The sequence below is a fragment of the Somniosus microcephalus genome, chromosome 2 (assembly GCF_052327205.1).
Source record: "Somniosus microcephalus isolate GS21.2 chromosome 2, FLI_Smic_1.0, whole genome shotgun sequence".
NCBI lineage: Eukaryota > Metazoa > Chordata > Chondrichthyes > Squaliformes > Somniosidae > Somniosus > Somniosus microcephalus.
In genome coordinates, this window is record NC_140988.1 from 244,243,420 (window position 1) to 244,315,508 (window position 72,089).

Below are 72,089 nucleotides of genomic sequence, written 5' to 3' on the forward strand. Positions count from 1 at the left end.
TGCAATCTTAAGCAAGTTTGCAGCACTTTCAAGTGCAATGAAAGAAAATTATGAAACCTAAAAAAAAACCTTCCGAATTCCATAACAAATAATAGAACACTAGATTGTGCCCATGTTGATAGCTTATTTGAAATAGATTAGGGAGAACTAGAGGGCACAGATATGAACATAGAACTAGGTTAGATACTAGGAAATGTTTCTTTTTCCAGGGAGTCATGGACCTTTGAAACAAGTTGCCCTCTCACGTAGTAAGTGCGGAGTTGCTGCAGATGTGTCAGGGATGAGGCAGATGGGTCAGGGATGAGGCAGGTGGGTGGAATAGATGAGGTTGGAGATAGTATGTGATAGTCCAAAAGGGGCCAAGGGCAGTTTGGGTGCAATTCTCCTGAGCCTCCTTCCCCTACAAGGCTGAGAGTCTATAGTCCCTTCCAATATTGCCAGATTCTAGCAATTCCACAATACTGCTAGTCTCTGCCCCCAATGCTCCAAAATCCGCTCTCTAATTGCTGAGCCCCCAGACACCCCTCCTCAAACTCTTCCCCACAACTCCCAGAGCTGCCTTTTAATGCTCTGAAATCCCTAGATTTAATTCCTAATGCTCTCTAATCCCAGAGCTACCACAATGCTCTCAGTCTCTGAACCTCCCTCCCTAAGATTCTCCCAGGGACCCCGGATCCCAGGACATCGCCAGTATTCCCGGGCTCCCATATCAGTGTTTGTAGACCCTAGGACCTCCTCAAACTACTGCTAGACTCTCAGATCCCATCCCTGTCCCTGCCAGGCCTGGAGCCCCCTTCCCAGTGCTCCCAGATCCAAGGCTACCCCTTGTGGCGATAAGTCAGAGTGCTTGAAAATAATACTTGTCATAACATTCCCGCTGTTTTAAAACTTTCAACTCATCATGAGAAATATCATAGTAGATCTGCCAATAATAAATAAATTAATTAATTAACTGAGATATTTTGGAACAAAATTGGGAAGTTAGAGAAAACACACAGGAAAAGAACAATTCCTGAAAGTACACATTTAAAAAATATAACTGAGCAAAAAGTTAAAAGTATCTATCTGAAACTCTTAGAAGCTCTGACCCCGAGATGACCTTCCGACCACATATCTGCGCCATCGCTAAGACCGCCTAATTGCACCTCTGTAACATCACCCGACTCTACCCTTGCCACTGCTCATCTGCTGTTGAAACCTTCATCCATGCCTTTGTTTCCTCTAGACTTGACTATTCCAATGCACTTCTGGCTGGTCTTCCATGTTCTACCCTCCATAATCTTGCAGTCATCCAAAACTTGGCTGCCTGTGTCCTAACTTGCACCAACTCCCATTCATCCATCACCCCTGTTCTCGCTGACCTACATTGGCTCCCGGTTAAGCAACACCTCGATTTAAAAATTCTCATCCTTATTTTCAAATCCCTCCATGGCATTGTCCCTCCCTATCTCTGTAACCTCATCCAGCCCCACAACCATCTGAAATCTCTGTGTCCCTCTTATTCTGGCCTCTTGAGCATCTCCAATTTTAATCGCTCCACCATTGATGGCCGTGCCTTCAGCTGCCAAGACCCTAAGCTCTGGAATTCCCTCCCTAAACCTCTCCGCCTCTCTTTCTTCCTTTAAGACGTTTCTTAAAACCTACCTCTTTTACCAAGCTTTTGGTCATCTGCCCTAATATCTCCTTATGTGGCTCGGTGTCAAATTTTGTTTGATAATATTCCTGTGAAGTGCCTTGGGACATTTTACTACGTTAAAAGCGCTATATAAATACGTGCTGTTGTTACATAATATGTGAAACAATAACAGACATTACAAAAAACATAAATCAATTCACTGTTAAATTGAATAGGTTATACAGTACATATAAAGTATGGAAGCTAAATATGTTTTTTGCAAAAATGACACAAATGGGGTTGAGCTGGTCCATGGTGCAGTTCCACCTATGCCGGCAGTAAAGATGGCAAGCCATGCTAACATTTGCAACAGAAGTCCCTCCCCCTAATTTGAATAGGTTACATGCCCAGAGAACTTGATCTGTAAGATATTTGGTTGCCAAAGGCTAAAATCCAGTGAAGCACCAATCCTGAAAGAGATGCAGCTCATCATACGAACATATGAATTAGGAGCAGGAGTAGGCCACTCGGCTCTTCGAGCCTGCTCCGCCATTCAATAAGATCATGGCTGATCCGATTGCTCCACATTCCCGCCTACCCCCGATAATTTTTCACCCGCTTGCTTACCAAGAATCTATCTACCTCTGCCTTAAAAATATTCAAAGATTCTGCTTCCACCGCCCTCTGAGGAAGAGAGTTCCAAAGACTCATGACCCTCTGAGAAAAAATTTCTCCTCATCCCTTATTTTTAAACAATGACCCCTAGTTCTAGATTCTCCCACAAGAGAAAACATCCTCTCCACATCCACCCTGTCCAGATCCCTCAGGATCTTATATGATTCAATCAAGTCACCTCTTAAAATTCCAGCAGATACAAGCCTAGCCTGTCCAACCTTCCCTCATAAGACAACCTGCCCATTCCAGGTATTAGTCTAGTAAACCTTCTCTGAACTGCTTCCAACCCATTTACATCCTTCCTTAAATAAGGAGACCAATACTGTACACAGTATTCCAGATGTGGTCTCACCAATGCCCTGTATAACTGAAGCATAACCTCCCTACTTTTGTATTCAATTCCCCTCACAATAAACAATAACATTCTATTAGCTTTCCTAATTACTTGCTGTACTTGCATAGTAACCTTTTGAGATTCATGCACTAGGACATCCAGATCTCTCTGCATCTCAGAGCTCTGCAATCTCTCACCATTTAGATAATATGCTTCTTTTTTATTCTTCCTGCCAAAATGGACAACTTCACAATTTCCCACATTATACTCCATTTGCCAGATCTTTGCCCATTCACTTAACCTAGCTATATCCTTTTGTAGCCTCCTTATGTCTTCTTCACAATTTACTTTCCTACCTACCTTTGTGTCATCAGCAAATTTAGCAACCATACCTTCGGTCCCTTCATCCAAGTCATTTATATAAATTGTAAAAAGTTGAGGCTCCAGCACTGAACCCTGTGGCACACCATTCGTTACATCTTGCCAATCAGAAAATGACCCATTTATGCCTATTCTCTATTTCCTGTTAGCTAGTCAATCTTCTATCCATGCCAATATGTTACCCCCTATACCAAGAGCTTTTATTTTCCGCAATAACCTTTGATGTGGCACCTTATCAAATGCCTTCTGGAAATCTAAGTACAGTACACCCACCAGTTCCCCTTTATCCACAGCACATGTTACTTCCTCAAAGAACTCCAATAAATTGGTTAAACATGATTTCCCTTTGCACAAAACCATGTTGACTCTGCCTGATTACTTTGAACTTTCCTAACTGCCCTACTATAACGTCTTTAATAATAGCCTCCAACATCTTCCCTATGACAGATGTTAAGCTAACTGGCTTGTAGTTTCCTGCTTTCTGTCTCCCTCCCTTTTTGAATAAAGGAGTTATATTCGCTATTTTCCAATCTAATGGAACCTTCCCCGAATCTAGGGAATTTTTGAAAATTAAAATCAACGCATCAACTATCTCACTAGCCACTTCTTTTAAGACCCTAGGATGAAGTCTATCAGGACCCGAGGACTTGTCAGCCTGCATCTCCAACAATTTGCTCAGTACCACTTCCCTGGTGATTATAATTTTCTTGACTTCCTCCCTCCCTTCCATTTCCTGATTTAAAGCTATTTCTGGGATGTTACTTGTATCCCCTATAGTGAAGACCGATGCAAAATACTTGTTCAATTCAACTGCCATCTCCTTATTTCCCATTATTAATTCTCCAGACTCACTTTTTGTAGGACCAACGCTCACTTTGTTAACTCTTTTCTTTTTTAAATATCTATAGAAACTTTTACTATCTGTTTTTATATTTCTAGCTAGCTTTCTCTCGTATGCTAATTTTTCTCTCCTTATTAATCTTTTCGTCATTCTTTGCTGACCTGCCACCTATCTTTGCGCAATTACAGGAAACTCTCGTTTAAACGGCACCTAAATATCTGGAATTCTCTATTAACCGGCAAAATTCATACTCCAAAAACAACACCTCAATAACCGGAAATGTTGCCGAGTCCGAGCCCGAGTCGCCCGCGGTGGCCGAGTTAGTCAGTGGAGGTAGTTCTCCAAACTGCCACTACTTGGCTTCTTGGCGCTGTCGGGAGTCATTAAAGAGTTATGGATTACCTTCAACTGGCAGTACTGTACTTAATCAAACATCTTCCACCATCCATTTAACACAACATTCTGTAGGTGAGTACCCAATTACTGTATACTGCACATTTCTTGATTTTTTAATTTTTGTTTGTTAACAATAGCCTCGGTAGATAACCCTCTCTGTCATCCGGAATTTTTAATCAACCGGCACCATCCCGGTCCCGTCAGTGCCGGATACCAAAGAGTTTCCTGTATATGCTTTTTCTTTAAGTTTAATACTATCTTTAACTTTTTTAGTTAACCACAGATGGTGGGTCCTCCCCTTGGAATTTTTCTTTCTTGTTGGAATGTATATATTCTGTGTATTTTGAAATATCCCCTTAAATGTCTGCCACTGCAACTCTATTGACCTATCCCTTAACCTAATTTGCCAGTTCACTTTAGCAAGCTCTGCTTTCACGCCCTCATAACTGCCCTTATTTAAGTTTAAAATACTAGTCTTGGACCCACTCTTCTCTCTCTCAAACTGAATATAAAATTCAATCATATTATGATCGCTGCTACCTAGGGGCGCCTTCACTATGAGGTCATTAATTAATCCTATCTCGTTGCACAATACCAGGTCTAGTATAGCCTGCTCTCTGGTTGGCTCCAGAATGTGCTGTTGTAAGAAACTATCCCGAAAACATTCCATGAACTCCTCATCTATGCTACCGTTACCCATCTGATTTTTCCAGTCTATATGCAGATTAAAATCCCCCAAGATTATTGCCATACCCTGCTGACAAGCTCCCATTATTTCTTCCTTTATACTCCATCCTACCATGTGGTTACTGTTAGGGACCGGTACAAGTGACTTCTTGCCTTTATTATTTCTCATTTCTACCCAAACCGCTTCTACATCCTGGTTTCCTGAACTTAGGTCATCCTTCTCTACTGTGCTAATACCATCATTAATTAAGAGAGCCACTCCTCCACCTTTTCCCACCTTCCTGTCCTTCCTAAATGTCATGAACCCTTCAATATTCAGGTCCCAATCTATGTCATCCTGCAGCCATGTTTCTGTAATGGCTATCAGATCATATTTATTTATTTCTATTTGCGTTATCAGTTCATCTGTTTTGTTTCGAATGCTACGTGCATTCAGATGCAGAGCCTTTAGTTTTGTCCTTTTATTATTTTTGTAACCTTATCTGTTGATTTACTCTTAGATTTGTACTCTCTATCCCTTCCTGTCACAGTCTGTTTATTATTTCCCATATTAATAGCTTTCGCTATTGCCTTGTCTCTAATCTTTGAATTACCACATCTTCCCAAATTTGATCCCATGCCCCCAATATTTAGTTTAAAGCCCTCTCTACCACCCTAGTTATATGACTCGCCAGAACATTGCTCCCAGCATGGTTCAGGTGAAGACCATCCCAACGATACAGATCCCACTTTCCCCAGTACTGGTGCCAGTGCCCCAGGAATTGAAACCCATTTCTCCCACACCAGTCTTTGAGCCATGCATTCATCTCTAATTTTATTTACCCTATGCCAATTTGCTCATTGCTCAGGTAATAATGTAGACATTATTACTTTTGAGGTTCTGCTTTTTAATTTAGCCCCTGGCTGCTGATACTCTCTCAGCAGAACCTCTTTCCTAGATCTACCTATGTCATTGGTACCTACATGGACCAGGACCACTGGCTCCTCCCCCTCCCACTGCAAGTTCCTCTCCAGCCCAGAGCAGATCTCCAGAACCCAGGCACCAGGCAGGCAACGCAGCCATCTGGACTCTCGCTCTTGGCCGCAGAGAACTGTATCTATCCCTCTGACTATGCTGTCCCCAATTACCACTACATTCCTATTAACTCCCCCCACTTGAATGGCTTCCTGTACCTCGGTTCCATGGTCAGTTTTCTCATCCACCGCTTTCATCCATACAGGCCGCAAGAACCTCAAACCTGTTGGACAATTGCAAAGGCTGAGGCTCCTCCACCTCCTGGGTCCACATACCTGCCTCACTCGCAGTCACATCTTCCTGTCCCTGACCATTGACCAAATCAGAAGACCCTATCCCAAGGGGTGTGACTACCTCCTGGAATAAAGTGTCCAGGTAAGTGGCAGGCAGTGACTAGTGGTGTACCGCAGGGATCAGTCCTTGGACCCCAGCTATTCACAATATATATTAATGATCTGGACGAGGGAACTAGATGTAACATCTCCAAGTTTGCAGACGACACAAAGCTGGGTGGGCGTGTGTGCTGTGAGGAGGATGCTGAGAAACTCCAGTATGATTTGGACAGGTTGGGTGATTAGGCAGAAGCATGGCAGATGCAATATAACGTGGATAAATGCGAGGTTGTCCACTTTGGTGTCAAAAACAGGAAGGCAGATTATTATCTAAATGGCAATAGATTGGGAGAAGGGGGAAGTGCAACGAGACCTGGGCGTCCTTGTGCACCAGTCGCTGAAAGTAAGCATGCAGGTGCAGCAGGCGGTTAAGAAGGCAAATGGTATGTTGGCCTTCATAGCGAGAGAGTTTGAGTACAGGAACAAGGGTGTCTTGCTGCAGTTGTACAGGGCCTTGGTGAGGCCACATCTTGAGTATTGTTTGCAGTTTTGGTCGCCTTATCTGAGGAAGGATGATCTTGCCATGGAAGGAGTGCAGCGAAGATTCACCAGGCTGATACCTGGGATGGCAGGAATGACGTATGAGGAGAGATTGGGTCGATTGGGCTTGTACTCGCTGGAGTTTAGAAGAATGAGAGGGGATCTCATTGAAACTTATAAACTTCTAACAGGACTGGACAGACTAGATGCTGGAAGGAAGTTCCCGATGGTCGGGGAGTCCAGAACCAGGGGTCACAGTCTAAGGATAAGGGGTAAGCCATTTAGGACAGAGATGAGGAGGAATTTCTTCACCCAGAGAGTGGTGAACCTGTGGAATTCTCTGCCAAAGAAGGCAGTAGAGGCCAATTCATTAAATACATTCAAGAAGGAGTTGGATATATTTCTTAAGGCTAAAGGGATATGGAGAGAAGGCAGGAACAGGGTACTGAATTTGGATGATCAGCCATGATCTCATTGAATGGTGGAGCAGGCTCGAGGGGCGGAATGGCCTACTCCTGCTCCTATCTTCTATGTTTCTATGTAACTTTCCCCCTCCCTGATGCATCGCAGTGTCAGCAGCTCGGCCTCCAGCTCATTAGCTCGGAGCCGAAGCTCCTCAAGCCGCAGACACTTACCGCAGACGTGTTTGTCCTGGATCACACTGGCATCCAGGAGCTCTCACATACTGCAGTCGCAACACATCACCTGCCCTGCCATCTTTATTGAGTCTTAATTTATTTATTTTTATTATCCTACTACACCTAATAAGATTTATTACTGCTAGTAAACTAGTACTAATGAAACCTTACAATTACGAATAAATTTCCTGGGCTTTAAAAGATAAGGAAAGTGAGCAAAATACTCACCAACCAATCACTTACCCTTTTCCCTGTGATGTCACCTTTTATTTTCTCCAAATGCAGTTGGGGGTGTCACAGAGCCAAACTCCCGTCGGTTCTCTGTCCCTTCTTGTGCAGCTTTTTAAGTCCTGCTCTCCTGGAAGCTGACAAAGATAGAAAAAGAATGAAACACCTCCCTCCCCAAACTCCCTCACTCACAAAATTCGCAGCTTTACACTCTGTTCCAACCTGCACTCCATGCCAAACAGCACTCTAGCCTCCCTTATTTAGACTGTTGAGATTTAAATAAGTGAGCTCTTTGGCAGTTACAGAACCAGATTAGACCAGTTAATTAATTAATTACTCTCACCTGCTCGCCAGCACAGAGCTTGCTTAGCCCTGCCCAAGCCTGGAAGAAACTTAAAACTTGAAACAGTAAATTTAAATTAAAGTTAAAAGTTGATTGCAAGCACACAAGACTCGTTTTTATAAAAAAGCGATTAATCTTTAAGATTCACTCCCTCACTTGCAAAACTCTCAGCTTTACACTCTGTTCCGAGCTGCACTCATTAAAAACAAATTGTGATGGCAGAAAAATTGACTAGTTTTTCACAATGGCACAGTAGACATATGTGGGTCCACTTTGCTACTGAAGAATTAGAGGTCCTGCCGCATGCCAAGCATCAAAGGAGGATGGCCTTAGTTAGGTCTGAAGGTTAGCTGCATGGGGGAAGGTCATTGAGTGAGTCAATGCAATCACACCGGTCCCTTTATAAGGAATCAGACTCTTAATCAGACTGGCAGCAGATGGTTTGCAAACTGACTTAAAATGAACTGATGAAGAGGGTAATTTTGATTTTGGGTGATATTGTAAAATGGCCGATATCGATACAGCTACATCTCTTCCAATTTTCATTTCTATTGAATAATAGATGCATAACGGGCGGCTGAATCGATATTGCCCATTTTACACTATCATCTGAAGTCAAAATTACCCCCAATGTGTACTATTGATTCGCCGTTATATTGTCAGAATGTTAGCTTTTATCCTTTGTTTGTTATGTACGGAAATATGATTCTTAAATTGCAATGGCCCATATTTTCTGATCGCAGGCCTCCTGCCTGCGATCTGGAAAAATTGACGCCCTTACCTGAGGGCTCCCGAGACGCACACGCTTCCGCTCCTGGGCCTCTGCAAACTGCAAGTGTGCAGGGCCCACGTATCCCAGGGGCGCATGTAGTTCGCAGCATCCCTGGGATCACGTGGGCCATGGGGAGCCAATCACAGAAGGGAATCTCCCTTCATACATTTGACAGGGAGACCTGTCAAATATATGAATGGAGATCACCCCAAAAACATAGTAAAACTTTAAATACATTTTTTTAAATCACATTTTTAAATGACTTGAAATGACAATAAATTATTAGTATTTTAAACAAAAAATAATTTAAGTTTTTTACAGGACTAAAAATAAACTTACCTTTTTTTAAAGTATTTTTAAATGATAAATCAGTGAAATTTTTTTTAAAAACTTTTTTCAACTCTTATCCTGGTAAAAGCAGGCCTTACGCCTGCTATTACCAGGCGTAAGATTTGTAAGGGTTTTCTGCGGGCGGATGGTTTCCAAAAAGCGGAACTATCCACCTGCAGAGGCCCTTCTCCAGGGCAGCCGGAGGATCCAATGTCCGTACGGGTGAGTACACAGTGCATGCCCACCCATAGGGATCGGAATATCTGGCCAATATCTTTAAATAGTTGCAACTGTACTAAGATAGTGACCACTGAACTTATGAACTGATACTGACCCTTACAGCGCCGGCTGATTTTAATATGAAGTAACCAATTGCTTTATGGAATAAGTTAATTGGAGATATACCATTACATACTGGTTCCCAAGTTTCTGGGAGTTGTAATCACTGATATGGGTGCAAGTATGACAGTTACTCCTGTAAAAAGGAAACACCTGGGTTAAACATTATTTTTTGATTAGAGTTTAGAATCAGACCATGCTGAATGATACTGAATCATAGGCAGTCTTCTAATTAGTAGTTTCACTAGAAGCAGGCAGGAGCCTCATTAGCTCATGCCGATTGAACATAAGAACATAAGAAGTAGGAGCAGGAGTAGGCCAAATAGCCCTTTGAGCCAGCTCCGCCATTCACAAAGATCATGGCTGATCATCGACCTCAACTCCACTTTCCCACCTGATCCCCATATCCCTTGATTCCCCTAGAGTCAAAAAATCTATCTCAACCTTAATTACACTCAATGACTCAGCATTCACAGCCCTTTGGGGGAGAGAATTCCAAAGGTTCACAACCCTCTGAGTGAAGAAATTCCTCCTCATCTCAGTCTTAATGGCCTACCCTTTATGCTGAGACTGTACCCACTAATTCTAGACTCTCCAGCCAGGGGAAACAACCTCTCAGCATCTACCCTGTCAATCCCCCTCAGAACCTTATATGTTTCAATGAGATAAGAACATAAGAAGTAGGAGCAGGAGTAGGCCATACGGCCCCTCGGGCCTGCTCCGCCATTCAATAGGATCATAGCTGATCCGAAGCTAGACTCACGTCCACTTCCCTGACTGCTCCCCATAAACCTTAATTCCCTTATCAGCGAGGAAACTGTCTATCTCCGTTTTAAATTTATTTAATGTCGCAGCTTCCACAGCTCTCTGAGGTAGCAAATTCCATAGATTTACTACCCTCTAAGTGAAGAAGTTTCTCTTCATCTCAGTTTTGAAAGGGCAGCCCCTTATTCTAAGATTATGCCCCCTAGTTCTAGTCTCACCCATCAGTGGAAACATCCTCCCCGCATCCACCCGATCAAGCCCCCGCACAATCTTACATGTTTTACATAAGAACATAAGAACATAAGAAGTAGGAGCAGGAGTAGGCCATACGGCCCCTCGGGCCTGCTCCGCCATTCAATAGGACCATGGCTGATCCGAATCTAGACTCACGTCCACTTCCCTGCCCTCTCCCCATAACCCCTAATTCCCTTATCTGCTTGGAAACTGTCTATCTCCATTTAAAATTTATTTAATGTTGCAGCTTCCACAGCTCTCTGGGGTAGCAAATTCCATAGATTTACTACCCTCTGAGTGAAGAAGTTTCTCCTTATCTCAGTTTTGAAAGCACAGCCCCTTATTCTTAGATTATGCCCTCTAGTTCTAGTCTCACCCATCAGTGGAAACATCCTCCCCGCATCCACCCGATCAAGCCCCCTCACAATCTTATATGTTTCGATAAGATCGCCTCTCATTCTTCTGAACTCCAATGAGTAGAGTCCCAACCTACTCAACCTTTCTTCATACGTCAACCCCCTCATCTCCGGAATCTACTGAGTGAACCTTCTCTGAACCGCCTCGAGAGCAAGTATATCTTTTCTTAAATATGGAAACCAAAACTGCATGCAGTATTCCAGGTGTGGCCACACCAATACCCTGTATAACTGCAGCAAGACTTCCCTGTTTTTATACTCCATCCCCCTTGCAATAAAAGCCAAGATTCCATTGGCCTTCCTGATCACCTGCTGCACCTGCATACTAACTTTTTGTGTTTCATGCACCAGGACCCCCAGATCCCTTTGTACTGTAGCACTTTGCAGTTTCTCTCCATTTAGATAATAACTTGCTCTTTGATTTTTTTCTGCCAAAGTGCACAACCTCACACTTTCCAACATTATATTGCATCTGCCAAATCTCTGCCCACTCACTTAGCCTGTCTATGTCCTTTTGCAGGTTTTTTATGTCCTCCTCACTCATTGCTTTCCCTCCCATCTTTGTATCGTCGGCAAACTTGGATATGTTGCACTCGGTCCCTTCCTCCAAATCGTTAATATAGATTGTAAAGAGTTGGGGTCCCAGCACTGACCCCTGCGGAACACCACTAGTTACTGATTGCCAGCCCGAGAATGAACCATTTATCCCAACTCTTTGTTTTCTGTTAGATAGCCAATCTTCCACCCATGCCAGTATATTACCCCCAATCGCCTCTCATTCTTCTGAATTCCAATGAGTAGAGGCCCAACCTACTCAACCTTTCCTCATAAGTCAACCCCCTCATCTCCGGAATCAACCGACTGAACCTTCTCTGAACTGCCTCGACAGCAAGTATATCTTTTCTTAAATATGGAAACCAAAACTGTACGCAGTATTCCAGGTGTGGCCTCACCAGTACCCTGTATAACTGAAGCAAGACTTCTCTGCTTTTATACTCCATCCCCCTTGCAATAAAAGCCAAGATTCCATTGGCCTTCCTGATCACCTGCTGTACCTGCATACTAACCTTCTGTGTTTCATGCGCCAGGACCCCAAGATCCCTTTGTACTGTAGCACTTTGCAATTTCTTTCCATTTAGATAATAACTTGCTCTTTGATTTTTTTCTGCCAAAGTGCATAACCTCACACTTTCCAACATTATATTCCATCTGCCAAATTTCTGCCCACTTACTTAGCCTGTCTATGTCCCTTTGCAGGTTTTTTATGTCCTCCTCACTCACTGCTTTCCCTCCCATCTTTGTATCGTCGGCAAACTTGGATACGTTGCACTTGGTCCCCTCCTCCAAATCGTTAATATAGATTGTAAAGAGTTGGGGTCCCAGCACTGACCCCTGCGGAACACCACTAGTTACTGATTGCCAACCCGAGAATGAACCATTTATCCCAACTCTCTGTTTTCTGTTAGATAGCCAATCTTCCACCCATGCCAGTATATTACCCCCAATCCCGTGATTTTTTATCTTGTGCAGTAATCTTTTGTGTGGCACCTTGTCAAATGCCTTTTGGAAGTCCAAATACACCACATCCATTGGTTCCCCTTTATCCACCCTGCTTGTTACGTCCTCAAAGAATTCGAGCAAATTTGTCAAGCATGATTTCCCCTTCATAAAACCATGCTGACTCTGTCCGATTAAATTATGCTTATCCAAATGTCCTGTTACTGCTTCCTTAATAATGGACTCCAACATTTTACCAACCACAGATGTTAGGCTAACTGGTCTATAGTTTCCAGCCTTTTGTCTACCTCCCTTTTTAAATAAGGGCGTTACATTAGCAGTTTTCCAATCTGCTGGGACCTTTCCTGAGATCACCTCTCATTCTTCTAAACTGTAGAGAGTATAGGCCCAATCTACTCAATCTCTCCTCATGGGACAACCCTCTCATCCCGGGGTTCAATCTAGTGAACCATTGTTGCGCCGCCTCTAAGGCATGTATGTCCTTTCTCAGATAAGGAGCCCAAATTGTGCACAGTACCTCAGGTGTGATCTCACCAAAGCCCTGTACAATTGTAGTAAGACTTCCTTACTCTTGTACTACAATCCGCTTGCAATAAAGGCTAACATGCCATTTGCTTTCCTAATTGCTTGCTGTACCTCCATGCTAACTCTCTGTGTTCCTGTACGTGGACACCTAAATCTCTCTGACCACCAACATTTAATAGTTCCTCACCATTTAAAAAATATTCCGTTTTTCTATTCTTCCTACCAAAGTGAATAACCTCACATTTCATCACATTATATTCCTTATTGCCCACTCACTTAACCTGTCTATATCCCTTTGCAGGCTCTTTGTGTCCTCCTCACAGCTTACTTTCCCACCTAGCTTAGTATCGTCAGCAAACTTGGATACATTACACTCTGTCCCTTCATCTAAGTCATTAATATAGATTGTAAGTAGCTGGGGCCAAGCACTGATCCTTGCGGCACCCCACTAGTTACAGCCTGCCAACTAGAAAATGACACATTTATCTCTACTCTCTGTTTTCTGTCCGTTAACCAATCCTCTATCCATTCTAATATATCACCCACAACCCCATGAGTCCTTAACTTGCGTAGCAACCTTTTATATGGCACCTTATCGAATGCCTTTCGGAGATCCAAATATACTACTTCCACTGGTTCCCCTTTATCTACCCTGCTAGCTACGTCCTCAAAAAACTCTAATAAATTTGTCAAACACGATTTCCCTTTCATAAAACCATGATGATTTTGCCTATGCTGTCACTACATAGTGGGCCATAAAGGGCAACAAATGGGGCCTTTGGCAGGGGTGCCTGGGCACCAGCCCCAGGTAACTGGTGGGTTGTAGAGTTTTGGCAGCGTGAAGCAGAACGACAGTGATGGGTACAAACTACAGAAATCATGGCTGGTGGATTTTCGGTACCTCTAATTTTTTCAGTCATGTGACTATAGTTTGATATTGATATGGTGAGTTAGCTGGTCATTCAGGGTGGTGCTTTAATTGGCCTCATCATCTCAGGCTAAAGTTCGTGATCCTGATTGCTTTCGTGACCCCTCATGGAAGTATGTGTTATGCAGATGCTGGGAGAGGAAACAATTTGGCACAGCAGCGATGTCTCCATGGTCAAATAGTAGATTAACACCTAGTGTTCTGGCTCATGTATAAATTCATTATTTGGGTTTGGTACTTCAGGATATTCATCACCTGCGGGGCTGTACTGCAGAAACAAATGACTGCATTCACCAGAAAAGGGTAAGGCAAAAAAAGCTGGAGAGAAAAGTTAATTTAGCAAAAAAAAACCTGAGATGGTTATAGATTTCTCCAGATTCTTCAGTGACAATTTTGCATTATCAATAGTTCTGCATAATTCTCTAACTCTCTAATACTATTGCATAACGTACACCAGTAAAATTATCGAGTATTATTTTTCAGATTTTCTATGTTGGAAAACACGGCATATCTTTAACTTGTACTTATTCTGGATTCAAAAGTTCAACTTATATTTCTGCAAGTGGGGGACCATGTAAATTCAAATATGCTATTGCTAATTATCAAGTCCTAATATGATATGGCTGATACAGTTTTTACAATATGTTGTTCTTAATGGGATTTTAGGGGAAATATGCCTGAAGAACAATTGATTACTCTAAGGGGGCTAAATTGGATAAGGCCCGAAAACGGGCGTGGGGATCGCGATCTGCCACGCCAATTGAAAGTAATGCCAGCAGCACCCAGCATTACTGCCTGCTCATTAACATGATTGAAGCGCTGAGCCCAGCATTAAGTGCACTGCTGGTTGGTTCTGCGGGAATAGCAGCGTACTGACTATGTTACTGGACTAGTAATCCAAAGGCCTGGACTAATGATCTGGAGATGTGAGTTCAAATCCCACCATGGCAACTGGGGAATTGAATGTCCTTTAGGGAAGGAAATCTGCCGTCCTTACCTGGCCTGGCCTATATGTGACTCCAGACCCATAGTAATGTGGTCGACTCTTAACTGCCCTCTGAAATGGCCTAGCAAGCCACTCAGTTGTAAAAAGCCGCTATGAAAAACAATTAAGAGTAAAACTGGATGGACCACCCTGTAATGTCCGTGTGTAATTGAGACACGGACTGCAGAAGTTGGTTAAAACAGGTGTTTACTGAAAGGAGACAAAACTGGAACTACTATACAAAGTTACTGCACAGGCTTATATACAGGGGTGGTCACTACTGGTACTGCAGTATACAGGGGCTGCAGAATATAGTTCCTTCTCCAAGGTACATACACTACAATTCCTCCCCTTTTAGCTAAACAGTACATAACATTCGATTAATAATTAAATAACATATTTACAATTACAGTTGCTATATACATTAGCTGAAATTAATCAATTATAAATTCAGTCTTTGAGGAGGCTTCCTGATTCTGTCCGGATAACGCCTCTTTGGGGTATCAGGTTCTTCTGGCAAAGTTGATTCGGGATCAACGTCGTTGTTTGGTTCGTCTGCTTCCAATATCACCGATTCTGAGGTAGATGCAATTGGTACTTCGGTTTCATCACCAGGTGTATAGGATTGTGGTGTAGATTTGACGTTTTCCAGTGACTCTAGAATCTGGTCAGCATGGCATCTTACAATGCTCTCTCCAACATCCACGGTATACATTAGAGGTCCTTGCCATGTGCAGATCGTTCCTGGCTGCCATTTCTCTGTGCGGTAGTCCCGGGCCAAAACTGGTTGACCTATCTTGAAACTCCTGGTTGGCCTTTCATTCATATTCTGAAACTGCCTGTTCTCCACATCTCTTCTGTTGTTTGGCTTAACCAAATCCAAGCGGCATCTTAGTCTTCGATTGAAGAACATCATGGCTGAAGTTTGGTTGGTAACCGCATGTGTCGCATTCCGATAGGCAAACAAGAAGTTATCCACCTTGTGTTGTAGGGGTATGTCTTCATTATACATTGCCTTGATAGCCTTCTTGAATGTTTGAATGAACCTCTCAGCCAATCCATTGGTGGCTGGATGATATGGGGCGGATGTGTAATGCTTAACACCATTGTTCTTTAAGAACCTCCGGAACTCTTCAGACACAAACTGTGGTCCATTGTCAGAGCAAATCTGTTCAGGCAGCCCATTTCTGGCGAATATGGTTCGTAAGACTGTGATAGTTTTTTCTGTGGTGGTTGAGGACATTTTTATTACCACTGGCCACTTTGAATGTGCATCCACCGCAATTAAAAACATTGAGTCCATAAATGGACCAGCAAAATCAATGTGTACCCTTTGCCATGGAGATGAGGGCCACTCCCATGGATGTAGAGGGGCTTGTGGTGGGGCGTTTTGGACCTTCTGGCATTCTGTACAGCTCTTGGTCATCTCTTCGATTTCTCTATCGATTCCCGGCCTCCAAACAAACGCTCTGGCTACGTTCTTCATTTTTACCCCTCCCAGATGACCCTCATGAAGCTCATTGAGCACTCTATCCTTCAATTTGGGTGGAATTACTACTCTGGATCCACACATCAAGGTTCCTCGGCACACTGACAGCTGTTCTCTTCTCGGCGAGAATGCTGGCAACAGTGGTTCGCCATGTGCTGGCCATCCCTTCACCGTTAAATCATAGACCCTGGAAAGTGTCGGGTCATTTCGTGTTTCCTTTTCTATGTTTGCATTCGTCACAGGTAGACATTCGACTATGGTCGAGTGGAATATCTCCACAGGATCCACTGCAGGTGCTTCTTCCACTGTCGGCAACGGTAGGCGCGACAATCCATCAGCATTCCCATGCTGTTTAGTTCCTTTCTACTCGATGTCATATTGGTGTGCCCCTAGGAAAAGGGACCACCTCTGCAGCCGTTGTGCTGTCATTATCGGGACGCCCTTCTTAGGGTTGAAAATGGGGACAAGAGGTTGATGATCAGTTAGTAGAGTAAATTTCTGTCCGTGCAGGTAGTGATTGAACTTCTTTACCCCCCACACCAGGCTTAGGGCCTCTCTGTCAATCTGGGCGTAGTTACGCTCGGCTGCAGTTAACGAGCGTGACGCAAAAGCTATCGGCCTCTCTGAACCATCAAGGGATTTATGTGACAGTACCGCTCCAACGCCGTAGGGAGACGCATCACACGCCAGTCTTATCGGTAGTGATGGGTTGTAGTGAGCCAATACTTCTCTTGAAGTGATCAGGCCTTTACACTTCTAAAAGGCCCGCTTACATTCATCGCTCCATTTCCATGCTACTCCAGTTTGTAGCAGGGCGTTCAGTGGGTGCAGAATTGTGGACAAATTCGGCAAAAACTTATGGTAGTAATTCACCAATCCGAGGAATGACCTCAGTTGCGACACATTTTCAGGCGCTGGAGCCTTAACTACCGCTTCAATTTTGTCAGGGGACTTATGTAACCCCTCTTCATCAATCACGTGGCCACAATACGATATTTGTTTCTTAAAAAACTCGCACTTGGGGCGACTGGCTCGTAGCCCATGTTCTCTTAGTCTAGTGAGCACCTGCTCTAGGTTGGCAAGGTGTTCACTCTCATTTTCACCTGTCACTAGGATGTCGTCCAAGTAACACTGAGTCCCCGAAATCCCTTGCAGGACTTGTTCCATCGCTCTTTGCCATATAGCCGGAGCTGATGCTACTCCGAATACCAGTCGATTATACTGGTAAAGACCTTTGTGAGTGTTTATCGTGAGATATTTCCTAGAGGATTCTTCAACCTCCACCTGCAAATATGCTTGCGCTAGGTCAATTTTTGTAAAACGTTTCCCTCCAGATAGTGAGGCGAAAATATCTTCTATCCTCGGAAGAGGATACTGTACTGTGTGAAGGATTGGGTTCACAGTCAATTTGAAGTCCCCACAGATGCGAACCTTCCTTGGCTCCTCAGACTTATTGTTTAACGTTTTCTTCATGACAGGAACGATGGGTGTCGCCCACTCACTCCAGTCTACCTTAGATAACATGCCTGCATTCTCCAGATTCTCCAGCTCTGCCTCGACGGCTGGGCAAATTGCATACGGTACCGGTCTTGCTTTGAAAAACTTGGGAATTGCATTCTCTTCTATTTTTATCGAGGCGGTTACGCCTTTAAGGGTTCCCAGTCCTTGTTGAAATACCTCTTTAGCGTTAGCTAAGATTTTTGACAATCGTCCAGGTGTGACGTCGTCATCCTTTTTACCAGCCACAGTCAGTGCCTGAATGGAGTGCCAGTCTAAACTTATCTTTCTGATCCATTCACGTCCCAATAATGGTGGTCCACCATCTTGCAGTATGTACAGATACAATTTCTGTATTTCCTTGCCGTTGTATTCGACAGGCACCCTTATTTTCCCTCTGGGGTACACTTTCTGCCCCGTATATGTCTTCAAGACAATGGATGTGTCTTTCAAGGGTATGGTGAGAATAGCCGCTCGTAGTCTCGTCAATTCATGACGGTCAGGGCTGATCCTGTATCCAATTCCATTTTGACTTGGGACCCTGCTATCGTGAGGGTGACCCAAATGGTTCGGTGATCCTCTTTTGCGATTACGTTGTGAAGTTTGAGACAGCTTAGTCTCTTGTTCCCGGATTCACTATCGCTCTTCTGGTCTTCGGAACTACTGTCCGTCATCTTTTGTACTTTCCTGTACTTTTCCTTAGTAGTCTTTTTGTTGTCGTTAGTCTTCTTCCCGGACCTGCAAACTCGTGCAATGTGTCCCATCTTTCCGCATTGCCTGCATGTTTTGTCCTTGAACCAGCAGTCCTTCTGGTCATGGGTTGTTCTGCCGCAGCGATAACATTTTTCAAATCCCCGTGTCATTTCATGGGTGCCGTATTCCTGTGGCTTTTGCTGTATTTCCGCAGCTCCCCTTGCTGCTGCTTCATACGATACTGCCACGCTGAAAGCCTTATCTAGCGTCAGCTCTTTCTCCGAGAATAATCTCTTCTGGGTTCCTTCACTCAGGGGTCCACAGACAAATTTGTCCCATAGGGTATCTGCCAGTCCTGCTCCGAACTGGCAGTGCTTTGATAGCTTGCGTAGTTCCGTAAGGTAATCAACATTGCTCTCATCTTTATGCTGATTTCTCTTGTGGAATTTACATCTTTCTGCTATCAGCAGCGGTGTGGGATTTAGGTGTTCCTGTAGGATATCAACAATTTCGTTAAAACTCTTCCCCATCGGTTTGACTGGAGTGATCAGGTTCCGCAATAGGCCGTACGTTCTTGCGCCCATTAAGTTTAGTAGTACCGATGCCTTTTTCTCATCGGCTACTTCATTTGCCTTGCAATATACTTCGACTCTTTCCACATATGTGGTCCAGTCTTCCATTTCATTATCTAAGGCAGTGATATTGCCAGTCTTCGGCATCTTAGAGATCTAAGATGGCGCCTCCCGCGCTTTGCCTTCTTCCCCGCTGGATTAAGATGGCGCCTCCCGCGCTTTCTGTCTTTTCCGCTGCTGCCAGCGCTGTTGCTGGCGTTTTTATGCCTTGATGGCGACGCCCTATGGTTTCCCGTGCTTCCCCCCGCGCTGCTGCCAACGCCGCTCTCCGCGGTCCCCGTGGCAAACGACAGCTCCTCGCGGCTTTCTGTGCTTCCAACTTCTTTTTCCTTTATTTTAATTACTGTTCCCGTTGTCAGAGCAGACCCTATGGGACACTTTCCTCCCTCTTCTCGGGTCTGTACACTGCCCGGCTTCGTAGCACCGGCCGCGCCCTGTGTGCTCCACCCTCTCTCTCTCTCTCTCTCTCTCCTCTTTCCTGACAACGCTGCTCGGCCCCATTGAAAAGCCACCCGATCGAGCTCTAGCCCGCCGCAGCCCAGGAAGGATCAGTGTACTACCTGCCACCAGCCCGATTAGCTGGAACACCATAGACTGGAGAAACAAGCCCAGCTCTCGACAGCCTCTCCTGCAAATCTTTGAATTCGATGAATCAGAGGGCAGTTGCCCACGGTCGACGCCCATTTCCTCTGTCTGTTTTTTTCCTTTTTCCTTTCTTTTTGGATTTCTTCCTTCTGGCTTCGACCTCCAATAACTTCGCTTCAGGGATGGATCCCCGTGAGGTTGTGCAGAACTGTAGGTAAGTTCGGATCTGTTCGTCGCCAATGTAATGTCCGTGTGTAATTGAGACACGGACTGCAGAAGTTGGTTATAACAGGTGTTTACTGAAAGGAGACAAAACTGGAACTACTATACAAAGTTACTACACAGGCTTACATACAGGGGTGGTCACTACTGGTACTGCAGTATACAGGGGCTGCAGAATATAGTTCCTTCTTCAAGGTACATACACTACACACCCGGCATCGAATTCGGCACTGTTTACAGACACGACAACAGTACACCAACATCTGGGGACTTGTGCCAAAATTGGGAGCGCTGTCACACCGACTAGTCATTGTAAGATTTGCAAAATTTCTGCATCTCCCTGAAGGTTATTTATTAATAAAAGGGACCCTGCATGGACATTTTAAATTGAAAAAGGTACCCAAGATGGCATCCGTGCCTCGTGGCAGAAAGCCTGTGGGATTCCAAAATGGATTCTGCAGCGCAGACAGCTTGGGAGAAATCAAAACTAAGGCTGCAGGTTTACTGTGAAGAGAAACTTTGTGTTTTGGAACGAGACAGGACTCTTAATTATGCATTAGACTGAACTGGAGATGGATCTAATTGCAGTTTAGGCCTACAGTTAAGGCCATCAAACAGTCTGCATACAGATTAACACAGCCATCGAGGTTGGACAAGCCCATCAAGGAACTTTCAGGATAATACAAGTCAATTATCGGGCTGGTAGATGCAATTACCGGCCATCTAAAAACCGTTAGTATGAATTGCTACCATTATTTTAAACAAGCCCGCCAAATTTAAAACAAAGAACTAACCTGATTTGGCACGAAGATAAGGGTTTTTGACGAAGGTATAATTGAAGGCCCCGGGTAGCATTGAGTTAGTTCAGGTTCGTGATGAGTTGGGGCAGCTAGTTCGTTCGTTCAGAGGAGGTCCGTAGAGTTCATTGGTCAGTGTGCTGGTGCTGCTCCTCGGGCCCCTCGCCCTCGTGGCTGCCGCTCTTTCCCCGTCCCGCGCTTACCTCCTGGCCTCTTGCCCGTGCCCTTTTCCCACTCCATCTGGAACTGCCCCGGCACCGGGTTGGGCGGACATGGACAGATTCAGGCCAGGCGAGGCGGGACGCAATGAGGGGAGAAGGGAATACCACCGAGGGGCAGACCGGCTGGAGGAGACCAAACGAGGGGAGGCTTCGAATCATCGGGCCTTCAGCCTCGGCCGACCTTCGAATATCTGCACACTAACTCAAACTGGCAGCTGTCGACGAAGAATCATCCCTGCAAGGTAAAGTACCCAAACAGAGACTTTGACTTTGGGGTACTCGAACCTGGACAATGCCCTTGCAGCACCCGGAGACCACGTGACGACGGCAGGCTCCAGAGAGCACCAAGAGCGAACCCCGAACCCCACTGCTGTTTTGAATTGAGCAAACCCCGTTTTTGATTGGTGAGCATAGATTCTGACCCCTCATAGCTTAATCTAGTTAGGTATAGGGGGTGGGATAAGGATAAGGGGATTGTTAAGATAATTGTTTTCCCTCGGTGTGCCGTGTGTTCCCCATTCCCTGTATAAGTGCATTATCCTGTAATGTTATAGTGGTAACTTCTTTTAAGACTGTATTAATTTTTCCTGTTGAATATAATCTTGGTTTTGCTTACATAAAAACCACCTGTCTACTCGAGTTTTCTGTATCGCTGCCTGTACCTAAGTCTGGTGTCTAGAACCCAGGGGCGTGGGAGCGATTCAAATCACTCACAAACAGTCAGGGGCATAACTGACTGGGCACACGTGCCACACCCGCAACCCCTCCTACAGAAATGGCAACCATGGCAGGACACCAGCATCAGGGTTGTGATATGGTAGACAATGGTTCGGATGAGCGAACCGTTGTGGAGGAAAGGATTTCTGATTATTTGTTTAGCAAGGTGAATATCACTAAGAAGTGGAACACCACTCTGTTAAAGGCTGGGCGTCCGGTAGATGCAGCAGTTAAGTGGACAGAGGGAAAGGAACACAAGAAGTCCTTAGTGAAGGCAGTTTGGCTGATGTGCTTTAAAAAGCAGATCCAGCTGCTGGACGGGCTCGTTGCCGCACAGGCAATCGAGTTAAGGGAGTCAGCCCTGGAGATCCAGGACAAGGCTCTCGCAGGGGAAAAGTTTTTAGTAGCTTTGCAGGCTTTGAACCAAGAAAGAGTGCATCTAGTGAAAGAACACAAGGCCCAGTTGGAATACCTACGGTGCCAAGTCACCGAGGCCAAGGGAAATGAGTCGAGGTTGCGGGAGAAAAACGCCCGCATGGCAAGGCAGGTTAGGGAACAGGAAGAGAAAGTGCAGGAGGTAAAAGCCGCTTACAAGCCAGCGAATTAACAGGGGTTTGAGAAGGCAGACCACGGCCCCTGTAAAGAGAGGATAGCAAATCTGAGTCGGGCTCTCCGGAAGGCAAAAGGCATGGTATGCCTCCTAAGCCTGACTTAGGCAGGTCAGACAGATTTTATGGGGAACGAGGAGAGAACAGTTCCAATGTCACCGGTAGTGCCCAGGGACGACCCGGTTGAGAGAGAGGAGACCTCACGACCACCACCCATAGCGCCAAGTTTCTGCGAGGTTTGGCAGCAAGAGGGGGTGGAACCCAGAGTGGAGCCAGAGGTGGAGGCGGAGGTAGAGCAACCCCCGCCTGAATAGTCGGAACCGGAAACGATGTGCCCAGCACGGCATTGGAGGTTCGGCCCACCCGCCAATGGCGAAGATGAGGGACCCCTCCAAAACCAGTTCGTATTACCCTTTAACACCCAACAGCTTAGGGTTATGGTCAACCATATCACGAAGCTTTCCGCCAAGGGAGACCCCTCGATCCACTTCAGGGAAATAGAGCAGACCGCCAGCGACAAGGCCATGTCCCCCCGCAGGTAGCATATATAGGAGGTGGGACATATTGTGTCACCACCGGCGCGTCCCACTACCAGCACGGGCAGCATAGCTGGTGTCCGGTCAGTGACAGCAGTTTCTGTTTTACACCCAGGGCAGAAGTTCAAGTGGCCCAGGAGCGAATTGTCCCCATTCCCGAACCCTCCACTGTTCACCTCACTGTGCAGGAGAATTTTACGAACTTGCAAAAGTACGTAGCGCACTTTGGCTATGAAATTCCCCCTCTCCCTGAACATTTGACCAAAATTCTAAAACTCATTATAGTTTCACAGAAACATTTTTTACACTCTCGAGCAGAAAACAGTAGAGATAGGGACTAAGATATTGGATATTGTATCTCCACCCTGGTGGAACCTTTTCAATAATATAGAGGTCCCTTCGTGGATCAGACTGGCTTCCCACATTCTTGTGGTTTGCCAGTTAGGGATAGTGCTGTATTTAGTTTGCATTCAGTGTAAGGGAAAAGGTCGGTGGTCAGAATTCCGAAACCAGAGCTTTTGGAAAGAACATTATGTAAAGGTGGAGGAAAATAAGTCTTTTTCCCTGTATTTCGATTAAAGAATTGTTGTTTCTTTGTGTTTGTTTTTTTAATTAAAGGTTTTCTTTTGTTGTCTGTGTTGCGATGCGGTTTTATAAAGATATGTGTACCGAGTAGTGCAGCGCTTTTGGACACCCTCCATGCTTGGATGTGTGTGTAAAGTCTGTAATTTTACTCTCTGTATGCTGATGTACACTACATTTTCGCGGAATGGGAAGTGCATGTGTTGTGGGTATATTAGATAGATAATTACAGGGGAAGGTTGACTACGGAGGGTCAGAAAAATTTTGCTCACTTTTAAAAGTATGATACTTCAAGCAAGTTTTAGTATCACAGGGAGGACTGTAAGATTTGCAAAATTTCTGCATCTCCCCGAAGGTTATTATTAATAAAAGGGACCCTGCATGGACATTTTAAATTGAAAAGGGTACCCAAGATGGCGTCCGTGCCTCGTGGCAGAAAGCCTGTGGGATTCCAAAATGGATTCTGCAGCGCAGACAGCTTGGGAGAAATTGAAACTAAGGCTGCAGGTTTCTGTGAAGGGAAACTTTGTGTTTTGGAATAAGACAGGACTCTGAATTATACATTAGACTGAATTGGAGACGGATCTAATTGCAGTTTAGGCCTATAGTTAAGGCCATCAAACAGTCTACATTATCGGAAACAGATTAACACAGCCATCGAGGTTGGACAAGCCCATCAAGGAACTTTCAGGACAATACAAGTCAATTATCGGGCCGGTAGATGTGATTACCGGCCATCTAAAAACCGTTAGTATGAATTGCTACCATTATTTTAAAATAGCGCGCCAAAATTAAAACAAAGAACTAACCTGATTTGGCGTGAAGATAAGGGTTTTCGACGAAGGTATAATTGAAGGCCCCGGGTAGCATTGAGTTAGTTCAGGTTCGTGATGAGTTGGGGCAGCTAGTTCGTTCGTTCGTTCGGAGGTCCGTAGAGTTCGTTGGTTGGTGTGCTGGTGCTGCTCCTTGGGCCCCTCGCCCTCATGGCTGCTGCTCTTTCCCCATCCCGCGCTTACCTCCTGGCCTCTTGCCCGTGCCCTTTTCCCACTCCATCAGGAACTGCTCCGGCACCGGGTTGGGCGGACACGGACAGATTCAGGCCAGGCGAGGCGGGACGCGATGAGGGGAGAAGGGAAAACCACCGAGGGGCAGACCGGCTGGAGGAGACCAAACGAGGGGAGGCTTCGAATCATCGGGCCTTCAGCCTCGGCCGACCTTCGAATATCTGCACACTAACTCAAACTGGCAGCTGTCGACGAAGAATCATCCCTGCAAGGTAAAGTACCCAAACAGAGACTTTGACTTTGGGGTACTCGAACTTGGACAATGCCCTTGCAGCACCCGGAGACCACGTGACGACGGCAGGCTCCAGAGAGCACCAAGAGCGAACCCCGAACCCCACTGCTGTTTTGAATTGAGCAAACCCCGTTTTTGATTGGTGAGCATAGATTCTGACCCCTCATAGCTTAATCTAATTAGGTATAGAGGGTGGGATAAGGATAAGGGGATTGTTAAGATAGTTGTTTTCCCTCGATGTGCCGTGTGTTCCCCATTCCCTGTAAAAGTGCATTTGCTTGTAATGTTATAGTGGTCATTTCTTTTAAGACTGTATTAATTTTTCCTATTCAATAAAATCTTGGTTTTGCTTACATCCAAACCACCTGTCTACTCGAGTTTTCTGTATCGCTGCCTGTACCTAAGTCCGGTGTCTAGAACCCAGGGGCGTGGGAGTAATTCGAACCGCTCACAAACAGTCAGGGGCATAACTGACTGGGCGCATGCGTCACACCCGTAACCCCCCCTACATCATGCAGCAGCCTAACATAGTCATACTCACAGAATCATACCTTTCAGCCAATGTCCCAAACTCCTCCATCACCATCCCTGGGTATGTCCTGTCCCACCGGCAGGACAGACCCACCAGGGTTGATGGCACAGTGGTATACAGTCACTAAGGAGCAGCCCTGGGAGTCTTTAACATTGACTCTGGATCCCATGAAGTCTCATGGCTTGAGGGCAAGCATGGGCAAGGAAACCTCCTGCTCATTACCACCTACCACCCTCCCTCAGCTGATGAATCAGTACTCCGCCATGTTGAACACCACTTGGAAGAAGCACTGAGAGTAGCAAGGGCACAGCATGTACTCTGGGTGGGGGACTTCAATTGTTCATCACCAAGAGTGGCTCGGTAGCACCACAACTGACCGAGCTGGCTGAATCCTGAAGAACAGAGCTGCCTGCAACAGGTGGTGAGAGAACCAACACAAGGGAAAAACCTACTTGAACTCGTCCTCACCAATCTGCCAGTCGCAAATGCATCTGTTCATGATAGCATTGGTAGCAGTGACCACCACACAGTCATAGTGGAGATGAAGTCCTATCTTCACACTGAGGGCACCCTCCATCATGTTGTGTGGCACTACCACCGTGCTAAATGGGATAGATTCAGAACAGATCTAGCAGCTAAAACTGGGCATCCATGAGGCACTGTGGGCCAGCAGCAGCAGCAGTATTGTATTCCACCTCAACCTGTAACCTCATAGCCCAGCATATCCCTCACTCTACCATTACCATCAAGCCAGGGAACCAATCCTGGTTCAATAAGGAGTGTAGAAAAGCATGCCAGGAGTAGCACCAGGCGTACTTAAAATTGTGGTGCCAAACTGGGGAAGCTGCAACACAGGACTGCATGCATGCTAAAAAGTGGAAGTAGCAAGCTATAGACAGACCTAAGCGATCCCACAATAAACGGATCAGATCAAAGCTCTTCAGTCCTGCCATATCCAGTTGTGAATGGTGGTGGACCATTAAACAACTAACGGTAGGAGGAGGCGCCATGAATATCCCCATCTTCAATAATGGTGGAGCCCAGCATGTGAGTGCAAAAGACAAAGCTGAAGTGTTTCCAACCATCTTCAACCAGAAGTGCCGAGTGGATGATTCTCCTCCTGAGGTCCCCACCATCACATAAGCCAGTCTTCAGCCAATTCGATTCGCTCCATGTGATGTCAAGAAACAGCTGAGTGCATTGGATACAGCAATGTCTGTGGGACTCGAAAACATCCCGGCTGTCGTGCTGAAGACGTGTGCTCCAGAACTAACCGCGCATCTAGCCAAGCTGTTCCAGTACCGCTATAACACTGGCATCTATCCGACAATGTGAAAACCGCCCAGATATGTCCTGTCCACAAAAAAAACAGGACAAATCCAATCTGGCCAAATACCGCCCCATCAGTCTAGTCTCAATCAGCAGCAAAGTGATGGAAGGTGTCATCGACAGTGCTATCAAGCAGCACTTATATACCAATAACCTGCTCACTGATGCCCAGTTTGGGTTCAGCCAAGACCACTCAGCTCCAGACTTCCTTACAGCCTTGGTCCAATCATGGACAAAAGAGCTGAATTCCAGAGGTGGGGTGAGAGTGACAGCCCTTGACATCAAGGCAGCATTTGACCGAGTGTGGCATCAAGGAGCCCTTGTAAAACTGAAGTCAATGGGAATCAGGGGGAAAACTCTCCTCTGGTTGGAGTCATACCTAGCACAAAGGAAGATGGTTGTGGTAGTTGGATAGTTGGAGGTCAACCATCACAGCCCCAGGATATCACTGCAAGAGTTCCTCAGGGCAGTGTCCTCGACCCAACCATCTTCAGTTGCTTCATCAATGGCCTTCCCTCGATCATAAGGTCAGAAGTGGGGATGTTCGCTGATGACTGCACAGCTTTCAGTGCCATTGGCAACTCTTCAGATACTGAAGCAGTCCATGCCCGCTTGCAGCAAGACCTGGACAACATTCAGGCTTGGGCTGATAAGTGGCAAGTAACATTCGTGCCACACAAGTGCCAGGCAATGACTATCTCCAAAAAGCGAGCATCTAACCATCGCCCCTTGACATTCATCGGCATTATCATCGCCGAATCCCCCACCATCAATATCCTGGGGGTCACCATTGACCAGAAACTTAACTGGATCAGCCATATAAATACTGTGGCAACAAGAGCAGGTCAGAGGCTAGGTATTCTGTGGTGACTGTCTCACCAGCTGACTCCCCAAAGCCTTTCCACCAGCTACAAGGCACAAGTAAGGAGTGTGATGGAATGCTCTCCACTTGCTTGGATGAGTGCAGTTCCAACAACACTCAAGAAGCTCGACACCATCCAAGACAAAGCACCCCGCCTGATTGTTACCCCATCCACCACCTTAAACATTCACTCCCTCCACCACCGGTGTACCATGGCTGCAGTGTGTACCATCTACAAGATGCACTGCAGCAGCTCCCAAGGCTTCTTCGGCAGCACCTCCCAAACCCGCGACCTCTTCCACCTAGAAAGACAAGTGTAGCAGGCGCATGGGAACACAAGCACCTCCAAGTTCCCCTCCAAGTCACACACCATCCTGACTTGGAAGTATATCGTCGATCCTTCATTGTCGCTGGGTCAAAATCCTGGAACTCCCTCCTGAACAGCTCTTTGAGAGTACCTTCACCTCATGGACTGCAGCAATTCAAGAAGGTGGCTCACCACCACCTTCTAAAGGGGCAGCTAGGGATGGGCAATAAATACTGGCCTTGCCAGCGATGCCCAGATCCCATGAACTAATAAAAAAAGTCTCGGAGCCCAATATCCTGGGAAGTCTGCTCTGTATTTAAAGGTTGCCTGGAGAATGAAAGGCTGTCTACACTTTTTAAAGGGGAGGTGCTTTGTGAAAGAAGCACCTCATTCTGAGTGGAGCTAAGCAAAGGGGAAATTATCAATGTCACAACAGGGCCGAGAAAGGGGACCTCAGTTCTCGGATGCAGCACTGAGGGCCTTAGTGCAGGAGGTCGATGGGGGGAGACACAGGCCTAGAAATTCAGTTGGCGTCGCGCCAGGGCTTTAGCGCCGGAAAGTTAGCGCCGGCGCTAAGTCCCCCTGCGCGCACCAAAAATTCAGTAGCGCCGCGCCCAAACGGCTGCCGGCGCTACTGAAGGGTGTTTGCGCCTGAAAACTGGCGCCACGCGCCGCATTGCGGCGCTATTCCGGCGCTGCGGCGCCCGATGCGGTGCGGCAGGCTCGGGAAGTGCAGGCCTCCTCCTTCAGTTAAGGAGGAGCTGCCTGCACCCGCCCGCTGGCCGGTAAAATCGCCACAAAAATGAGCCCGGCACCTCGGGGAAATGCCGGGCTCGCAGCCGAGAAGCATCTGTTCCGCGGGGAGGGAGGTGCGGGCAGGCGGCCGGCGGGAAAGCGGCCGGCCGCCGCTCCACCTTTATGCGCCGGCGCAAAGTCGTGTAAGACTCTGTTGCCAGAGTCTTAGTTGCGGCTGCCACGGGCGAGGCGGCCGCAACTGAATTTCGGCGCTGGGGCCCGTCGGCATGGCAACCGGGACGCTGCGCACACCGATGACGTCATCGGTGCCGGCGCAGCGCTACCGGTCTACCGCCGATTCCAGGGCCCCAGGGAATTTTTAAACTGGCCATAACTCCGGCGCTAGGCCCTCCAGCGCCCCAAATGGGGCGCTAGGCCTACTGAATTTCTAGGCCACATTGTTTACCCACAGGGGCCAGGAGGCCTTCCAGACAGACTGCACAAAGATAGTGGGAGGAGATCGCTGAAGCAGTCAGCAATGCTATCCCTAATTTTAAATTTGGGAGTGCAGTCCCTTTAACAGACTGCACAACCCAGTCAAGGTTTTGTGCATGCGGAAAACATCACATTGGAAAAGTTGATCCCGGGCTGCGCGGGACTGGCAGACAGTTGTGTGGCTTCCTGTTGCGCAGCTTAGAGGGAATGTTGGCAGTCAGTGCCACCAGTCTTTTCCCTCGGACCCGGATCCAGTGCCAGAAGAAATTTAGTGACCTCACACGAGTGGTCAATTTGAGTGAATGCATCTTCAAATGCCATATCCCACCAACCACCACTGGCCTCCCACACTGCTCAATGCACCACACCCCCATCACTCACCTACCAACAATCTCTACCAATCACGACTCATACCTCACAATTATAGATTCAGCTCACCCTCACACACTTAACACCGTTGAAAGCTTCACACCCACATCTCACACCTTACACACAATGCCAACTAATCAATCATGACAGGCACATACAAAGAAAGAAGATAGACAGACTTGCATTTTTATAGCGCCTTTCACGACCACCGGTCATCCCAAAGTGCTTTACAGCCAATGAAGTACTTTTTTGAAGTGTAGTCATTGTTATAATGTAGGAAACGTGGCAGCCAAACATATTACACCACACTCACTGACACACTTCCCTTTCTCTTGCAGGCCAAGGTGACGCATTACTGGTGCCATCAGGGGCTAAAAGGCGGCGGGGGTAAGCAGAGCTGCAGAACCTGACCCAATCAGAGGAGACCAGATGTTCTGGATATAATTGGAGTGGCTGTCACTGAGGCCGTGGTGGTCGGCGGGACTGTAAGCATTGATGATGACGGTGTGCTCATACTTCTTCTAACATCCCACTACCCCCTCAACCCACAATCGCTTCTCACTTAGAAGCTGCTGATGGTGTAGCCATGCACATCTTGCTTTTCCCCCCCCTCTTCAACACAACCCTACTCTTGTGTTTTTCTACCCTTATGCAAGAACTGCCACCAGCCCAGCCTCTGCAGAATGAAGTAGAGGAGGAGATTGATAGAGAAGAAGAGACACTGTCACTCAATTTGACACTCCCAGGCACCAGCTCAGAAAATGGCACTGAGTGAACTTTAGAGGGTAGTATAGAGGCGGGGTCTGCATGTGGTGAGTCACTGGGCATGAGTGACCAGCAACCAGAGTAGGGTGAAAGGGTAGTTCAGGTGCCAGCTCCCTGGAGGGTGGGAGCTGCTGCAAAGCACTCAGATGAGGACTTTGATGGGGCAGCCTTCAGATGAAGCATGTTGGCCATGCACACAAAAATGCTTCCTGCAATGGCAGGCCTACTAGAGAGCCTCTTGTCTCTGTCAAGCAGCATGGTGGAGCCCAGCTCCAAACTTGCAAGGGGCTTGGTGCAGAGCTTAGTTTTCAGGATGGAAGTGATGGGCAACTCCATTCGAGCACTTGTAGACCCAACCATGATGCTGGGTGTGATGGGCGATCACACAGCCGCCATTGCAGCAAAAGCGGAAACAACCCAATGTCTGAGTGCTGCAGTGGAAGCTCAGGCTTCTGTCATGCAGGCTCAGCTTGCTGCCACACAAGCTCAGACTGCTGCCATCATGGCTGGGTTTATGAGTGTGGATAGCAGCGTGCAGGGTCTCACAGCAGTCCAGCAATCTGTCCTCCAACAGACGTCTAGGAATGCTGGCAGTGGCTCCGTGGAGCTCAAAGCTACTGTCTTCTCTCAGGATGACAACATTCATACTTCCACCACTGTCACTCCGCCAGTGCCATTGCAGTTTCCTGTCAGCCAGCCCAGGCTGCTGTCACCATGTTGTGGTGGTGCAGTCTACAACCGGCCTTTCTAGGCCCAGAGCTGCTTGAGGTCATAATGCAAGGCCATCATGGGGATTTGCAGGCTGCCTTCTCCCTTCTTCCTCCTCCTCCTTCTCCTGAGGTGGACGTGAAACCTGTGGTGGCAAGGGTAGCGCTCCCATGATGGCCAAGTTGTGGAGGATTCAGCAGAGCACCACGAATTGGGACAGCCATTCACTGCACCATGGGGAAGCTCGATATCCTGGCAAAGCCATGTGCGCAGTCCTCCTGCTTCTCTCTCTTTAGGGAGAAGGCAGCCTGCAAATCCCCATTCCGGGCGGTCTGTCTGTGAGCACATCATCAGACTCCGGTTCTCCTGAATGAAACCCCAGATCCCCATTGCTAAGCACCTTACCATCCCTCTGTCACGGAACATCACAGCATCCTCTTGGCCACAATGCTAAAATGAAAGCCACAACGAAACAGAGCCTCTGTGACCTCCAGATGCAGCAATGGACTGGGAACTGCGAGATGTTTGCTATGTTGCCTGCTGCAGCCTAGAAGGACCCGCTGGCAAAATAAATCACGGCCACAGTCACCTTGAGGGCCACTGGCAGAGCGGTCATCGCCCTACTCTGAGGCTGTAGGTCTGGTTCCAAGAGCCGCCGAACATACTGCTCCTGCCTTAGGTGGAGGTAGGAGAAGTGCTCCCTGAAGACCCCACGTTGGTAAGGCCTCATGCTGAGAGCCCTCCTCACTCTCCTCTGCCCTCTGTGAACAGCTTGTCTTCTTTGCTGCCTCCGCTCCTTCTCCCTGCCATGCTGCAGTGTGAGGGGGTCTGCGAGTAGAGCCCCCATGCCTGGGAGCAAGTGGTGTAGTCAGAGGCCTTCCAGTGGGAAACAACACCCTCCCTTGTCCAGCAGCACTCCCTGCACACTTCAACAACGTTATAAATGTCTTCCAGCAAGCCAGTGTTGATACAAACTTGGCAAGAGCCAGCACAAGAAACATAATCAACTCACCTGCAAATTGGTTGTCTCCCTTTAAATTGCACTGGTTGGGGTTCCCTCGTTCAGCTGTGCATGTTTAGGAGAGGGAGTTGTTTGGAACAGCGACGTCCAAAATCTCTGGTTGTGTGTCAAATCAACGTTACATGCTGACTGACGTCACGATCTGCCTACGCTGCATACTGCCGGCACACGCATGTCCCTCCTGCGCTATCGACTTCACCAAGAAGGCGATCAGCATGAGCCGCGTTAGAAGTGGGCGGAAGCGAAGCGGGCGCTATTTTTTTCTCCAAATCGGCCTTAACTTCCGGCACTAAGGTGCCAAATTTCGCAGCCTAAATCTCTAACATTGTGAATTTTAAGGACATCCTTGCACATGATCAAAACATAGCAGTCATTGGGTTAGTCAGACTTTGCCTCTTTTCAGCTCATGCTAACAAGTCTATGTTGTCTTTATACATAGCAGAAATTCGGGTCCCCACGGGTGAGTACGCGCTGGGTACTCACGTGTAGGGCCAACGAAACTTCCGTTCCCTTGAAGGAAGGGGTTCACAGATCGAATGCGTGCACCGGAGAGGCAGCGCGTACACCTGGAACTTCCGTTTTTTTTACAGGTTTCTCCGGGAGGGTAAGTCTCCAGCAGCTATGCTTTTAAAAAGCAGTCGCAAGGCCTGCTTTTAACAAGGTTAGTGGTGAATTAAGTAAAATTAAAACATTTTTTCCACAGGTTTATTATTTTTAAATACTTTAAAGAAAGGTAAGTTTATTTTTAGCCCTGTTAAAAACTGTAATTAATTTTTTCAAAAATTTAAATTATTGCTTAAAATAGTTATTTTATGTAATTTATAGTTATTTTAAAAATGTGATGTTTTTTAAAAAGTTTATTTGAAGTTTTAGTTAGATTTTGGGGCCAATTTCTATTCATAGATTTGACAGGTCTTCCTGTCAAATCTATGAATAGAGATTCCCTGCTACGATTGGCTCTCCATGGCTCTCCAAGCTTCAAACTAATTGCACCCCTGGGATACGCAAGCACTGCACGCCGGCAGCTAGAGCAGGCCCAGCATCGGAATCCCACGCGGGCCCACAGCACAACGGCCGGCGCGCTAGGTACGTGCAGGTCGGGAGCCTTCGACCCGAATTTCTGGCCCATTATATAGTACGTACAGATGCAGTGCTGAAAGCTTTTCTTGAGCTTTGCAAGTGGGCAGCTGTGCTCTCAGTGATCAATTGTGGAGTTGAGGAAGGCAAAAAGCCCCAGGCCTCCATACTCATCTACCTGGACAGAATGATAACTTCCAAATACAACTCCGGCCACTTTCTTCTGATTGAAAAAGTGGCCAGAACAGTCACTAGAAACTGCACAAGGGTTTAAAAATCTTTTCAAAGCTAAGTCTAAAAGTCGACTGCCACATTACATCAGTGGCAATTAAACTGCCATTCTTGCAAGGTGATAAAGTGAAAGCATAAGGTGTTCCTGCTCCCACTAATAGCAGCCTGCTTTCACAACTTTAATATTGTCTTTCTAGCTCCAGTGCCCTGAAGCTAATACTATAACAATGGGCCAAATTTTTGTGTCAAAATAACGGTAAGGCTAATGGCGCTTGCCATTATTTATGCGTAAATGGTACAGCAACTTCAGACAAGGTGCAGATGTGCGGTTAAATATTAATATCCAAAAGTTGCTGTCTGGGTTGTGCCGTTCTGCCGTTAGCTTCACAAAAGCTGCGTTTCGCTGTCTGCCTCACCATTGACATTCATTGAATGTTGTGAAGTCGCTGTATTTGCACAGTAGATACAAACTAAATCCACTGTAGATATTTAGGGCTAGTAATTACAAGCGTAAGTACCTTTTTAATGACGTGATAAGTTAATGCAAAAGCAAAATATTGCAGATGCTGGAAATCTGAAAGATAAACAGAAAATGCTGGAATTACTCAGTAGGTCAGGCAGCACCTGTGGCGAGAGAAACAGTTAACGTTTCAGACCGTTGACCTGAAGCTAACAAAAGGTCACCGATCTGAAAAGTTGGCCAGAATTTTCCCGCTGCCGTGCATGCGGGATTGGAGATAGGTCGGGAGTAAAATCGGATGTGTTGGGAATCCGCTGTCATCCCACTTCCTCGTGCCTTTAACTCAGGCGCATTTGCCAGCGCGACACGGACCCGAATGGCACAGGTGGGCGACCTAATTTTGATCATTATTACCTTGTTGTCAGACCCTTAACCATGTTTTTAACCAGACCTTTTAAATTTCACTGTATGACCACGGGAATCATGCAGCTTGGGAACCACATCTGTCAACCTGAGGTGGAAGCTCAGTGACCATTGAGCGAGGTCATTACTGCAGAGCATTGAAAGCACAATAAATACTGCCACCTGACAACATCTGGCCATTAACTCTGTTTCTCTCTCCATCGATGCTGCCTATTTTAAGTATTTGATATGTGTTAATGACGGTCAGTCAACCTCTCTGGCACTGAAAATGAACTTTTATAATTGTGAAGTCGCATTCCTTCAAGTTGTGAATTGTTTTAGGTGATTTTAAAGATATCAAATTTAAAATGTTATTTTTTTATGTTTTCTTTCTTTCTATTTATTTTCCCTCTCCCTTACTCTAACCTTATTTGCCTCTCTTTATTTCTCTTTCTGTACCTGATTTGGCATTGAATTTGCCCTCTTTAATTCACCCTCCTTCTCAGTCCTACTGCTGTTTATTCCCCAATCCATAAATCTCATTGGTTAAGGATCTATCCTGTTCACTCAGTTCCCAAATGCCCTGTCGCCAATCTGGCCCAATTTATTCACCTGCCTATGACTTAGCCACAAGAAAGTGCTTGAACTTATACGGGGCTTATTTTCAGCTTCACCACTTGGGCAGTAACCTGGAAGGGCAGATGACTCATCCATTGTAGATCCCACCCGATTGTTGTTCCACTGATTTCAATGGAATGAAAATCGGGTTGGTTTTAAAACGGGTGAGCGATTTGCTCTTCCAGGTTACCACCCAGGCGGTGAAGTTGAAAATGACCCTCTAAATGACTCATTACATTTCTGAAACATCCCATAGTGCTTGACAAAGAATGAATTACATTGTGCCATTAAATGGGAAAATGCAGCTGGGAATCCCCATTCACAACCCCAACCTCCCCCAATATTACAATGGTGGGCTTGTAGGGGCAGGTGCTTTTCCACTATAAATTTGGCTGTGCATTTTTAGCCCCACCATACTTTGGGCTATTAAACCATAAGTAATCAAACAAATATAAGTTCTTTTATTTTAAGCACCAGGCTAGTCACTTGTAGCCAAGTCAAAAGCAGCTCACTACAGAATTGGTGTCAGTACTTTTTTCTAAAACTTTCATGAAACAATGATTTGATAAATGTAGTGATCTTAACTTAGTGACAGCTCACAGTGACTGTAATAACTTGGTGATGGCGATAGTCTATCTGTGCGTGTTTATGGGGACATGAGACTGGCGCGTTATACTCCCCAAATGTAAGACCTAATGTGACCTTCTCTGGATTCCTCATACAATGAATGAAGTGAACAAGCCAAGAGCAGCTCTTTTTATGCATTTTTAAACACCACATACATTCTTGGATACACTGAGAAGATCCCTTGCTTCTCTCTTTCTCTTTATGCAAACCTGTAAAATTTATCCAGATCTGCAGAAAATGACTAGAATAACAAATCAATGTTCTCCTAATGGCTTGATTAGTTTATCCAGTCAGCGGATGAAACATACAGACTAGGAAGGCCCATATTCAATCTCTGTCCTATGCTGACCTATATGACCTATTTGATCTCAGTAGGGGCAATTGTGGAGTTACACCAGTGTCTCTTAGTTGGGTGAAGAAAAACAGCAGGGTTCCTGCTCCTGATTGCTATCCAATAAATCGTGCTTGAGATGTGGATCTCAAGAATTTGGATGAAGCCAGGATCAAGCCTGGCTATATTGCTCCCACAGTAATCTGCTGACACTTAAAGCTAGATTTTCCAAAATGGGCACAGTTTAGACAGAGAAAAGACAGAGGTGGAGGCACTGTAGTTGGGAAGGAGTGGCCCTGGGAGTGCTCAACATTGACTCCGGAGCCCATGAAGTCTCATGGCTTCAGGTCAAGCATGGACAAGGAATCCTCCTGCTGATTACCACCTACTGTCCTCCCTCAGCTGATGAATCAGTACTCCTCCATGTTGAACACCACTTGGAAGAAGCACTGAGAGTAGCAAGGGCATAGAATGTACACTGGGTGGGGGACTTCAATGTCCACCACCAAGAGTGGCTCAGTAGCACCACTACTGACTGAGCTGGCCAAGTTCTAAAGGACATAGCTGCCAGTCTGGGCCTGTGACAGGTGGTGAAAGAACCAAAACGCGGGAAAAACCTACTTGACCTTATTCTCACCAATCTACCTTTCGCAGAGGCATCTGTCCATGACAGTATTGGTAGCAGTGACCACCGCGCAGTCCCATCTTCACACTAAGGACTCCCTACATCAAGACAAGGCAGAAGCATTTGCAACCATCTTCAGCCAGAAGGGCCGAGTGGATGATCCATATCGGCCTCCTCCTGAGGTACCCACTATCACAGAAGCCAGTCTTCAGCCAATTCGATTCCCTCCATGTGATATCAAGAAACAGCTGAGTGCATTGGATACAGCAAAGGCTGTGGGACTCGACAACATCCCAGCTGTCGTGCTGAAGACGTGTGCTCCAGAACTAGCCACACATCTAGCCAAGCTGTTCCAGTAGCACTATAACACTGGCATCTATCCGACAATGTGGAAAACTGCCCAGATATGTCCTGTCCACAAAAAAAACAAGACAAATCCAATCTGGCCAATTACCGTCCCATCAGTCTACACTCAATCATCAGCAAACTGATGGAAGGTGTCATCAACAGTGCTATCAAACGGCACTTACTCAGCAATAACCTGCTCACTGATGCGCAGTTTGGGTTCCGCCAAGACCACTTGGCTCCCGACCTCATTACAGATAAAGGAGCTGAATTCCAGAGGTGAGGTGAGAGTGGCTGCCCTTGACATCAAGGCAGCATTTGACCGAGTGTGGCATCAAGGAGCCCTAGTAAAATGTAGTCAATGGGAATCAGGGGGGAAAACACTCCACTGGCTGGAGTCATGCTTAGCACAAAGGAAGATGGTTGTGGTAGTTGGAGGTCAATCATCACAGCCCCAGGACATCACTGCAGGAGTTCTTCAGGGCAGTGTCCTAGTTCCAACCATCTTCAGCTGCTTCATCAATGACCTTCCCCCAAACATAAGGTCAGAAATGGGGATGTTCCCTGATGACTGCACAGTGTTCAGTGCCGTTTGGAAATTCTCAGATAATGAAGCAGTTCATGCCCGGATGCAGCAAGACCTGGACAACATTCAGGCTTGGCCTGATAAGTGGCAATTAACATTTGCGCCACACAAGTGTGAGCCAATTACTATCCCCCACAAGAGAGAGTCTCACCACCGCCACTTGACATTCAATGGCATTACCATCGCCGAATCCCCCACCGTAAACATCCTGGGGTCACCATTGACCAAAAACCTAACTGGACCTGAACGGATAATTACTAGTCCTAGCCCTTTTCGGGCTATCCCAGATCAGGCGTATTCCCCAGACGTTCACTTTCAACTAAAGTTAGAGATAGCCGAATTCTATAAGACGCTTAATTGGGTCTAAAGGTTCAGACTATCTCTCTCTAAAGGAAAGGAATGATGTAAAGATGTTATCGTCCTCCAGATAGCACTTTAATAAGTTTAACTAGACTGTAACCTTCCGGATGTTATGAGGGTCTGGAAAAGCCCCCCAGAATTCTGCAACTCCTTACAAAAGAGTGTACAGAAATTGAGTTCACGAGTTTGATACAGAAATACTACTTGAGACAATTCTAAAAATATAGAGATTTATTTAAGAGCTGACATACAGTTAACAGCTGTTGAGTCAATCACAACTTTAACAGTTCAAAATACTAATAGCTTACATTTCTTATTCTCAGAGATCCTTATTCTCAAATCTTAACTTCGTACATTTTTACATTTCTATTATTCTTAATCCAGAACATCCACCAAAATCAAATTAAAAGTACCTTTTTGATCCCCAAGACTCAAAGAATTAAAAACTTACAGAGTGTGCCTCTGAAGTTGAGAATCGCTTGCCCTTCCCAGCGACTTCTGACTTTCCATCTGAAAAGCTCTATTTTTATACCTTTGTTTGTGGTTTATTCTTTGAAGTTTTCTGTTGATGCAAGCTAATTATCTCTAGTCATTCTTTATTGAATTCTTTTCTATTCTTACTGTCAATTCAACTGTTAGCTTGTAGACTTCTGTCTGTTGTTTAGGTGATTCAAAAGTTATCATAAAAAACAATTTGGCAGTAGTATTTATTTGACGTCATTCTTATCGAACGTCTTCCATTCAATTCTAAATTCACCTCTGCTGTTTGAAAGCAGATGTCGTGTCTACTAACTATTCCATTTTCAATACAAAAACCATGTGATTGCTTTGCTTGTTTTCCTAGCCATCTTAGTTGGTTATATTACTGACTTATGTTTCCTGTCTTTCATTTGATGTTATTTTTATCAAAGGCATATGGTTTTTTAATATTATGTGTTTCTGTTCGAAGTGTTAGTTTTTAACACTTTACTTGGGCATTGCTATTGTGTTGGTTCCAAACTGCAGACATTCTGGAAGCTGCAACTTGCTGTTTCAATAGGACTATTGTCTCAGTATTAACAATCAATTCCCATTTCAATAGCTTGTGTGGTGTTTACAATGTTTGTTAACACTTCATCTTATCTGAAAAGCCTGTGTTCTGTTTGCAGCCTGTGTCGTTGAGGCTTTCCAGACTTTTAAACCCAGTATGTCATGTATTAATAATATCAGAAATCTGTTCATAGGATGGTGTATCTCTTGGAATATGGCTATTTCCTTTACAGACCAGCCACATAAATACCGTGGCTACAAGAGCGGCTCAGAGGCTGGATATTCTGTGGTGAGTGTCTCAACTCCTGACTCCCCAAACCCTTTCCACCATCTGCAAGGGACAAGTCAGGAGTGTGATGGAATACTCTCCACTTGCCTGGATGAGTACAGCTCCAACAACACTCAAGAAGCTCAACACCATTAAGGACAAAGTAACTTGATTGATTGGCACCCCATCCACCACCTTAAACATTCACTCCCTCCACCACCAGCGTACCGTGGCTGCAGTGTGTACCATCTACAAGATGCACTGCAGCAACTTGCCAAGTCTTCTTCGGCAGCACCTTCCAAATCTGTGACCTCTACCACCTAGAAGGACAAGGGCAGCAGGCACATGGGAACACCATCACCTCCAAGTTCCCTTCCAAGTCACACACCATCCTGACTTGGAAATAAATCATCGTTCCTTCATCGTCGCTGGGTCAAAATCCTGGAACTCCCTCCCTAACAGCACTGTGGGACTCCCTACCTTCACCACACGGACTGCAGCGGTTTAAGAAGGCAGCTCACCACCACCTTCTCAAGGGCAATTAGGGATGGGCAATAAATGCTGGCTTTGCCAGCAATGCCCACATCCCATTAGCAAATTAAGAAAAAACTTCTAGGGCTAGATTTTCAGTATAGACAGTTTTGGGGCACTAACCTTAGCGCCCGCCCGAAGTTAGCGCCCGCCCCAAAGTAGCGCCCCGTTGCCGGAAATTCAGTGGCTTCGCCCTAAGAGGTTGGTGGAGCGCTAAAAGAGGCGTTCCACTACTATCTTTAGGCGCTAAGCCGGCGGTGCAGAGCGCAACACCCGAGCTCGGGCGTAGCGCACGGCAGACACTCTGGTGCCAGTGAGCTCTTAAAGGGGAAGGGTGCATGTGTTTTTTTCAAAGGCAGAGTCTGGGGGGGAAAACAGGAGGAGGAGGAGGAGGAGGAGGAGGAGGAGGAGGAGGCCGGAAACATAAATATACCGTTCACAACAACACACTGGATCCTTCCACACAACACATGCAGACTGCCTTTTATAGTGCAGGAGGAGTGCCCTTTAATTTGCGCTCCCCAGGGTGTGTTGCGTTCCATTTTACAAACGCTCTGGACGCCAGCCGCACAATGGGGCGGTCCGACTGAAGTTTGGATTCGGGGCGGCCAAAGGGCGTTGCACGAGGATGTGACGTCATTTTCTGCGCGCGCATCCGGGCGGCCGCTAAACTTTGCGCCGGCGCTAACGGGCAACTTAATTTGGGGCGGGGCGCAAACTGCGCTGCGCCCGGGCGCTACACGCATAGCGCCCGAAAATCACTTCTCTTAAGGCGCTAACTGCTGGCGCAAGCAACTGAAAATCTAGCCCCTAAAGTGCTGCACGATTGTATTAATTCATGGAAGATATTGGGTGTGAAATTCGGTAGGGCGCTAACTTTTAACTTTTTGAGAAGTTAGCACCCGCCGAAATCCATTGAAAAGTGTTTCAAAATTGGGCATTTTGGCCCCAGGAGTGAAGCGGGTGGTAAATGAGGCGGTAATGGTCTCAGTGGAGTGCTGCAGGGGCACTACTGCCAGAGCGCTACACAATTTCAGCTGGCTTGCGTTCAGCAATCAGCCTTTAAGCCTTGACTCTAGCTTATTCCAGCTCTTAAAGGGGAGGTCATTTCAAGCTGCAGCTGCTCATTATCAGCATTGCTACACTTGAGTGCGACCTCTCAGCTACTGAGACATATTTGTGCCATGGCTGCTGCAAGGGAGAGGGAGAGGGCTACTGGATTCAGCCATGTGGAATTGGATATGTTCAGCAGCTTGTCTGACAATGTCTCAGCAGAGTTATGGCCGACAAAAATGTTTCCCCAAGATGGCACCTTTAAATAGCACGCATGGAGCCGACTCTCGACTGCAACTCGACAGCTGATGCTGTCAGTGTTAGCGCCAGGCGGGAAATGAGGGGGCACGGATGAATTTTGCATCCAGGGTGCTAACGGGGCGCTGAGCACGGTGATGATGTCATCATCACTGGGCGTGGCCGAGCGAGGCGGTACCTACAAGAGCGGGGCATTAACTCTTAGTGCCTCCACAAAAACCCGGCCCAATTTGGCACGGGGCGCTAATACCGCCACGCCTGGGCAAAAACCTATTTGCGCCCCATTAGCGCCCCATGGAGGTGCTAACGCCAATTCCAAAGCAGCCTAATTTCACGCCCATTACGTTCAGCGATATGCAAAAGAGTTTGAGCAGAAAATTCAATTAAGAAAACTAGCATTATTTTGAGCGCAATTGACGCCCGGATTGTCATTTGCAGAATAACACCAGTTATGTTGCGGTGTGGTAAATATATTTCATTCTTTTCAATTTTTAATCATGGTTTTTAGTTGTTTTGGCTGCAACAAATTGAACAATGAAATATCTTGGAGAGAAATCTCTGTGGGCATCCTCCCGATCTCTTTTGTAATTTTAGTGAAAAATCTGTGGAAACCCCTCAGAGAAACAGCGTAATTGACAATTTACATAATTTCTTCAGGTTCTCTACCGATCTTTAGCCGAAATTACGGCAGGGGATTGGGAAAACCCCTGTGGAAATGTTACCCTCTCTGTTTATCCATTAGGCTGATTGCTGCAGTTCCCCAAATAATTCATGACTTTAAAGGCTAGTTATTATTGCTTGTGATATTAGTGTACATATTGGTATGGCATCCCTCTGAATCTTATTTTAGCAGAGGTTTAAACCTATTTAAAATAAATGGATTAATGCCTCCGTTAAAATAGTGCACCACGAATTGTCATCCATGTTAACTGTTCATACATTAATAATACCTAGAGCAGTAAGTTGAAACATTAAATTGAGGACCCACCTGCAGTTTAATGAACATAAAAGATCTGATGGATTATTCGAAGAAGAGGAGGGGTTTCTCCTGGTGTCCTTTAACCACCAAAATAAATTAGCTGGTTATTCATCTCATTGCTATTTCTGGGATCTTGTTGTGTACAAATTGGCAGCTGAATTGGCCTAAAAAACAAAAGTGACTAAATTTGAAAATTATTGGTTGTGATGCACTTTGGGATGTGTTGCAGATGTAAAAAGTGCTATCTAAATGCAAGTTCTTTCTTTCTTATTTTTAAGGTATAACATTTAATTTATATCTTTATTTATACCTAACAAGTGATTTGATTGGAAATAGATTCAGGTTGTTTCAGTATAAATATTGATCTATCACTTTATCCAAGCTGTTTGAAACGCATGCACGCTATACACAGAAAACACTAATATTAAGACATCAGTGACTGTCCTTTTAGCTTGGTATCTTCATCAGTCACCCTGACAGGGTCAGGGTATGGTCAAGATGCAATACAATGCATGCAAGGTCAATGCTGACAGAACATTTCATGTAATTATTAACACAGAAACAAATTAACATTTAGATGGATAAAAATAGGTGCAACAAAATTATATTCAACATATAATACCATTGCATAGTACCTTCAATGTGGAGGTTCATTTCTACTGAGATAGTTATTGATTAATTATTCAAGCAAAACTTTAATTCACAAACATTTTTAAATGATGAGTGAATATTTCTTCATATGTGTTGATTTAAACCAATTGAAATGAATAGAAATTAAATCTAAAATAACATTTCTTTCATTTCACCTCTAGTTCAATAAGGCTCACTCAGCTTTACAGCATTGCTATCACAAAAAATATTTTAACTAAAGCAAGTTAAGGGAGTTTAGTCAAAATTATTATAATTTAATTCTGCATCTTTCTTTAAAATTAATGACACTCAAGAGACAATTTACACAGAGCTATTTTTGTTCCACATATGAGCAGAACCGAAAGTGGTTACTTTTAAATTCTAAAGGGTAAATTCTGAAAGGCTGTGCTCCCATTGCATAATCTTGCTCAATGGGAATGCTGATCATAGAATCAGGTGCGGAGGTCAGCATGGCCAATTCACGGTGCTTCTAATTTAGTAGTGATTAATGTTGATCACGGGAAAATTTGGAGAACTATATATCTGGAGCACTGACCTCCAAGCCTAATTCTCTGGCCCCTGTTCCTGTCAAGCGAGAGTACGCACAGAAGCACAGCCTCATCAAATTTACCCTTAACAGTTATGTTCCCTCCACCCACACAGGCAACAGTCATTCTTTGTTCTCCTGGCAACATCAGTGCTAACAATGAAAACAGTTCAGCAGTCGCAGCCATGACAACAATGTGAGAATCAAGGAGCTGATCAGTGCTTTCAGAAAACGTCATGATGGGTAAATTTCTGTCTCTGTGCTGGCAATGGGGAGCTGTGCCCTTTGCTTGCAGGTATCAGGAAACCACAGGGGCACTGCCATGATTTTCCTTCTATTGATTTCAATAGGCAAAATTGAGGCTCCCCACTGCCAGCGCACACTTGAAAAATTATCCTCCACCCCGCCCCAATATATTATATGTTGCAACAACTTAATTTCTGGTAAACCAAGAAAGGGGATGGGAGAGAATTCCACTTCCTAGTTTGTATAAGCTGCTGCTTTACTTAATTTCTAATCGCTTCTAACTTAAAAGGCACTGAAATTCTGCAGAGATTCTCCCAGACTCCCACCATAAATTTGGTGGTATATCAGTGAAACCCCCAGAGTAATGGCTTAATGGCTGAAAACATATTGGGTTTGAATTTGTGGTCGGCGGCGAAGCTAAGGAGTACGCCGTTGACATCGCAAGAAAATCCGCACCGACCTCGGCGATCCTCCCTGCAAGAACTTCCTTTAAAATGCTGCAGAGTCCCGCACAGCGTACTCCCCCAAGGAGCCCAGGAACACTCCGTTGTGCATATGCAAACCTGGGATCACGTCGGGCGGTAGTTCTTTTACTTCCTGATTCTTAGCCTATAAGCTACAGCTGAGCCCTTGAGCTCGATTTTCATTGAGCCGTGGAGGCGGGATTAGAGGTGTGTGGGGGGTTAAAATCGCAAAAACTGGCGTGCGGGAACCTCACCGCCTGGTTCTCAACTCCATCCCGCATCCATCAGGCGGGACTGGTAGTTAAGGCCCTTAACAAGCACTAAATTGCCTCTATAATCCTATTTTAAAAGGCCCTTGCGATTTTAACCCTTTTCCCACGTGAAACATGCCTGGTGGGAAACACGAATGTGAAACCTGGCGGAAGCACTATTGGATTGCTGAATATCAACTGCAGGTCAACCAATAAAGAGGAGATTTGATCAGCCTGATACGCTTATCAATTACTTCATAAAAGGTGATGAGTCGAAGAAGAGATGATGAGTCGAAAGAAGAGATGAATAAGGCTTTTATTAGCTAAGAAGAGACCATGCTTCTTCGTGAGTGACTGAACAAGTCTGAACGAAACCCACACAGTGGTGGGTGGAGTCAGCTGAGGCATGCCTCCATACACAGCGCCACCCAGAGGTGGCAATATACAATACAGTGGTTTACCACATTCACCCCTTGTTTAATGTGAAGTCCGGCGGGGTGAAGGGTACTACAAGTTAAGTCTATCAGGAGGCCTTGTCTGACGTCCTGATCGTCGTGGTGGCGGCGGTGGTGTTGCAGCATCCGACGTCGGGTCTGGTGTCTGGGTGGTTGGCGAAGATTCCTGGGGCTTTGGCATGCCGTCTGCAGGGGTTGGGTTGGGAGGGGTGGTGGGGGATAACAGTGGTAAGGGGGATAACGGTGGTAAGGGGGATAACGGTGGTAATTCAGGGGTACCCGAGGGTGCGAGATCTCGTATGGAGACCGTGTCCTCCCGCCCGTCTGGGTATGTCACCCAGGCATACTGGGGGTTGGCGTGTAGGAGGTGCACCCGCTCGACCAGGGGGTCCGTTTTATGCGTCCTCACGTGCCTCCGCAGTAGGACGGGCCCAGGAGAAGTCAACCATGCCGGTAGCGAGGTTCCCGATGTAGACTTCCGGGGGAAAACGAACATTTTCTCATGAGGGGTCGCATTAGTGGCAGTACAAAGCAGTGACCGAATGGAGTGAAGCGCTGCAGGGAGGACCTCCTGCCAGCGGGAGGTCGGAAGGCCCTTAGATTTTAGTGCTAAGAGGACTGCCTTCCAAACCGTCGCGTTCTCCCTTTCCACCTGGCCGTTCCCCCGGGGGTTGTAACTGGTGGTCCTGCTCGTGGCGATACCTCTTGTTAGCAGGTACTGCCGAAGTTCGTCGCTCATGAACGATGAGCCCCTGTCGCTATGTATATAGCTGGGGAACCCGAACAGAGCGAAGATGTCATTCAGACACTTGATGACCGTGGTACTGGTCATGTCTGGGCAAGGGATGGCAAAGGGGAAACGGGAGTACTCATCAACTATGTTGAGGAAGTACACATTGCGGTCAGCGGAGGGGAGGGGCCCTTTAAAATCGACGCTCAGGCGTTCGAAGGGGCGGGTGGCCTTGATCAGGCTTGCTCTGTCCGGCCTATAGAAGTGCGGTTTGCACTCGGCGCAGATTTGGCAGCTCTTGGTCATGGTCCTGACCTCCTCGATGGAGTAGGGCAGGTTACGGGATTTGATAAAATGGAAAAACCTGGTGACCCCCGGGTGGCAGAGGTCATTGTGGAGGGACTGCAGCCTATCACTCTGCGCGTTGGCGCATGTACCACGTGATAGGGCATCTGGGGGCTCATTGAGTTTCCCTGGCCGATACAAGATATCATAATTGTAGGTGGAGAGTTCGATTCTCCACCTCAAGATCTTGTCGTTCTTGATTTTACCCCTCTGCTTATTATTAAACATAAAAGCTACTGAACGCTGGTCAGTGAGCAGGGTAAATCGTTTCCCGGCCAGGTAATGCCTCCAGTGACGCACCGCTTCTACAATAGCCTGGGCCTCCTTTTCGACGGAGGAGTGTCTCGTCTCGGGGCCCTGGAGGGTCCTTGAGAAAAAGGCCACGGGTCTGCCCGCCTGGTTAAGGGTCGCGGCTAGGGCGAAGTCGGAGGCATCGCTCTCCACTTGGAAGGGGATGGACTCATCCACCGCGTGCATTGCGGCCTTCGCGATATCGTTCTTGATAAGAGTGAAGGCTGCACACGCCTCTGGTGTCAGGGGGAAGGAGGTGGCTTTGATGAGGGGCCTGGCTTTGTCTGCATAGAGGGGCACCCACTGGGCGTAGTAGGAGAAAAACCCCAGGCATCGCTTCAGTGCTTTTTGGCAGTGGGGAAGGGGTAGCTCCATTAGGGGGCGCATTCTGTCGGGGTCGGGCCCGATGACTCCGTTCTCCACCACGCAGCCGAGGATGGCCAGGCGCTTGGTGTGAAACATACATTTTTCCTTATTGTACGTTAGGTTCAGCCGTTGGGCCGTACGGAGGAAATTTGCTAGATTAACGTCGTGGTCCTGCTGGTCGTGGCCGCAGATGGTGACGTTATCCAAATAGGGGAAGGTTGCCCGCAGCGCGTTCTGGTCAACCATTCGGTCCATCTCCCTTTGGAAGACCGAAACCCCGTTGGTGACGCCGAAGGGGACCCTAAGGAAGTGGTAGAGGCGGCCGTTTGCCTCGAAGGCAGTATACTGGCGGTCCTCATGGCGGATGGGCAGCTGGTGGTACGCTGACTTAAGGTCGATGGTGGAGAATACTTTGTATTGCGCAATCTGATTGACCATATCAGATATGCGAGGGAGGGGGTACGCGTCCAGCTGGGTGTACCGGTTTATGGTTTGGCTGTAGTCGATTACCATGCGGCGTTTTGCAGTGGTTTTAACGACTACAACCTGGGCTCGCCAGGGGCTAGTGCTACCTTCGATAATGCCCTCCTTCAAGAGCCGCTCCACCTCAGAGCTGATAAAAGCTCTGTCCCCGGCACTGTACAGCCTGCTTTTGGTAGCGATGGGTTTACAGTCGCGGGTGAGGTTAGCGAACAGGGGAGGGGGGGGGACTTTTAATGTGGAAAGGCTGCAGGTGGTTTGCAGCGGGCGATTTAAAAGTTGTTGGTTGCAGACTGTGAGTGGGGGGAGGGGTCCACCGTATGCTAGTGTGACACTCTTAAGGTGGCACTGAAAATCCAACCCTAGCAGGACGGCAGCGCAAAGACGGGGCAGGACTAGCAGTTTAAATTTTTGATATTCAGTGCCCCCTACTGACAGGGTCACCACACAGTAGCCGCTGATGTCCATTGACTGGGACTTGGACGCCATAGAAATGCGATGGTGCGTTGGCAGAATCGTGAGGGAGTGGCTACGTACCGTGTCGGGGTGGACGAAACTCTCTGTGCTCCCGCTGTCGATCAGGCAACTGGTGGCGCGGCCGTTTACCGCGATATCCATCATGGAGCTGGATAGATGGTGAGGGTGGCCTTGATCCAGCGTCACGGAGGCCAGTATGTGGCTTAGTGAGTCACTATAGTCATCCGCCGAGACGGTGGTCGGTTCCGGTGACGAAATGGCGGTTGAGTGCGTTGGATACGATGGCGGCGGATGCCATGCGGCCGGGGGTACACAAAATGGCGGATAAGATGGCTGCTCCCACGGCCCGCACGCTGCGCTGCTGGCTGGCTTCCCCTTGCAGGCGTTAGCGTAATGGCCTTTCTTCCCGCAGCCCGAGCAGGTAGCTGTCTTAGCTGGGCAGTGCGCTCTGGGATGTTTTAACTGGCCACAGAAATAGCATTTTTGGGCCTGGTTACTGGGCATCGAAGCAGTTCTTACCGGAGGCTGCTGTCTCGGTTGGGTCGCTGCAGCGGTTGGTGCCGGGGGCGGCGGTCCCGTGTCCCACGGTTTCGATTGCCATGTCTCGGCGCCGTTACGGGGGTATGCCTCGAGGTTTCGGTGGGCCTCCTCTAACGAGAGCGCAAGGGCAATGGCCGTCTTCAGGTCGGGTTCCTTGCTTTCTAGCAGTCTCTGCCGGGTGTGGTCTGACTGGAGGCCCCTGACGAAGGCATCACAGGCGAGTCCCTGCGCGTGCTCCACAGCCGTTACCGCTTTACAATCGCAGTCTCTGCAGAGTGCCAGTAGCGCCCGTGCAAATGCCCCTACCGATTCTCCCGGTTGCTGCCTGCGGGATCCCAAGAGGTGTCGGGCGTAAATTGTGTTCACTGGGCGCGTATATTGCCCTTTTAGTAGCTCGAGGGCCGCCACGTACGTATTAGAGTCCCGGATTAGCATATATACTTGATGGCTCACCTGGGCGGTCAAAATTTTCAGTTTGTGATCCTCCTCTGTAACCTGTGAGATTGCGAGGAAGGATTCAAAGCAGCTCAGCCAGTGTTCAAACTTGGCTGATGCACCCACATCTTGAGGGTCGAGGTCCAGGCGTGGTGGTCTGAGGGCTCTCAGCAATGTCTGCTGTATCCGTTGCTGTTGTTGCTCCTCAGGTGTCGCCATTTAACTTTTAGCTAATAAAATTGATACGCTTATCAATTACTTCATAAAAGGTGATGAGTCGAAGAAGAGATGATGAGTCGAAAGAAGAGATGAATAAGGCTTTTATTAGCTAAGAAGAGACCATGCTTCTTCGTGAGTGACTGAACAAGTCTGAACGAAACCCACACAGTGGTGGGTGGAGTCAGCTGAGGCATGCCTCCATACACAGCGCCACCCAGAGGTGGCAATATACAATACAGTGGTTTACCACACAGCCATCATTTGCAGGTGGCAGGACTTAGTGGTCTCAGGTCTGCGGCAACTTTTAGAAGGCTTAACCACACCTGTGGAAGGTTGGAGCCTCACACACATCTCCAGTGTGAACTCCTGGGAAACCCCTCTCGCCACCTTCACTCAGTGCTTCCTCAATGGAAGCATATACCAGAAGCATGGGAGCCATTTATTTCCTTCCCATCTGGGCATTAGAGGAGCTCAAACACCAGCCGCGGCACCAGCAGAACAAGGAACAACAGCAGCACCAGCAACAGCAGCTGCAGCAGGAGCGCCAGGCTGCTGCTCACCCACCTGAGGCTGCACAGGCCAGAAGGGTCCAGCGCCTGGAAGCCCGTCGGCACAGGAGATACCCCCCAAACAGGGTCTACAGACGCAGGGTCAGCTATCTCAACATGTCTGAGCAGCAGTGCCAAAGGCGGCTCCAACTTTCGCGAGAGGTAGTGACTAACATCTGCGCAATGCTACAGCAAGACCTGCTGCCCAGAGGACCAGGTGGACAAGCATTACAAATGGCCGTAAAAGTCACCACCGCAATCAACTTTTTTGCCTCAGGCTCATTCCAGAGATCAGCAGCAGACATCGGCGGCATCTCCCAGGCGGCCGCACACACTTGCATAACGCAGGTAACCGATGCCCTCTTTGCCCTCGTGCACAATCACATCCATTTCACCAAGGATTGAGCAAGTGTCACGGCGCGAGCGGTTGGATTAGCTCACCTGGCAGGCTTTCCAAAGGGTGCAGGGCATCATTGACTTCACACATGTGGCCCTTAAGGCACCCCATTGCAATCCAGGTATTTTTGTCCTCCGCAAGGGCTTCCACTCCCTTAACGTTCAGCTGGTGTGTGACCATAAGAAGGAAATTTTGCATGTTTGTGCCATGTACCCTGGCAGTTGCCATGACTCCTTCATACTGCGCCAGTCTAGTGTGCCTCCGCTATTCAGTCCGCCAGACCAACTTCACGGATGGTTACTTGGAGACAAGGGCTATCCCCTGAGGACGTGGCTAATGACGCCGTTGAGGAGACCATCCAACGAAGCTGAGGAGAGCTACAACTCCAGCCACATGTCCACCAGAGCCATAATCGAGCAAACCATCGGTTTGCTGAAGATGCGCTTCAGATGCCTGGATAGATCAGGTGGAGCCCTGCAGTACTCAGCAGCCAGGGTCTCCAGAATCATCGTGGTTTGCTGTGCACTTCACAACATGGCACAGCGTCGTGGCTTGCAGATTCCTGAGGACCAAGTGGCTCCTCACATATCCTCCTCAGATGAGGAGGAGAAGGAGGAGGAGGAGGGTGAAAACAAACATCCTGCAGATGCCCATCAACCAGCGGCAGCATTACGCGAGAACATTGCTGCCCGGGATGCAAGGAACGCACTCATACTGGCCAGATTTGCTTAGCCTAGTAAAACAAACACTTTTGCCTCGCAGCTTCTTACCAGAGCATTGACAATGGCCAAGAACCAGAGGATTCCTAGCACTCTGACCACCATGCTGACAGTTGCAAGTATGCCTAAGCCCTCAATGTGGAAGTCTCACTAGCGAAATGACAGACGATACAACTGCAACATTTGCCATCAGAAATTTTATGCACATTAACGAAGTGATGGTATTTTTTCAGTAAACACAAAATTGCACCCAAGTGACTACCCTTGTGACTACTTGTGCAGAATTTTCCTCTTACGCGTGCTCCTACGTGGTGCCTCCCCTGTGGCTTCAGCAAATGTGGAGGCCCCTTGCTCACTTTGCTGCTGTTCCTGTCTCGACACCTTTGGCGGGCGTCCTCTGGGGTGGTGAGCCTGTGAGGGCTTGTCAACAGTCTGCTGCTCCTGCGGCTGTGCAGGGGTTGAGAAGCCTATTTCACTTGGGTGTGGGCTCTGACCGAGGGCTCTGCAGTGGCATGGAAGTGTGAGCGCTTGGAGAGGAGCCCCTACTTCCTTGCTGTCTGCCACCAACCTCCCTCTCATGGGTCAGGTCACCCTCAGTGCCTGCAAGTGGCTGGAGAGCACCTTGCTGCACATCAGGGGGGCCATGGGGACCCGTATCTGCAACGGCAGTCCTGCTCAGAAGGATTTCCATGAAGGTGTGGTTTCTCTGTTCAATAGATGCCCATCGCTCCTCAAGAGATGTCATTCTGTTCTGAACAATGACCATGTTTTCCATACCTTGGCGACTAAGCTCCTCCATGGCCATAGCCTCTCCTCTACCGTAGCCATCTTCTCCTCTACGGTAGCCATCCTTTCCACGGAGGTTGCCATCCTTTCCTTGCTGATGCATTCTTGAGCTAATGACTCCACAAGGCTCTGGTAATGGTCGCTATGGACTTCTCCCTTCGCTACACTCGCAGTGATCCTAGAGACAAAACCTGCCAGAGACTCCTGCACCTGTTCCTGGAGTTCCATCACTGCTGATCTCATGGATGGACCCAGAGGCAGAGGGTCGACATGCTGCTGAACTGAGCTGGCAGTGTCCTGCGCCCTCCGACTAGGACTCTTCACTGCTGTCCCTGTCTTCACAATCTGCTGATGCTCACTTGTGAGCTGTGATACACCAGGTGACAACACTACTCTATGTCCCAAAGGTCCCACCGAGGTGTGAGTGTCTGCGCTGGTGCTGGTTGCGCAGATTTCTGTTGATGCTGCGCCCTCAGAGTTTGCAGCTTCCTCTGAGGACTCTGGCTGCTCAGCCTCTTCTTCCTGGCTAGAGGGGACAGGTGCTTGTGATGGTCCTGTGGGGGAGTAAAGGAAAGAGTCAGAGATGTGATGCAAAGGCTACATGCACATTGCTTTTTGCAGATGCTCATAAGTCCATCTGTTAGAGCTTCACAATCATTATCAGTGACTCATGCAATGTCAAAGAGAGAGATGGGAAACTTTTCTGTCACCAGCTTGCTGTGTTGCACCTGTATGTCCGTCCCCCACATGCGCATCATCCTCCAGTCCCACTATTTTGAGTGCCGCCTCCTCCCAGCGGGTCAGGTGGACTGTAGAGGCTGTCCCTCCTCCTGTCCTCGCTCGCTCTCTTTTGTTGCCAGCTCTCTTTTCCTGCAAAGAGGGAGACAAGTGGAGGTTGAGTGAGAATGAAGGAGTGAGTGTAGAGATTGCATAGCATACATACTTAGAAGGAGACAAAGATGGAGTGAGGTGGCAAGTCCAAGGGCCCTGACTGTGTGTTGTCAGTTGTTTTCATAGCATCAGAGTGATAGGGGGTGTGAGGGCTGCATGGTTGAATAGTTATGTGAATGTGAGCATAGAGAGAGAGGGGATGGGTAAGGGTGCATGGATGTCAGTGTCAAGTGGGATGTGGAGGAAGAGATTGCTAAAGCTGAGTGCTGGTGAGGAAAGGCAATGGGGGTCAGATTGAGGGTGATGGGAAATTCATACTCACTTTTCCAGTGCGCTGAAGGTCATGAAATCTTTTCCTGCACTGAATCCAGGTTCGCCGTGTGACTCCCAAGGAGTTGACCTCCTCAGCCACCTGCATCCACACTGCCTTAGTCTGCTTGGGAGGCCTCTTCCTCCCTGATGAAGGGAAGAGCACCTCCCTGTTGGTCCTAGCCCCATCCACCAATGCCTGCAGAGCCACCTCGTCAAAACGAGGAGCTGATCTCGGCCTCCCGCTTGTCATCTTTCCTGCAGGTCCCTCTGACACCAAATGGAGAAAGCTTGGAAGCCTCCAGAAGAAGCAAGGCTTGCTGTGGACCTTAAATGCAGCAGCAATGATGACGTCATCGGAGGGGACTTTCAATCATGAAAAACCCATTTGCAAAAGTTTCCCACACGTTGGAAATCAATTGGCCACTTAAGTTAAAATTGCATCAATCTCCCACATCCATTTAAATTCGTGTGGGAAACACAAAATTCAGATAACACGACACCATCCCGCACCTGAGTTAAAATCCCCCCCCCAATGCATGGGAAAGACATCATTAACAATTGTATTCCACATTTAAATAAGTTTTGCTTGTCTTTTTAATTGATATCTATTACTGGTGAAAAAGTGAAAACGTTGGTGAGCCAATATGCAATACCCTTCCTATTTTTGACATTTTACAAATTAAAATTAAATGGAACATATTCCACAGAAAAAAATGAAAACATTACTCTGTCACTAAAAGCTAAAACCGTTAACTAATTTTGTGGGAAGATTTGTTCTGTTCACTACATGTAGCAAAATCATAAATGCATTTATGATTTTGATGCATAGGACAAATCTTCCCCTTTGTTATTATATGATGCAGCACTATGCACTCTGCTGTTACAAATCGTTGACAAGAATTTTCTCATCTGGGCCCCTTAATTTGTGCAACAGGCTTCCTGCTTCCTTCCTGTTTGCACAAGACTTAAAAATTGAAAGCGTAATTACTTCGGAGTAGCTGGGCAATTAGCCCAACTTTTTGCCAGCACATTGATTCCCATCAGGAGGTGAAAGAAGCAGCAAAGCCTCTGTGTAGTTGTAACTTGACAGATTGCAAGTTCGGGATTTAGTGCATGCGCAAGTGCTTGTAGAAACCTCAAATTTGCGGTCAGTTTCAGAGGCGGTATGATGGCGTAATCTGACAGTTCGCAGTCATATCGAATGCAAATTCAGGGCCATTAATTATATTTATTTTTGTTTATTTCATGGTATAGCCAGATGTCATATCTAAGACCCATTGTAATATTTACGGGAAGGCTGGGAGGGCACGGGGTGCTGTTTTGCGGTCGGGTCAGGCCAACGTTAAATCTGAGGCACGCAACCTCATTATAATATTTAAATGACCAACCTGCCCATTTTTGGGATTAAAATTCCCACCAATCTAATCCCTTCATTATTTTATAAACCTCGATCGGAATGCACTTGTGACCTTATTGCTTAGTCAGTCAGTCAGACTCACTGTAAGATAAGTATTGGCCCAGAAATTCGGGTCCCAACGCGCAAGTACGCACGGGGTACTCACGCGTGGACCCAATGGAAGTGCCGGTTTCTTGCATGCACTGCGCATGCGCAGGAAACCGGCACTTCCGTTCCTCTGAATGAAGGGGTTCAGAGGTCGAACGTGCGCGCGCGGGAGTCTGCGCGTGCGCTTTGAACTTACGTTTTTTTTAACAGGTTTTTCCGTGAAGGTAAGTCTTTAGATTTTAGAAATGTAAAAACCAGGCGTAAGGCCTGCATTTTAAAAGGTAAGTGGTCAATTAATTAAAATTAAAACATTTTTTCCACAGGTTTATTATTTTTAAATACTTTAAAGCAAGGTAAGTTTATTTTTAGCCCCGTTTTTTCATAAAATTATTTTTTCAAAAATTTAAATTATTGTTTAAAATAGTTATTTAATGTAATTTATAGTTTATTTAAAAAGTGTGATTTAAAAAAAAAATTATTTGAAGGTTTACTGTTATTTTGGGGCCCGTATATTCACAAGTTTAGACAGGTCTTCCTGTCAATCTTATGAATGGGCTTTTCCCTCCTCTGATTGGCTGCCCATGGCTCACGTGATCCCAGGGGACGCATCGCACTAACTACGCTCCTGGGACACGCAAGCACAGCGCGCCGGCAGCTGGGCTAGGCCCCGGAGCGGAATTCCACAGGAGCCCAGAGCTCAACTGCCGGCGCGCAAGGTAAGTGCAGGTCGGGGGCTTGCACCCGCGGGAAGCCCCCGACCCGAATTTCTGGGCCATTGTATCCAATGGGTCCCTGATGTATATCCTCTGGAGTTTGATTCAATGGGCTAGATTTTCAGTATAGACAGTTTTGGGGCGCTAACCTTAGCGCCCGCCCGAAGTTAGCGCCCGCCCCAAAGTAGCGCCCCGTTGCCGGAAATTCAGTGGCTTCGCCCTAAGAGGTTGGTGGAGCGCTAAAAGAGGCGTTCCACTACTATCTTTAGGCGCTAAGCCGGCAGTGCAGAGCGCAACACCTGAGCTCGGGCGCAGTGCACGGCAGACACTCTGGTGCCAGTGAGCTCTTAAAGGGGAAGGGTGCATGTGTTTTTTTCAAAGGCAGAGTCTGGGGGGGAGAGAGAGAGAGAGGGGAGGAGGAGGAGGAGGAGGAGGAGGAGGAGGAGGAGGTGGTGGAGGTGGTGGCCGGAAACATAAATACACCGTTCACAACAACACACTGGATCCTTCCACACAACACATGCAGACTGCCTTTTATAGTGCAGGAGGAGTGCCCTTTAATTTGCGCTCCCCAGGGTGTGTTGCGTTCCATTTTACAAACGCTCTGGACGCCAGCCGCACAATGGGGCGGTCCGACTGAAGTTTGGATTCGGGGCGGCCAAAGGGTGTTGCACGAGGATGTGACGTCATTTTCTGCGCGCGCATCAGGGCGGCCGCTAAACTTTGCGCCGGCGCTAACGGGCAACTTAATTTGGGGCGGGGCGCAAACTGCGCTGCGCCCGGGCGCTACACGCATAGCGCCCGAAAATCACTTCTCTTAAGGCGCTAACTGCTGGCGCAAGCAACTGAAAATCTAGCCCAAACTTTCTTTCACAATTATTCCTTATTCTAAGGTGCGTCTTGCAATATTTATAGTCCAATAGCCCAAATATAAACAGAAATATTTGTACATGGTGGGGCTAAAAACGATATGGCCGAAATTAGAGCAGGGGACTTCCTTCTCCTACAAGCCCATTGTTATAAGGAGAGTGGGGTTGGGGATGGAGACTCCCTAAGCCCAGAGTTCCTATGCCACGATCATTGGTTTGTTTCCTGTCATTGGGAAAGGGTATGCAAGGTCTCGCCAGACGTATCTTACAAACAGGGCAGATCTGGTAACCACCTAGGGGTCCAGGATGGGACTTGGACCTGGACTCTTGAAGATCCAGGAGCATTGGGGACAGCATCTTCCCCTTTCTAGGTGAGGGGGTGTCCTTGCACCCCTCCAGTCAGGGGTATCTGTCCTCATTGGTGGTGAGTGGTGGCCCAGGTACAACCCATGACAAGGCCTTGGACAACATGGACCACTTTCCATACCGCGGGAGCCTACTGTCAACAAGGGCAGACGTCGATGACGAAGTCCAACACCACCTTCAATGTGCCAGTGCAGCCTTCGGTTGCCTGAGGAAGAGAGTGTTTGAAGACCAGGACCTCAAACCCGGCACTAAGCTTATGGTCTACAGAGCAGCAGTGATACCCGCCCTGCTGTATGCCTCAGAGACATGGACCATGTACAGCAGGCACCTCAAAGCACTGGAGAGGTACCACTAATGCTGCCTCCGCAAGATCCTGCAAATCCATTGGCAGGATAGGTGCACCAACGTCAGTGTTCTCGCTCAGGCCAACATCCCCAGCATCGAAGTTTTGACCACGCTCGATCAGCTCTGATGGACGGGTCACATCGTCCGCATGCCAGATACGAGACTCCCAAAACAAGCTCTCTATACATGGCAAGAGGGCCCCAGGTGGGCAGAGGAAACGCTTCAAGGACACCCTCAAAGCCTCCTTGAAAAAGTGCAACATCCCCATTGACACCTGGGAATCCCTGGCCCAAGATCGCACAAAGTGGAGGAGAAGTATCCGGGAAGGTGCCGAACACCTCGGCCTAGAAATTCGGTTTTGGCGCAGCGAGGGCTTTAGCGCCGGAAGTTAGTGCCGGCGCTAAGTCCCCCTGCGCGCGCCAAAAATTCAGTAGCGCCGCGCCCAAACGGCTGCCGGCGCTACTGAGGGGTCTCAGCGCCTCAAAACTGGCGCCACGTGCCGCATTGCGGCGCTATTCCGGCGCTGCAGCGCCCGCTGCGGTGCGGCAGGCTCGGGAAGTGCAGGCCTCCTCCTTCCGTTAAGGAGGAGCTGCCTGCACCCGGCCGCGGCCCGCGATAATCTTTTTAAAAATGAGCCCGGCACCTCGGACAAGTGCCGGGCTTGCTTCTGTTCCGGGGGGGGGGGGGAAGTCCGGGGAGGGAGCTGCGGCCAGGCGGCCGGCGGGAAAGCGGCCGGCCGCCGCGGGGCCTTTAATGCGCCGGCGCAAGGTTCTGTAAGGCACCTCTGCCAGAATGTTGCTTGCGGCTGCCACGGGCGAGGCGGCCGCAACTCAATTTCCGAGTTCGGGCGGGTTACCATGGCAACCGGGACGCTGCGCACACCGATGACGTCATCGGTGCCGGCGCAGCGCTACCGGCCTAACGCCGATTTAGGGCCCCTGTCAATTTCTAAACTGGCCATAACTTCGGCGCTAGGCCCTCTAGCGCCTCAAAAGCGGCACTAAGGCCAGTGAATTTCTAGGCCCTCGAGTCTCTTCACCGGGAGCAAGTGGAAACCAAGCGCAAGCAGCGCAAGGAGCGCACGTCAACCCAAGCACCACACCCACCCGCCTCTTCAACCACCATCTGCCCCACCTGTGACAGAGACTGTAGGTCCCGCATTGGACTCATCAGTCAACTGAGAGCTCATTTTTAATGTGGAAGCAAGTCATCCTCGGTTCTGAGGGACTGCCTAAGAAGAGAGAAGAACAACCCCAAATCACCAAATGCTTGCTATTCATGGTCCGTCTCCCTGAAACCTCTGACCCCACAAAGTTTAGTGGGAACAGAACCGGAGTCGATGGGCGGAGAGTCTCGCAGCCACCCCTCACCCCCGTAGATTTTCTCGGTCACTGTTTTTATGCCATTCATGCCATTGTGGATCTGTTGAGTCAGTTATCGGTCAGTAACATGGACCAATAAACAGTCAGAGGAGACAAGATTAATCAAGATGTCATTTAGCAGAACTGTTTTCAGTTAACTGTACACAACTATTATGTTTATATTTAGGAACTCACTTTCACGGTTATTTAGGTTCAACTTTTAAAGTAAAAATGTTAAAGCACATTAAGAATTGTAGGGATTTAGCTGGCTCCATATTTTACACCTAAATTTATGTACTGGATTTTACTGTTGATAAATGTATTGAAGTTCAGGTCTGAATGATTTGCACAGTATTTTTCCCCAAAGTATATTTCTATGATTTTTAAAAAAAATATGAATACAGTTGAACTTGTATTATTTATGAAGTAGACAGTGTAAATCCCCCATTCTCCACAGTCAGTTTCCAAAAGTTACATAAGCAGGCCTTGAAGTCCATACCCATAAACATTTAATAGTGAATGGAACCAATCAAGATGCTATTTTCAAAAGAGATAAAAGTTAAAAAAAATGTAAATGCTGAAAATCTGAAAAGAAAACAGAAAATGCTGGAAGTATGCAGCTGGTCCATCTGCATTTGAAAAGAATATAAGCAGGTTAATGTTTTGGGTGTAGATTCTCTGTCAGAATTGGAAACTGTGAGATAAGGAAGGCTCATTGTAGGATTGACCAAATCCAAGATGGCGAGGGAGAACCCTACCTCACAGTTGAATAGGCTGCCCCCACTTGAATAAAATCCTTTTAGTAGAGGAGGGGAGAACATTGGGAAGAAAAATGTCACAGTGAACATTAGTGTTGAAGGGATATTAAAAAAACTAGCAGAGTCAAACTGGCTTTTCGGTTTTCTTATGTCTTTTTATGTAAAATGCTTTCATTTTTTATTCACTTTACTTATACTCATTATTGATCCTGTGGCTGGGAAGTGAGATAAGCAGATCGTAGACAGTACATTCACTATATGCTTCTCTGGATATTGCCTGGCAGATAGCATATGGTACAAGTCAGATCTGCCTGATCTGCTGTGAGAGATTTTCTCGAGCAGTTCAGCCAAGAGCCTGATGAGGCTTTTCACAGGTACTGAAAGAAGTCATGAGCACAGCTGAAACATATGCAGCAATTCTGGGGCACTTTCATTTTTACAAAATAAAGCTCAAAAATCATTATTCTTTATTAATGAGGTATTTTTTTAAACTGTAAGGGGTGGTGGTGGGTGCTGTTTGTCAGCTTCACCTCTGACTCCTTTGAGCGGTTCGAATCGCTCCCACTCCCTTTTGTTCTAGACTTTGGACTTATTTGGGGGTCGTAATAAACTTGCAACAGACACCTGGGTTAGTCAAAAAGAATTCAGATCTTTATTTTGAGACAGGAAAATATACAATACAATAAAACTTACATTTTAAAAGGGTGGGGAACATACGGAATAAGCGAGGGAGAATTACAATGTACAAAATCCCTTTCCCTCCCAACCCCACTACACTAGCTAGGCTGGAATCCAGAGGACCAGGAAATGCTCACCAAAACATCTTTCTTGACAGTTGTAGAGGTTTGCGATTTTGGGGTTCTCTTTAGTTGTGGCGGTTGGGGCCTGCCGTACCTCGGACGTAGTAGAAGACTGCACCTGTGTTGGGTCTTCAGTTGGGTTTGGTCCGCTGATGCGGTTAGTCGTGCTGTTGGATCTATCGGGTACCCAATTTTCTTTGGTTAGGGCTAGTTTTAGAGTCATCTTTTGTGTCCAAATCTTATCCAGGGGTAAGTCAGACTAGCCTGTAGAGTGGAAACAAGTCTTTGGTTCGTGAGTTTTTCGGTGGTTGGTTCCCTGTTGGTCGCGGTGGCCCAATATTAACTGGTTGGTGGTAATATTGGCGGGTGTTGGTTTCTGTAGGCCTTTGGTTGCCGCGATCTCTGTTTCTTCTTTCTTCCTTCGAGTCTCCGATGATGATCTCTCTCTTGAGTTGGTTGGCTGAACTTGAACTCAGACTGGCTGTCCGTTTGAGCTGTCTCACTGTCTCGCTACTAATACTAATTTGGGGCCTGGCTTATCTGACCGCCAAATTTCGGATTTCTTTGTTAAATTTGGCGGGCTCGTTATTTTTAATGTCTTTTAAAACTTTAACGAGCTTCGGGGATGGCCCATCCAAACTTAACGAGTTTAGGGGATGGTTCATCTAGACTTAATCAGCCTTTAACTGGTTTCGGGATTGCCTTGAAACCAGTTTTAAAATGCAAAACGTTTGTCAATCTCTTTAATTGACTTTGGACTGTGGTTTGTTTGTGGTAACCTGTAGGGCTAATGTTCTTTCTTTTGTATAGCTGGGGACATGTCCTGTTTACTCGATACCTGGCTCTGCGACTTCTTGGCGGGAAAACAGGCTTCATTGCCCTTATGTAAAACTGGGCGGCCCTGGACATTCCTTAGATAGTCCAATATCCAAACCTCAGGGGCCCACCCCGCCTCCCCGTTGTTCCAGCCTTTTGCAAGCCTGAACATGCCCTTTAAACCAGCCAAATCGTCCTGGGATTTTATTTTAAACCCCTTTTGCCCAATAACTCTTTAAAACAGTCCAACCGTCTCTTCCTTAAATTAACTCTTTGAAATCTTCTGTTTGCCCCAATCACACTTTTACTCCTTTTCCAGGTTCCTTCTGTGATGTTCCCAAAATCATTTTAAAAATGACTTTCCTTCTGTTCTGGGGTTGTGCAGGAATTTTTTAACCTTACAAAACTGATAGTTTAAAGAATTATTTTCATTAACACAAGGTGGGTGAAATTAATCTTGGGCGACAGCGCTAAACAGGAAATAGTGAATCCACAGCTGGTTTTACACAGATGCTGCCTGACCTGCTGAGTATTTCCAGCATTTTCTCTTTTTATTTCAGATTTCCAGCAGCCGCAGTATTTTGCTTTTGTTTTACACCAAGCCTGATTTTCTTAAAAACTACCGTTGGCAGGCCTCTGGGGTTCCATTGCCCGCAGTACTGATCAAAGTGTATACAGTGCAGGTTCCAACCAGTTCCGACCTGAAATGGCAATCAGGATCTTATTTACATCATAGGACTCCGATTTCTATATTGAAAGGGGCCTATCAGCTAAAACAGAAAGAAGCTTTGGGCATTCTACAGTAGGCCCCTTTATAAATGGAGCCAGCCGCATCGCCAGTGTTAACGGGGTAATATGGCTACTTGTGAAGAAATAGCCATGATTCAGAGAAATACACGATACTATGAACAGAATTTCTAATTTATTAATAAAAGACATACTGGGTTTAAAAGACACAGGTCTCAGCAGAAAAGGCTGTGAACAGAAATACAGGCTTCTGAGATAAGATCAGTTGATAACAAAGTTGTAAACAAGCTTTGAAATGGGAATTAGTTAAATATACTAAAACAATGAAAGCTTGAAGCAAACTATTGGTGCTTCCGAAAGGTCTACGGTTTGCAACGAACACAATGAGAGACCCAGTTTAAGGTGTCATAAGTTAACACGTAAAACAGAAACACAAACATTAAAAGAGGCATGTGCCTTTGAAAGAATGACATCAAGTAAAAGAAACACCTGCTGGTCAAATAGTTTTATATTAAACTTGGAAAACAGGAACCATAAGATTAAATATGCAACCAACTGAGATAGCTAGAAATGCATGCACACAGTTAAAGTGGTTTTGATTTACATATTGTAAATATAATGCCAACAAGAAGGCTTTGAAAATATGACTTCAATAGATGCACCAAGCAATTGCATTGTGTTTGTATTAAACTTGGAGCAGAATGGAGTCACAATGTCTGCAAAAAACCAGTAAAGCCAATATTAAGAATTGAATGAAAGCATTTTGTAGGAATGACATCAAACAGAAACCATAGCTGTCATTTTTTTTATGATGGTTTTGGAACACCTAAAGGTAGAGAAATAATTATGCATGCAATAGTTGAATTGACAGTAAGATAGAAAGCATTCAAAAGAGGTATCAATAAAGACAATTAGCTAACATCAGCAGAGAACATCAAAGAAGAAACCACTGCCAAAAGGGTATAAAAATAAAACCTTTTTAACAGAAAGTCAGAACTCGCTGAACGGGCAAAGCATTTCTCAACTCTTCAGAGGCATCTCTGTAAGTCTTTAACTATGAGTCTCGGGAAGTCAAAGTGATTGATTTTGGTGGATGTTCTGGATTTAGAAATAAGTAAGAAATAAGAAATGTAACGAAGTAAAGATTTGAGAATAAGGATCTCTGAGAAATAAGAAATGTAAGCTAATTGTATTTTGAAATGTTAATGTTGTGACTGATTCAACAGATGTTAACTGAATGTCGGCTCTGAAATAAAACTATATGGGCTAGATTTTCAGTAGCTTGCGCCAGCAGTTAGCGCCTTAAGAGAAGTGATTTCCGGGCGCTATGCGTGTAGCGCCCGGGCGCAGCGCAGTTTGCGCCCCGCCCCAAATTAAGTTGCCCGTTAGCGCCGGCGCAAAGTTTAGCGCCCGCCCGGATGCGCGCGCAGAAAATGACGTCACATCCTCGTGCAACGCCCTTTGGCCGCCCCGATTGCAAACTTCAGTCGGACCGCCCCATTGTGCGGCGGGCGGCCGGAGCGTTTGGAAAAAGGAACGCAACACAACCAGCGCGGGCCCCGGGGGGCGCTAATTAAAGGGAACGTCCTCTCCAGTATAAAGGCCATCCTTTTTTCAGAAAACAGTCTTGTGCAACGCATTTCTGGAGACACAACAAGGAGGATAGCTAACTGGTTTCAAGCAGCAAGAGCCAGGTATTTTTGGACTCAGGCAATAGCGCTGCAAGTGGCCATTTGGAAATTAGACTGTTTGCCAGGATTTGATGGGGGCTGCATGGGGTGCCAACGCGCAGCTGCAGCGCCATATCCGTAGGGCTCGCAGACGCATTGTGAGAGGGGCAGCCCTGGCTAGAGGCAGAGGGGGCTACAGGCGTCGGCCACGTAGGCCTTACCCAGTCAGGCTATACCGCCAGCAGCGCTCCTACCTAAACATGAGTGCCGCGCGATGTGTTAGAAGGCTCCGATTCCGAAAGGAGGTGATTGCAGAGATCTGCCACCTGCTTCGCCGAGATCTGCGGCCAAAGCTCAGGTGCAGGACATCTCTGTCGGTGGAAGTGAAGGTGACGGTGGCATTGAACTTCTATGCCACCGGCTCCTTCCAATACGCTGCTGGGGTCATAGCAAACATCTCCCAGTATGGCGCGCATCGCTGCATCCGCCACGTGACCGAAGCACTGTTCAGAAGGAGAAGCCAATTCATCTCCTTCCCCATGGCCCTCGAGAGCCAGCATCAGCGCGCATTGGGATTTGCCAGACTCGGGGAATTCCCCTTGGTGCAGGGCGCCATTGACTGTACGCATGTGGCTTTGCGGGCCCCTCTGGAGCATGGCGAGCAGTATCGCAACAGGAAGGGCTACCATTCTCTGAATGTGCAACTGGTCTGTGACCACAAGCAGCGCATGATGGCAGTCAATGCCAGCTTCCCAGGCAGCAGCCACGATGCCTTTATCCTGCGGCAGAGTACTGTGCATGACATGTTCCAGGCACAGCCTTCCCCAAGAGGATGGCTCATCGGGGACAAAGGCTATCCTTTGTGCACCTGGCTCATGACCCCGCTCCGCGCGCCCAGGACCGCTGCTGAAGAGGCCTACAACGAGAGCCATCAAACCACCCGCAACATCATCGAGCTAACTATTGGGGTCCTCAAGCAGCGGTTCCGCTGCCTTGATCGCTCCGGAGGAGCTCTCCAGTATTCGCCGGACCGGGTCTCCCAATTTGTGGTGGTTTGCTGCATGCTACACAACCTGGCTATCCGCAGGACTCAGGCACTGCCACCTGACGTTGGACCAGCACCTCAGGAGGAGGAGCAGGAGGAGCATGAGGAGGAGGAGGAGGAGCAGGAGTACGTTCCCAGGAGGGAGCGACCAGGGCCAAGGGCCGCACGACGCCACCTTATTACACGGTACTTCTAAGCCCCCTGTCAGGGAATGGCCAGGGGCCATGAGGGAAGATGAATGCAGCCGCTCCGCAAGCCCTCAGCCGGCGAAGCCAACAAACACTAAGAAGAACAACCATGGAGACTGCATGAATAAAGATAATTTTTTATTGCACAAAAATGAAAAGCCCTTCCCACATGAATCCCCAAAAACAATAAACGGGCCCCACAAAAAGCCCAACAAACGACTCACTCGCACAAACTGGGGAGGAGCCACTCCACCTTTATTGAAACCGGGCCTCAACGTCGGCCTAACGCAAAAAATAAGCCCTCCAAAAGCACAACCATGGGCAAAATAAAGATGGCCACCGCCATATTAAAGGAAAGCTGCCCACACCCTCTACTGAGTGGCCCGCGAGGGCGAGACCTTGGCCAGCATTTTGCCTCCCCTGCCCTGCCTGCTGCTCCTTCGCAAGCTCTGCCCAGTGGCTGCTGCGAGGCTGGGGGAAGGCGCCTGAGGCTCAGATGCCCTTCCGCCAGATGCCGCTGGGGGGCGGCCTACACGGCGTTTGGGCCTCGAGGGGCCGTCTGCTGAGTGGCGCACCTGAGCCTGGCCACCATCAGCTGCAGCCGCTTGCCGTTGACGCCCCAGAGGGGGAATGGTGGCGACGGATGGCGCAATGTGGGCCAGCTGGCGTCTGGGATGCGCTGGCTGGTGCTGTGGCGCGGTGACACTCGGCCGGGCCCGCACTGCAGGATCCGCAGCAATCAGCCGACGGGCGGCTTGCTGGGATGGTCCAGCGCGGCGCCTGCCCTGGCGATGCCTGCCTGAGACAGCGCGTGTGGCAGCAGTGAGTGGCCCTGTGGTCCTGGTGTGCGCGCGCATCACATCCGCCAGGGTCTTGACGGCATCAGTCAGCATGCGGCCAGTCGCGGCAGTTGCTGCCCCGAACTCGCGCACACTGGTCGCCAGCGACTCGATGGCCTCAGGCATGCGCCCCACCACGCTCATGAGCTCCGTGTGGCGCCGGTCCGAGTCGTCGGCCATCTTATCCAGCTTCCGCACCTCCTCCGAAGTGAAGGTGTCCGGACTGGAGTCGCGACTCTCCCGCTGGGGAGGAGGGGGCCGAACTAGGGGACCCTTGCCGCGTTGGTGACGGCGAGTGTGCCGAGCAGCAGCACTCCCCTCTGATCCTTCCCCCCTTTGGGGGGAAGGCCGCGGGCCACGCGCACGGCTGCTGGGTGGCTGGACGCCACTGGTCCCAGAAGCTGCATTGCCCTGCGACAGTTCCTCCAGGCACTCGTCCAGTGAGGAGGTGTCAAGCATTTCCTCCTCTCCTGCAGGACGTGACTGTTCCCCCGAAGGTCCGGCTTGCTCCTCCTCCTCCTCCTAGTCGGAGGTGCTGTAACTGGCAGCTTCAGGGTCCTGGTCGTCACCAGCTGAAAGCAGGAATGCACAAGAGTAGCTTCAGAGTGAGGAGACGGCGTCAGCGAGGGAGTTAGGACTGGTGGGATTCAGCGCATTGGTGGGACAGTGGCAAAGGAGGTAGCTCGGATGGGCCAGTGCGACGCGAGAGGGCCAAAAGGCGAGGTCCTTACCATTGCCGGGCAGTGGAGGGTCGGATACACCGCACGCTGTGGGGACAATCACACGGGCTCCCATGAGCACACACACGTGCTCCTCCAGCCGAGTGAGCTTCTGCAGCTTGGCGCGGCCACCCCGGCACGGGCCTGGCGATTAAACGCTACTTTAGCCTGCAAGAGAAAGGACGGGCTGTAAGTGCGCAGTGAAGCCCTGATGTAGTGTGCACTGCCTCCCATGGTGGAATAGCTTGGACAGAGTGAAGCCCTGATGTAGTGTGCACTGCCTCCCATGGTGGAATAGCTTGGACAGAGTGAAGCCCTGATGTAGTGTGCACTGCCTCCCATGGTGGAATAGCTTGGACAGAGTGAAGCCCTGATGTAGTGTGCACTGCCTCCCATGGTGGAATAGCTTGGACAGAGTGAAGCCCTGATGTACTGTGCACTGCCTCCCATGGTGGAATAGCTTGGCCAAAGTGTAGAGTGCCGAATGGCCATTTGATGCTCATGACTGTCCCAGTGCTGCTGGCTGAGGGCTGGCCAATAGGACTTTCAGGTCCCTTTGCCCATCATGTCAGGTGTACATGCAAGAATGAGGAGGAGACTGGAAAGGCTACTCACCTTCACAATCCTGGTCAGATCGTTGTATTTCTTACGGCATTGTTTGTGGGTCCTGGGGGCCTCGCCGGTGAACGTCACCCTCTGGGCGATCTGCTTCCAGGCTTTGGTGTAGTCATGGTGGGTTGGATTCCTCCCACTCTCTGGAAACAAGATCTTGCGCCTCACCTCCAGAGCTGTGACCATTATGTCCAGATCACCCTCTGAGAAGCGCAGGGCACGCTGACGGGCCTTCTCTGGCGTTGCCATGACTCCCTGGGGCTGAGCAGCAGTGTTGAGGCCTCTTTGCAAGGCTGCAGTGTGCAGGGCGTGGCAGCAGACCAATTCGTCCCTTCCCCCTTTAAGAGCTGGTCGGCACCACGGGGTCTGCTGTCAGTGCAAAAATGACCGCACCCGTGCTGCGCCCCGCCTGGGCGCTATCCCTCTGGACCGCCGGCTTAGCGCCTAAAGGTAGGAGTGCAACGCCTCTTTTAGCGCTCCACCACTCTCTTAGGGCGAAGCCACTGAATTTCCGGCAACGGGGCGCTACTTTGGGGCGGGCGCTAACTTCGGGCGGGCGCTAAGGTTAGCGCCCCAAAACTGTCTATACTGAAAATCTAGCCCTATATTTTTAGAATTGTCTCAAAGAGTAATTCTGTATAAACTCACGAACCCACAATTCTGTACACTCTTTTGTAAGGAGTTGCAGAATTCTGGGGGGTATTCCGGACCCTCATAATATCCGGAAGGTTACAGTCTAGTTCAACTTATTAGAAGTACTATCCGGAGGACGGTAACATCTTCAGTCATTCCTTTCCTTTAGGGAGAGATAGCCTGAACCTTTAGACCCATTTAAGCGCCTTATGCAATTCGGCTATCTCTAACTTAAGTTGAGGGTGAACGTCTGGGGGATACGCCTGATCTGGGATAGCCCAAAAGGCCTAGGACTGTAATTATCCCTTCATACTGACCCCATTTTGAGGCTGTTACTGCTCTGTTAAAGTCAACTGAAGGAAGTGAAAATCGATCCCAATGATTGTACTTTGGTTCACTCTGTTTGGTGAAGTCATGTTGCTCATATATTTCCTTGCGAATACTTGAAGGAAGTAATCTTTCATAATATTAACTATCTTGTGCTCATCCTCAGTTTTCATTTACTAACTGCCCAATTTACTAACCTGTCCATGTTCTCCTGAAGTCACTTGCATTCAACTTCACAGTTAACCATGTTTCCTGTTTTTGTGTCATATGCAAACTTTGATATTGTGGCCCCCTATCTCTAAGTCCAGTTAATTTATAAGAAGAGCAATAGTTCTAATGTTGGCCTTTGAAAACATTAGTCCGAAAAATATCCATTGGCCACAACTTTGTTTTCTGTCCTTTAGCCAACTTCCAATTCATGTTGCCACATTCCCTTTAATACTGTGCATCTTAATTTTATCAATAGGCTTCCTATGTGGCATCTTATCAAACACCTTTTCAAAATCCACATACACAGTGTATGTTGCATTTTCTTTATAAAGATACTTTTTTTTCATCGAAGAACTCTGTTAAATTTGTAAGACTTGACGTGCCTGATACAATTCCATGCTGGGTGTTCTTAATTAAACTTGGCTTTCTAAGTGATGTGGAGAATAAATCATTGCTAGCTACAAGAGACATCCATAAAACCTTCTTCCCTGGCTTTGTTACCTCCAGATTCAACTATTCCATTGCTCCCCTGGCTGGCCTCCTATTCTCCACACTCAATAAACTTTGGCTCATTCATAACTGCCGCATATATCCTATCCCAAGTCCCATTCATCCATTACTCCTGTCCTTTCTAACCTACTTTGGATCATAATCTACCAATGCCTCCAATTTAAAATTCTAATCCTTGTGTTTAAATACCTTAATTACCTCGCTCCTTCCTATTTCTGTAACCTTTTCCAGCCCTATAACCCTGGCCCACCCTCCCCAAAACTTCGCTCTGCCGACTCTGGCCTCTTCTGCATCCTTTCCTTTACCATATCATTGGCAGCCCGGCCTTCAGCCATATAGGCCCCACACTCTGGAATTTCCTTCCTTAACCCTTCCATCTCTCCACCTCCTTTTTTAAGACCCTCCATAAAATTCCATCTCTTTAACCAAACTTTTGGTCACCCATTCTAATATCACCTTCTATGGCTCAACATCCATTCTTTTGATTACACTTCTGTGAAGCATCTTGGGATATTTTTAGACATTGAAGGCATTACATAAATACAAGTTGTTGTAGGTTTGGGCAGCTATTTTAGGAAGGATGTCAAGGCCATGAAGAGAGCATAGAAGAGATTTATTTTCTGTCATATGCGCAGGTACCTGAGGGGGGCTGGTTGGAGAACAGGTGAGTCACGCTCAGAAAGTCTGGGCTTTGGTCTCCAGTTAGTGGCTTGCCTACCTCACATAAATAGTATAATTTCTCCTGCAAGTGCAGTCAAGCAATTTCCTACTTTGTGCAAGGTAAAGGAAAATGATTTTGCTATAATTTATCTTATAGGCCCATATTTGATGTCATAAACATTTTATTACCACAGCCCATTGCTTCTGATATACTAACTTGAACTGACAGAGAAATTAAATTGCATTTCCCTAGTGTTTTCCTCTTTAAATCAATAGTACATGCCTCTTATCACAAACAGTTCCTGTTAAAAAAAAATTAATTAAAGAATTACACATTTAAATACGTAATAAGGTGATGACTTATTCTCTAATCTATGCATTGATGTATGTTATCTGACCTGATAGTGCAACTTAATTTTGGAGGGCAATGTTGTCCTGGATCAATGTTGTTCATAGTTTTATTGTTCTGTAAATTGATACTGCAATTACCTAGACAATGTCTGCTCTATTTAGCCAAACATAAATACTGTCATCAAGCTTCTCTGCAGTTGATAAGAACAAATCACCTCACCAGGTTGATGTATGTCACCCATGAGCATCAACTTAATCCAGGACTTTTTCCATTTCTTATTGTGAAGCTTCCATTCCTTTCCAGCTGATGAGATCCATCTACTCCTGAGTTATTGTTCAGTAAAAGCCAATCTGCAAGGTGATGACAGGATACAGGATTATTAAGAATTCTTAATAACGAGGAGTGATAATACATCAGTAGATCTCAATTACCAGAACATGACACATCTCCTGGCTCACCTCAGTCACTGTTCACCACCTAGTCAGTAAAGCATAAGGGGTGATTCTGTGAATTGGCACTTCAGTGCAGACTGGTACTCTGTGGGACGCAGTCCATGATAGCCTGACCGTGTGCATGTGATGTCCCAAGATACACTCACTGCAAGTGCAGCTCTCCGCTGGTAGGTGCCTGATCATGGAATCTACTCTTTATAGTGATAGCATGTAAGCAATCAAACTAAACAGTGCCATCAAATTTCAACTTATTTTCAGTGTTTAACCTAAAGTACCAAATAATGTTAGCAGCATTCGGGAAAAGAATTCAACAGAGGCAAAAAAAAATTGATACGGTAAAATGATCTCAGACAGTAATTGTGAAACATATGTTCCTGTCACAGAGATATCTACTAACCTGTCAAGGCCCAGTTGGAATTCCCACAGATTGGTGTTCTTATAGGGCAGAAAACTATCTGCCATTATACTTCTTTCCCATGCGTGCAAACTTTTTTAGGCATCATTAGTGGATTATGATGAGCTAGAAGTGATTGTAATAACATAGCTATTACACTTAGTCCTAGCGCAACATGATCCACTTATTTGAGGAGATTGAAGCCACCGTTCCGATGGAAAGGGGTGAGTAGCAATTTGAAAATGGTTTGGTTATGACTTACCATGTTGATCCTGCCGATGTTGTGGCTGACGCTATATTCCCCCTGTGCCTACCATGGGCAGATGGAGCGTCTGCCTGAGTGAGGTGGTAGGCCCTTTAAATATGCAAATCGGCAGCCTATGATGTACATATCATTCTGACTTGTCATTTTAGGGCTCAACTGCTCTGCTCGGTTTCAGCCGCCAGTTTGGCCAAAAAGGATCCTAGAAGTTAATTTTTAATTTACTTTTGTGGGGCGGGGAGGAGCTCCTTCTGGCTCCACAAAAACAACCTGGCATGCTACTGCAGCAGGTCCACCCCTCCACCTTCCAAGAACAGTCCCGCTCCCCTGAATCTACCTTTTGCCAGGCCTGGAGAACGGCTACTGCGGTGCCTGGGGGAGCTTTCTTTCTGCCCGCAGCCCACCAGGCATATGTTAATGAGGCCTGGCCTTAGAAAATGGACCAGGTCTTCCATCGGGTGTATTAGGTATCCGTCGGCAGTCTGCTGGCCAGGCACCTGTACATTGCTTGGGGGAGAAATCTACACAATGATTCATAAGCACATAGATATATGCCCCAGTTTTGTGATACCCAAAAAATTGGGGCTGTGCATATCAATGCTGAGGATGTAAATGTACCCACACCATGAGGGACAGTCTGTGCAAAATTGTGCAATATAAAACCCACCCCCTCATTTGGTTAGGCTTCCTGTGCATCGGGGATGTATACGAGGGACTGAGGCCTACAAGCTGCCTGGTTGCCAGTGACAAAATTGGGTCAGCCATTTTGATTTAAAGCGATAATACTCACTCTTAAAAGGGAATCATTTTTTTGTTGTGGCAAGTTTAATTTCAACTGCAGCGTCATGACTAGAAGGCCAGTTGGAGGTAAAACCGCCCCATTCAATAATGAAGCTTGAGTGGGAAGCGGCTCTTGTTGGGGCAAAGTGCCATTCTCCTGCAATGGCAACCGTCAAGATGAAGGAAAGGAAGTAGTGGAGTAGCTCAACTTGGGAGAAAATGTGGTAGAAGTTTTCAGGCAGCCACTGAAGTGCCAAGGTAAGCACATACTCTTTTAGAAAGAACGACTTGCATTTATATCACAATTTTCACAACCTCAGCTGTCTCATAAACAGAATGTTCATAATCATAATCATAATCAACTTTATTGTCATTGTTAGTGCACAAGTGCATTACAACGAAATGTAGGCTTGCGGCTCCCGAGAGTGTACATTTAGATTAAGACATTTAAACATTCAACATACATTTGGCTTGTAATACATTAACATAAACATAACCATAATAAAGTACATTGGCAGATGTGCAGGCTTTAGAGTTTATTTGTGGAGTTCAGTAGGATGACAGCCCTGAGAAAGAAGCTGTTCCTAAATCTGGTCGTACGGGTGCGAATGCATCTGTAGCGTCTCCCAGATGGCAGGAGGGTGAACAGACTGTGGCTGGGGTGGGTAGGGTCTTTGATGATGATCCGTGACCTCCGTAAACAGCGTTTCTGGTATATGTGCTCTATGTTCTTATCGGTCTTTAAAGGCATTGGCTGGAATTTTAATCTGGAGGCGGGTAGCGAGTTGGGGGAGGGGGCTGGAAAGCGGTCAGGAAATCCGCATGATTAGCATTTCAAAGCTCTGTATTCCACCCACAGCCAGCCAGATGGAGAGGCTGGCTGGCTGCAGGCGGGTTAGACCTGCGGCACTAGGCCACAGAGAGGAGGGATTGGGTGGGTGGTGGTCAGTGGCCAGTGGAGGATCGGGGCTGGAGGAGCATTGGGGTGGTGGGAGGATCGAGAACCAGAGGACTCTTGGGAAGTGAGGATAGGGGCCAAATGATCGGGAGCAGGAGGATTTTGCGGGGGTGGGGGGATTGGTTGTTGGAGGAGTATTGGGGGGGCAGAGAAACACATGCGGGGTGGGGGGTGCTGGTCGGGACTTGGGGGCCAGAGCAGCATCAGGGCTGGAGGGGAGAGTCCGGGAAGGCAATCGGGGGCTGGTGGGAGAATCGGAGGCCTCGTGGGGAGGATCAGAGGCCTCGGGGTAGGGGGGGTGTCCGATTAGGGGTGTGGGTGAAGCAGAGATGCTGGATCCAGCAGGTAAGTGTAAAGGCACTTACCTCCTGGATCCAGCATTCACCACCTTACTTTGCCTGGGGGGTTCCACGAGGCCTGGGAAATCCAACCAGCCAGGGTTAAATTTGAAATGGTGGTTAAATCTGAGGCACACAGCCTTATTATAATATTTAAATGGGCGACCCGCCTCCTGGGACCAGGTTGGCTGCTCGCCCCCGTACCATCTCCTTTAAAACTGGAGGTGGGCGGGTTGGAGGCAGGTTGTGGTTGGGATTCAGTTTTTTAACACTTTAACCTCCCACCCAACCGCAATCCACCCGTTTTTTTGAGTTTAAACATCCCCCCAATTTTTGGGGCGTGCTTTGTAACTGATTGTCCTTTCTCTTCCTGTAGGTTGATCCAAGATGAGGATGACCTCCACCCGCTGCATGCAAGACCTCACTGATGACATGTGGCCTCGTAAAATTCACCTCATAGTAAAATCTAATTTGATGCACCATGGTTGCTCTTAATTGCTCAATATAAAAGCAATGAATTATACTGAACCAGCTGTCAGGTTAGCATGTATAAAGGAAATAAACATAAGGTTTCACACAGAGCACAAGAGAAATACACCAACATGTCTAATGTACAGTTACTGCTTTGCAATGTTTATGTTTTGTTAGTTGAGCCATGATGGCATTGTTGGATCATGGCTATCTCTATAAACCTCATGAATACCAAATGGGGCAGTAATTCGGGTCGGTGGCTTGCCGCGCGTGCAAGCCCCCGATATGCACTTACCCGACGCGCCTGCCGTTCACCTCCAGGGACGCCTGGAATTCCATTTTGAAACAGAAGAATCCCGGGCAGCGTTTGACGTCACGCCGCCCAGGAGTGCAGCCAGTGCGAAGCCTGGAGCGCGCTGTGCAAGTGAGACACGCCCCTTAAGGTCTCATTGTAGTAGAACACGCCCCCAATCTCTCCAAGCAGCTGCAGAGGACTTTGTAGTTACACAGCTGCAGGGAAAGTAAGTTATCTGCTATTTTATGAATGTTTTGTGAACTTTTATAAAATTTTAAAAACGTTTACATTATTTTGAAGAATCTGAAGTAGTTTTAAACAGAACTAAAGCAATTTAAAGACTTTTAAAAG